This window comes from Nerophis lumbriciformis, linkage group LG21 (genome assembly GCF_033978685.3).
Source record: "Nerophis lumbriciformis linkage group LG21, RoL_Nlum_v2.1, whole genome shotgun sequence".
NCBI lineage: Eukaryota > Metazoa > Chordata > Actinopteri > Syngnathiformes > Syngnathidae > Nerophis > Nerophis lumbriciformis.
Window position 1 is genome coordinate 17,055,737 of NC_084568.2, and position 72,089 is coordinate 17,127,825.

Sequence of the window (72,089 nt, forward strand, 5' to 3'; positions counted from 1 at the left end):
GCTGCTCGTCCACTAATAGTACTATCCTTTAACAGTTAATTTGACTAATTTTCATTAATTACTAGTTTCAATGTAACTGTTTTTATACTGTTTTACTTTCTTTTTTATTCAAGAAAATGTTTTTAATTCATTTATCTTATTTTATTTTATTATTATTTTTTAAAGTACCTTATCTTCACCATACCTGGTTGTCCAAATTAGGCAAAATAATGTGTTAATTCCACGACTGTATATATCGGTTGATATCGGTATCGGTTGATATCGATATCGGTAATTAAAGAGTTGGATAATATCGGAATATCGGCAAAAAGCCATTAACGGACAGCCCTACTTTTTTCCTTAACTTGAAACCCTGCAGCTTATAAAACGATGCGGTTAATCTATGGATTTTTCTTTGCTAACGGTAATAATAAAAACAATTTTATTTAAAAAAAACCCAAGCAAAAACACTAAGAAGGTGTTTTAATGTTTGTAGTGTGGTGCCATCTTCAGTGTCCTTCCATTTATCGGTCGTGGTTTTTTTTCTGTTTTTTTTTTACCGGCGTGCTGTTCAGTCTTTTAGCCGTACATAGTGTTTCTAATCGTATACATTTTTTATTCATCACTCCGAGCAACGTCTGTAAGTTTTACAATATAACTAAAAACTGTTCATACTCACTAAACCGTTCCATGTGTGATATCTGTAAGAGTATTTTCATGCATATTTGTACGTGCCATCGTAATGTCTATATAAAGCTATATAAAGCTATAAAACATTTCATTCTTACCTGTACTGTAAAGTTCAAATTTGAATGACGATAAAAGGAAGTCTAAGTCTAAGTCTAATGTAATGACGCTAGCGTGTTTAGCATTAGCTAATATGCTAACACGTTTACAAGTGTCGGCCTTAATATTATTAACTTAGAATGGCATTCTTTTGGTAATTTTTTCAGTTTCACAAATTCCTCCATATATTCACCAAAACGTCACCGTGGAGTTATTAAATCTGTTGAGCTGATTGGAGAGCTAGCTTCCATAGCTAGTTGGTCCATGACGATGACTTCTGTTTTGTTTGAATAGCCGTTTTACTGCCGTGTTACAACCACCGTTCGGAAACAATTAAGGGATGTAAGTAAACATTTACAGAATCTTTCTGTGTAAATACCTCATGCCACAACGTATATATCTGCGGTTTATAGTCCCGTGCGCTCTACACTCTGGAAAATACAGTAATATTTAGCAACACACAAAAGTAAAGTGGTGCCGCTGAGTACCAGTATCTATTCCCAGGTACTGGGAATTGGCACCGTATTGGTGCAAATATAAAAGATACTCATCCCTAATGTTTAGTCCGTGTATTCACCAAAACGTCACTGTGGAGTTATTGGATCTGTTTAGCTGATTGGAGAGCTAGCTTCCATAGCTAGTTGGTCCATGACGATGACTTCTGTTTTGTTTGATAAGCCGTTTTACTGCCGTGTTACAACCCCCGTTCGGAAACAATTTAGGGATGTAAGTAAACATTTACAGAATCTTTCTGTGTAAATACCTCATGCCACAACGTATATATCTGCGGTTTATAGTCCCGTGCGCTCTACACTCTGGAAAATACAGTAATATTTAGCGACACACAAAAGTAAAGTGGTGCCGCTGAGTACAAGTAACTCTTCCAAGGTACTGGGAATTGGCACCGTATTGGTGCAATTATATAATGTATATAAGATACCCATCCCTAATGTTTAGTGATTTTATTTTGTAACCGAAAAGGAAGAATCAAGTAATTAAAATACGTAATTAATATTGTTACACTTCCATCCTGTGTTTTTGTCGGATTATAATGTGATTACAAAATTTAACCTATTAAAGATCTTGAAAATGTTAAAGAGGTACTGCACTTTTTTGGGGGGAATTTTGCCTATCGTTCACAATCATTATGAGAGACAAGTTAATATATATTGTAGTAACAGACACCTTCATAACAATGTGTAATATATACAATATTTACTGTATATTGGTCATTTTAAGCATTACCGGAACTATTTCCTCAGCGCATTTATTTCCGTTTCTACAGCAGCGCACTTCTGACTTCTGGCAACAAATGTGTGTTCCTACTTCCGGAAACAAAGATGTGTGTCTTGCAATCATGGCAGATTCAGTAACAGACAACAAAGACAACTATTTTTTGGATAAATGAGGGTTCACAACCTTATCTTTTTGAACCTGAACATACTGAGGACGTATTACTGCTTCTTGAAGCCAGCACAAAGAAGAGGGTGACACGTTGAAGCAGACGGAAGTGGAATTTAAAGTAATGTTATTTCGACATAAATGGAGTGCGTACCCAGAATAAACCGGAAAAACATCCCCGGCCAGCTGGACTAAACATAAAACTGTCCATCAAGTGAGTCACACTTTATATCGATCATGATACACGCAGCACGTCATGCATGTTATTACAACTACAGTACATACGTTGTCTGGCGAGCAGTGTACAAACAAAACATGAAATGTGTTAATACTTTACAGATACCGTAATATGATTGTTCATGTTTTATCAGTCATTAAAGATTGGTGTCTTATCGCAGTGTTGTGCATTACAAACTCAAACAGGTTTCCTGTTGTTGTAGAATCTTGCTTATCTCTCACCGTAGTTAGCTTTTACGACTAACACCGAAGCACGCCGATGTGTTACTATGCTAGAAAAGGAGTTCCTCAGTGTTCTCTCTTACAATACCAACGTCACGACAGCTTGGTTGTTATACGGGTTGCGGAACATAAATGAAGTATTGTTGATGGTTTTTGAGTGCATTTTTAAAGCATTGTGAACGATAAGCAACATTTTTTAAAAGTGCAGTTCCCCTTTAAGTATTGGTATCAGCATCGATACGGCCGATACTGCCCCTGTAGCTACTGTGCATTGTGTTGGATCAATATCCAAATTTGCAGTATTGGCCAAAATTAATATAAAGTAGCCAAACAACAGAAGAATAAGTGCTTGACACATTTTAACAGATGTGTAGATGGACCCGTGTTGGAGCACAAAGTAACTACAAACCCCAAAACCAGTGAAGTTGGCACTTTGTGTAAATCGTAAATGAACACAAAATACAATGATTTGCGAATCCTTTTCAACCTATATTCAACTGAATAGACTGCAAAGACAAGATACTTAACATTCTAACTGGAAATTTTTTTTATTTTTTGCAAATATTAGCTCATTTGGAATTTGATGCCTGCGACATGTTTCAATAAAGCTGGTACAAGTAGCAAAAAAGACTGAGAAAGTTGAGGAATGCTCATCAAACACTTATTTGGAACATCCCACAGGTGAACAGGCTAATTGGGAACAGGTGGGTGCCATGGTTGGGTATAAAAGCAGCTTCCTTGGAATGCTCAGTCATTCAGAAACGAGGGTCACCACTTTGTGAACAAATGCGTGAGCAAATCGTCGAACAGTTTAAGAACAACATTTCTCAACGAGCTATTGCAAGGAATTTCGGGATTTCACCATCGACGGTGTTATATCATCAAAAGGTTCAGAGAATCTGGAGAAATCACTGCAATTAAGCGATGGTGTTACGGACCTTCGATCCCTCAGGCGGTACTGAATAAAAAAGCGACATCAGTGTGTAAAGGATATCACCACATGGGCTCAGGAACACGTCAGAAAACCACTGTGAGTAACTACAGTTTGTCGCTCCATCTGTAAGTGCAAGTCAAAACTCTACGATGCAAAGCCAAAGCCATTTATCAACAACACCCAGAAACACCTCCGGCTTCGCTGGGCCCGAGCTCATCTAAGATGGACTGATGCAAAGTGGAAAAGTGTTCTGTGGTCTGACGAGTCCACATTTCAAATGGTTTTTGGAAACTGTGGACGTCATGTCCTCCGGACCAAAGAGGAAAAGAACCATCCGGATTGTTTTGGGCGCAACGTTCAAAAGCCATAATCTGTGATGGTATGGGGGTGTATTAGTGCCCAAGGCATGAGTAACTTACACATCTATGGAGGCACCATTAATGCTGAAAGGTACATACAGGTTTTGGAGCAACATATGTTGCCATCCAAGCAACGTTATCATGGACGCCCCTGCTTATTTCAGCAAGACAATGCCAAGCCACGTGTTACAACAGCGTGGCTTCATAGTAAAAGAGTGCAGGTACTAGACTGGCCTGCCTGTAGTCCAGACCTGTCTCCCATTGACAATGTGTGGCGCATAATGAAGCCTAAAATACCACAACGGAGACCCCCGGACTGTTGAACAACTTAAGCTGTACATCAAGCAAGAATAGGAAAGAATTCCACCTGAAAAGCTTAAAAAATGTGTCTCCTCAGTTCCCAAACATTTACTGAGTGTTGTTAAAAGAAAAGGCCATGTAACACAGTGGTGAACATGCCCTTTCCCAACTACTTTGGCACGTGTTGCAGCCATGAAATTCTAAGTTAATTTATATTTGCAAAAAAAAAAAAAAGTTTATGAGTTTGAACATCAAATATCTTGTCTTTGCAGTCTATTCAATTGAATATAAGTTGAAAAGGATTTGAAAATCATTGTATTCTGTTTTTATTTATGAATTACACAAGGTGCCAACTTCACTGGTTTTGGGTTTTGTAGATATTAACAGTAAATTAACAAGCAGTTGTATAAAATTATACAACCGGAAATGACGCAATACTGTGTTACCGCATACGCCAGCATCTACAAGAGGAACATTTGTAACCCGTTTTGAAACGGCACTGTTGTCCTTTATATACCACATAATATATTTTGATGTATTGTTATTGCAAGAGTCTGCAATATATATTGTATATTTTTGGCCATATTGCCCATCTCTACTGTAAGTATGTGTGTACTATGTTGTAAACATGTATAAGGATAATTACGGGCCTTCTCCAAAACAAAAGACTGTTTGCACTTGACCTTTTTCCTCATCAGAAACGAACGCATAATGACCTTCATTGGTCATTGTTTCATTTTCCTCCATTAGTTCATCATTTGTTCCAATGGATTTTTCCCCCCCTATTACTTAACAACAAGGCGCAACATGACAGGAACGACATTATTCGTCCTTTAATGCACAATTTGCTGACACAAGTTCAAACAGTTTTATACTCCGGTACGCAATCCCCCAAGAGCCTTTTTTTTTTCTTACAGCTTTTCTGAGAGGCTGGTGCAATCTACCTTATCGGAGGTGTTAATTGCACCTAGACTCTTCCTCTTGTTAAGGAGTCTGACAACAGATTTAATTAGAGTTCCAGCATGCAAATCAATTGAAATTGCATATGGGGAAGGATTGGAAGTAAGAAAAACAGGTCATCAAATATTATGACCTATCTTATGGTACGATTTGTTACCTCTGCCAGGGGGTTAAGTACCATATTTTTCGAACTATAAGTCGCAGTTTTTTTCATAGTTTGGCCGGGAGTGCGACTTATACTCAGGAGCGACTTATGTGTGAAATTATTAACAAATTACCGTAAAATATCAAATAATTTTATTTAGCTCATTCACGTAAGAGACTAGACGTATAAGATTTCATGGGATTTAGCGATTAGGAGTGACATATTGTTTGGTAAACATATAGCATGTTCTATATGTTATAGTTATTTGAGTGACTCTTACCATAATATGTTACGTTAACATACCAGGCACGTTCTCAGTTGGTTATTTACGCCTCATATACACTTATTCAGCCTGTTGTTCACTATTCTTTATTTATTTTAAATTGCCTTTCAAATGTCTATTCTTGGCGTTGGGTTTTATCAAATCAATTTCCCAAAAAATTGCGACTTATACTCCAGTGCGACTTATATATGTTTTTTTTCCTTCTTTATTATGCCTTTTCGGCCAGTGCGATTTATACTCCGGAGCGACTTATAGTCCGAAAAATACGGTATTCACTCTGTTTTTTAGTTCATTAGTTGGCAACGTAATTAATGAAGTTATGGGAAGATTTTTTATTAAAAACTTTTAAGGAAATTTCTGAATTTAGGAACAAGTGATTAGATTTTGGGGATAATCCGGATCACTGTCTGAATTCAGGATTTTTGTTTTAAAAGCAGAGGTGTCAAACTCTTTCCAGATCAGGGGCCACATGGAGAAAAATCTACTCCCAAGTGGGCCGGACTGGTAAAATCACGGGACGATAACTTAAAAATAAAGACAACTTCTGTTTAGGGATGATGTTTGATAAGAAATTATCGAGTTCGAGCCTATTGTCGAATCCTCTTATCGAACCGATTCCTTATCGATTCTCTTATCGAGTCCAGATAGGTTGTTGTATATGGAAAAACACACACAATATTTGGTTTAACAAATCACTTCACATTCTCTACTGCTCGCTACTATAGTGTTACCATATCTGAGTTATTGTGCAGAAATGTGGGGAAATAACTACAAATGTGCACTACATTCGTTAACCGTGTTACAAAAAAGATCAATTAGACTGATACATATTGTTGGATATAGAGAACATACAAACACTTCATTTATTGAGTCAAAAATATTAAAGTTCGATGATTTGGTAAAATTGCAAACAGCTAAAATGATGTGTAATTAAATGATGGAATGGACTAAGTAAAGAAGTTAAACATTGTACTGATATGATCCAGTTTTAGAGGTTGTTCAAATGAATAGTGCTTACAAAGTACAAAGAAGAAGAATTATAAGAAATACTTTCAACCTTATTGAAAATAAGATATTCTTCATCTCAGTATATTAATAATGACTGAATTAATTAATTACATATTACAAAACTGTTGTATATACTAATTCACAGATATTTTATTATAAAAAGGTCAGTAAATGATGTATATATTTGTCGGATCATGTTTTGTTTAGTTATGTTCTGTTAGTTTTGGACTTCCTTAGTTGTTTTGTGCACTACGGGGGTTTGTTTTAGTCACCATGGTTACTTATGATTTTCACCTGCCTTGTACGCGCACCTGTTGCTCATCAGAGACTCTATTTAAGCCTGCCTTTTCCGGTCACTCGTCGTGGCGTCATTGTTTGCATTTGCAACAGTTACGTTGGCATTCTGGTTTTCGAGCGCATGATTCTTGTGCTAAAGTTACCTTAGCTTCTAGTATTCCTGTGCTAAGTAACTTTTTGCTTTTGTTTCGTTCCTGTCTGTTGTAGTGTGTATGATTTATGAGAAATAAATCATCTCCTACCTGCACGCTTTCGTCCGGAGCCGTCAGTTTTCAGCACGCTGCACCCCGCCGTGACAAATGACTGAGTGACATGACGTCATTTCTTGTGATGTCCCACGGGGCATTTCTTGTCGGGACGGGATTCGTTCCCAGGGATTCGAATAAAGAACCAACTCTTTTTCTTTACTATAGTGGTCTCGATAACGAGTACCGGTTCTCAAAAAGGGAATCGGTTCTTTTCTTATCAAACAACCGGGAAAACCGGGTTCGAGCGTCATCCCTACTGACTACCTCAGTTCTGTTTTCTGCGACTCCTGGGTTTGTTTTTTCAGTTAACATGGGTGCTGATTGGTTGCAGCTGCCTCTGATTAGTGTCTGGGATGCTCACCTGCGGCCAGGCACTAATCAGAGAGCTATTTATTCACGTTGCTCGCGACATACTGTCTGGCTTCCTAGTTTGCTACAAGCAACAGCCTCCTTAGCTTTGCCTCTCGTGCTATTGGCAAGCTTTTGTTTGTTCCTGCATGATTTATACCAATAAATCTAGAAATGTCCGATAATATCGGCCGATAAATGCGTTAAAATGTAATATTGGAAAATATCGGTATCGGTTTTTTATTATCGGTATCGGTATCGTTTTTTTTTCTTCCCGTTTTTTCTTCTTCTATTAAATCAACATAAAAAACACAAGATACACTTACAATTAGTGCACCAACCAAAAAAACCTTCCTCCCCCATTTACACTCATTCACACAAAAGGGTTGTTTCTTTCTGTTATTAATATTCTGGTTCCTACATTATATATCAATACATATCAATACAGTCTGCAAGGGATACAGTCCGTAAGCACACATGATTGTGCGTGCTGCTGGTCCACTAATAGTACTAACCTTTAACAGTTCATTTGACTAATATTCATTAATTACTAGTTTCAATGTAACTTTTTATATTGTTTTACTTTCTTTTTTAATCAAGAAAATGTTTTTAATTTATTTATCTTATTTTATTTTTTAAAAGTACCTTATCTTCACCATACCTGGTTGTCCATAGGCATAATAATGTGTTAATTCCACGACTGTATACATGTATATCGATTGATATCGGTATCGGTTGATATCGGTAATTAAAGAGTTGGACAATATCGGAATATCGGATATCGGCAAAAAGCCATTATCGGACATCCCTACAATATATGTTAAACTATCAACAACTAATCTTTGTTGCATAGGTGACAAAGTAAATGTGTTCCATATATTTATGCGTAGTGGTACCTCGGTTTTTGTTGGCCCCGCTTGTTGTATGATTCGGGTTTTGACCAAAATGTTACGTATGGCCAGTCATTGTGGGTTACAAACTTTTGCCCGAGTGTCGTTCCCCGCAATCGAGAAACCCATACAAAGAATACCACACATTTGAAACTCAGTGTCGATATTTTTTTGTCTTGAATAAGACAACCATGGGGCCGAAGAAAGTGGAGAGTGACAGCACTTTGATAAGAATGCCAAGAAATACTATTAAAATCAAGAAAGAAGTCGCTCTTAGTCGTTTATTTGCATCAAATTTCCATGCTATAAAGCATCCATCTTATTTTTGGACACATTTTATTTTGTACATACATTGGCCGCACAGGTCTATAAACTGAAAGGTGTACACTTAAAACATGAAATAGTTCCACATGCGTTTGTGTTCATTCACACAAGACAGTGGCCGTAACATGACATAAAGTAGCTTACCTTTCCCCCCCCCCGGATTATAAGGCGCACTTAAAATCGTTTTTTTCCCCTCAAGACTTGACAGTGCGCCTTATAACCCGGTGCGCCTACTGTACGGAGTAATTCTGGTTTTGCTTCCCGACCTTGAAGTAATTTTATCTGGTACATGGTGTAATGATAAGTGTGACCAGTAGATGGCAGTCAAACATAAGAGATACGTGTAGACTGCATTATGATGGCAATATGACTCAAGTAAACAACACCAACATTTGATATGTTCCATTGAAAATATAGAACATTACACATGGCGCTCAAAACTCTATCAAAATGTTTTAGTACGACTTTGGTAAGCTATGAAGCCGCACCGCTTGATGGATTGTACTATGCGTCAACATACGAGTATTACTATGGTGTGTGTATAAGGTAAGACATATTATCTGGCGTTTTGTTTTGCAATATTATGCAAAAGCAACTTTTCTTACCTTCTGATACTGTCATGACTTGGTCCTGGGGTTTAGTTTTTCCAGAAGGCAACGGAAAGTTGGCTCGGGCGAGACGGGAATGTAAGTACATATTTTTATTTTTTTACACTAACAAAGGACAAAAAAAAAAAAGAGTACAAACGAAAAGCGCGCACAATGGCGGAGGTACAAAACTAGGCTATTGAAAACAAAACTTGCACATTGGCAGAAACTAGTGATGGGTCCGGCAACACCGATGCATCGGCGCATGCGTCGAGCTCATAGAGCGAAACCCTGTGTCGGTGCGCGTACCGCTTTTAGAAAGTCACGTGACCGATCATGAGCTGTTTTGGTCACGTGACCGATACGCGAACTGTCGCACTGACGCCTCCTCTGTGCCCTGTGAGCGGCTCTTTTCTACAGCCGGAGAAATAATAACTAAGAAGAGAAAGCGTCTAAAATTGAATACGTTGGAAAAACTGTTTTAAAAAAAAAATAAAAATGTGTAAAAAAAAAAAAGCATCCTCATTCACAACACGTTCTCTTAGATTTCCATGTTATGATACATGTTCACATTATTTATTGACTGTATCTAAAAAAGACAAAAAATATATTTTTATTTAAATGAAGTTATGAAATAATCCTAAATGAAATACAATGACTTGGTTTATATTATTGTATATACTAGGTCAGTGGTTCTCAACCTTTTTTCAGCAATGTACCCCCTGTGAATTTTTTTTTAATTCAAGTACCCCCTAATCAGAGCAAAGCATTTTTGGTTGAAAAAAAAGAAGATAAAGAAGTAAAATACAGCACTATGTCATCAGTTTCTGATTTATTAAATTGTATAACAGTGCAAAATATTGCTCATTTGTAGTGGTCTTTCTTGAACTATTTGGAAAAAAAGATATAAAAATAACTAAAAACTTGTTGAAAAATAAACAAGTGATTCAATTATAAATAAAGATTTCTACACATAGAAGTAATCATCAACTTAAAGTGCCCTCTTTGGGGATTGTATTAGAGCTCCATTTGGATTCATGAACTTGATTCTAAACATTTCTTCACAAAAAAAAAAATCTTTAACATCAATATTTATGGAACATGTCCACAAACAATCTAGCTGTCAACACTGAATATTGCATTGTTGCATTTCTTTTCACAGTTCTTTTTGACAGACATTTTAGTGACAAACCTGAGCTTGTGCTTCACAGAGTTTATGAACTTACATTCATATTTTGTTTAAGTATTATTCAATAAATATATTTATAAATGATTTTTGAATTGTTGCTATTTTTAGAATATTTAAAAAAAATCTCACGTACCCCTTGGCATACCTTCAAGTACCCCCAGGGGTACGCGTACCCCCATTTGAGAACCACTGTACTAGGTCATAAAATCAGTGTCAGTTGAGTCGGTCCATAGGTTTCCTGTAGGGATTTTTAATGTCCAGCAGATGTCAGTATTTAGTGACACAGTATCGACACAGTATCAATACAGTTTTGCAATGTGTTGAAACGCTTCATGACGCCTCATCAACCCATCACTAGCAGAAACTGTGAACAATGAAACAAAAACACTAACTGTGGCATTAATAAACAAAAACTTACTTGGCATGGACTATGAAGTGCGCAGAGGTGAACAGAGTGTGACAGGGGTATGAATCCGGGTGTCGCCAGCAAGACAAACTGAAAACAATTAACTTAAATACTACAGACATGATTAGTGAAAACAGGTGCGTGACTCAAAACGTGAAACAGGTGCGTGACATGAGAGGTGAAAACTAATGGGTTGCTATGGTGACAAACAAGAGTGCACAATGAGTCCAAACGTGGAACAGGTGAAACTAATGGGTAACTATGGAAACAAGACAAGGGAGTGAAAAGCCAGAAACTAAAGAGTCCAATAACTAAACAAAACAAAACATGACTAAAACAAAACATGATTACACAGACATGACAGATACTTGCTGATCTGTATTTGGGATCTGCATAAATCCTGAAAAATTGCGCGCATCCGCCTTTTTAGTCCGTGTCGACACCGTAGTCTATAAGCTTCTTCTTTTTCCTCTATCTTCTTGTTATGTGACATTCATCCTCCGCTGTTGCCATTTCTAATATAAAGTTGTGTAAAGTTCTTACTTATATCTGTCAGTAAACTCGCCATGAAAGCGCTAAAACATACCTGTGTAGTGAGTTTACATTATTCACCCAAGGAACTTTAGTTATTAGAGAGTTCCGGTCGGACGGTTTTTCACGGTACACATTTCTGCTGTTGTTGTTTCTGGATGAGGAGATGCTGCTCTGTTATTGATTAAAGTAAAGTCTGAATGTCATTAAAACAGTTAACTCCATCTTTTGACACTTCTTCCACTCCCGTCCTTGCACGCTACACCGCTACGACAAAGATGACGGGGGGAAGACGCTGCCGAAGGTGAGCCACGTAAATTAGACCGTCCACAAAATCCGGAAGCCACTGTCAGAAAGCGGCTTGAAGATGATCTGTAAAACATAATCTATGCAACATTTTGACCAAAGAACCACCATTACATGTTATGTAGACCACAAGGAAGTGTTTTACATTTAGAAAAAAATAATAATATGACTCCTTTAATGCGCCCAAAATCCGGTGTGCCTTTTATATGAAAAAAGATCGAAAATAGACCATTCATCGGCAGTGCGCCCTATGGTCTGGAAAACACGGTAGTTTTCGTCCTTTTCCTCCTCATTCTGTGCAGTTTTGGGGGCCTTTAGCGGTGGTGGATTTATGTTCCGTGCAGTGGCTGTTTCCTCTTTTCGATGGCCAGGTCGATAGTCTTTGGCTTTGGGGCTGTGTCTTGTGCATTTTGTTGTGTCTTCTTTAGTGTGAGCACGTTTGATTCAATGTGAACAATTTAATTGGTTCACGGTGACCCCTGCGACAATTTAACTAGTCCGACGTGACGGGGTTACATTTATTGGCGGCACGTGAAGCCTGTGACCCAGAACAAAATTAGCCGCAGCATTGTATAAAAGCGCAGGGTTGAAAAGTAGCAGCTTATCCATCCATCCATTTTCTACCGCTTGCCAATCTCCTGGTGGCTGGAGCCTATCCCAGCTGCATTCAGGCAAAAGGCGGGGTACGGGGTACACCCTGGACAAGTTGCCACCTCATCGCAGGCTCAATACTAGGGCCAATTTAGTGTTGCCAATCAACCTATCCCCAGGTGCATGTCTTTGGCGGTGGGAGGAAGCCGGAGTACCCGGAGGGAACATACAAACAGAAAGAGCCGGGGATCAAACCCAGCACTTTCATATTGTGAGTCACACGCACTAACCCCTGTTCCACCGTGCTGCCCCAGTAGCGGCTTATATTCCGGAAATTACAGTATTTCACATTGTTTTCTGCATGTAAAACTATTGTTTGCTATAAAATGTGTTTCGTGTTCATATTTATTATGGCTGTGTAGGGTGGATTATTTAGATTTGTCTTATTTGTAAAATTGCTTCAGTTTTCATATGAACGAAAACCAAGGTAAAACTATAGCTCATTAATAAGGCTTTTTTTTAGTATAATTATCCATCCATCCATCCATTTTCTACCACTTGTCCCATTTGGTGTCGCGGGGGGTGCTGGAGCCTATCTCAGCTGCATTCGGGCGGAAGGCGGGGTACACCCTGGACAAGTCGCCACCTCATCGCAGGGCCAACACAGATAGACAGACAACATTCACACACTAGGGCCAATTTAGTGTTGCCAATCAACTTATCCCCAGGTGTATAATTATTTAGACTTATTTCATTATAAAAAAACAAGCTGAGGGGCCAAAAATGACCTGTGGGCCGTAACTTTGGACACTGCTACGCTTCTCACCGGTTGCACAAAATTGCTAAGATTATGAATAGTTTAAATGTTTGTTTCACATTGACAGCTGCAACGATGTGAAATTCCTGTTGTACTTATGACATATTTACACCATTTTATTTGTTTATTCCTTTTGATTGGAGTAGGAATTGCATTGTCAGCATGCTAATTTGCATAGGATTGTGGATAATGAGCACTCATTTTCCTATAAGACTTATTTATTGTATGCTTAAAAGACATAACCCTCAACTCACATGTATCTTCAAATGGGCGATCATAAATTCAATGATGTTACGCCTCTTTTTCCCCCCCGCTCCGATGCTCATTTTGCAGCATAATATGAACAAATCATACAGGGAAATACATTTGAACGATGCTTTACGAAAAGCGGCTTTATTCATCCATTTAATAACACCTCCATGAAGACAATTTGTACAAGATACATCACATCCTAAAGTGCACAAATACTGTACAACGGAAAACGACTTAAATACGGAAGGGGTGGGGTATAGGATTGGGGAGGGGGTGAACAAATCACCTTTGTAAATGGGGGAAAAAAAAAAAAAAAAAAAAAAAGGATTTCAAAATGGACATGCTAGTTCAAAGCCAACAATCACTATGCATGTTTCTGCTCAGGTATGTGAGGCCTGGGGAAAATAACCTTGTGCAGCTTGCTTGGGGGCGCAACACTAAGCTTTGGCACCTTTAGAGAAAAGAGAAAAAAGACATTAACAAGGAATGGAGCGCACTTCATTATATTTAGTTTCAATAAATGACAGTCTTAGGGGCTTGTGTAGAATGCATAATAACCCATGCCTTTTGGGTTGTCCTTATTGTAATCCTCCGAGGTCAAGTCTTCACACTTGATTGTTGGAGAGTTCTCTGTGCTGGAGCCCCCGGGGGACATCTTGCGCCTCTTGCACACCATGGAGTACACGCCCGAGTCGCTAGAATCCACCGATTTCAGCGAGTGGGACGTCTCGATCCAGGTCGACGCCGACGGCGCCGTTTCTTCCTGCAGCTTGTCTTTAGTGGCCCCCAGCTGGTCCTCTGGGAAGGCTGGGGGACTCGGGCGAGGGGACCAGGGCAGGCCTGTGGTCATCTTGCGTTGGTAGGAGCTTCTGGTGCCCCACCCCGCCGCCATGGAGGCGAAGGCCGAATCTGGGTAGTAACTCAGGGCGTGGGACGTCTGTAGGGAGAGGGGCTTGATGCCGTAGGACAACAGACTACTGGTGGAATAGTCATTCTCATAGGACAGGTCCAGCTTGTTGGCGCCCGGCTGCTGGACCGGGGGGACGAACCAGCGTTGGGCGGAGGCGGCGGCGCTGACGTCCTCGCTCTGCGGGGACAGGAGGCTGTTGGTTTGGGGCACGGCCCGTTCGCTGCTGTAGAAGCGGTTCTGCGGCAGGTTGTTGACAAACTGGTCCTGAAAGAAAGGCTGCATGGCGTAGCGGGCGCCGGGCACAATTTGGGTCGACCGGGGAGAGTCCGTCGGGGATGGAGTCAAGCGGTCACTCTCTGGGGCCGTGTACATTCTGTGGGAATGAAGCAAGAGAATTGGATTGGACGCCAGCACGGAATGATACAATCAAGGCTTATAGGGGAAACCTACGAGTCATAATTGTCCCGAAAGCCTTTCGCAAAGGGATTGTGGTCAATCTTCAGTTGTGTGATCTGGGAGGGAAAACATTAGGAAATCAGATGCATATAATAAGAAACACTTAAAATGCTCTGTTTAAATTCTTACATCTGTGTTCTGGTAGGCAGTGACTGCTATAAACTGGTTCTCAGGGAAGGTGAACGTTTGAGTTCGGGCCTCGTTGCTCATATCCTCCACGCCGTCCTCTGTCACCTCCACAATGTGCAGTCGCGGTTGGTATTTATGAAGAGACTGCAAGACTATCATCTGTGAACGGAAACGCATAAATGCAACACGTCAAGAGCACCCTCTTTATTCCATTCAAATGTGGGCTTGGTTTGAGAATGAAAAAAACATCCTGTTTAAAATATAATAATTTTAAAACTTTGTCCACTGCAGTGGACATTAGATTTTATCAGACATTTTTATTCCTTTCAAATTTATGCTTGATTTGAGAATGAAACATGCACCTGGGGATAGGTTGATTGGCAACACTAAATTGGCCCTAGTGTGTGAATGTTGTCTGTCTATCAGTGTTGGCCCTGCGATGAGGTGGCGACTTGTCCAGGGTGTACCCCGCTTTCCGCCTGAATGCAGCGGAGATAGGCCCCAGCACCCCCGAAAAGGGACAAGTGGTAGAAGATGGATAGATGGAAACGATATTGATTACAATAAAAATAAATCCTCCTGGAAACCAATGTCCACTACAATGGACATTTGTATTCCATTAAAATGTGTGCTTGATTTGAGAATGAAAGAAAAAAAAACATCCTGTTTACAATATAATATATATTTTTTTCATTCCATTCCAATTTGTGCTTGATTTGAAAATGAGGGAGGTTTAGGGGGGGAAATCCCGATTGCAATAATGAATTGTTCTGAAAACCAAGGTCCACTGTAGTAGACATTTGTTTTTGGTCCATTTATTTTTATCAAATTAGAACATTTTTAATTCAATTCCAATTTGTGCTTGAATTGAGGAAAAATATGATTAAAATAATACATCCTTTAAAAGCCAATGTGCACTGTAGTAGACATTTGTTTTTGGTCTTTTATCAGAAGTACAACATTTTAATTCAAATCGAATTTGTGCTTGATTTGAGAATAAGAAAACATATCATGATTACAGTCCTTTAACAACTAATGTCCACTGTAGTAGACATTTGTATTTGGTCTTTTTGTCAACATTAGGCTTTTTAAAAAAAAATTCCACTCCAATTGTGCTTAATTTGAGAATAAGGAAAAATATCATGATTACAGTCCTCTAACAACCAATGTCCACTGTAGTAGACATTTGTATTTGGTCTTTCTTTTGTTAAAGTTAGGCCATTTTTGTATTCCACTCTAATTTGTGCTTATTTGAAAAGGGAGAAAAAAAAAAAGATTACAACTATATGTCTTTATGAAAACCAAGGTCCACTGCAGTGGACAATTTTTGTCTGTTTTAGACATTTTTATTCAATTCCAATATGTGCTTGAATGGAGTGCGAGAAAAACAGTTTTTTTTTTTGTCAAAGTTATTTTATAAACCATTTTAATGTGTGCTTGATTTGAGAATGAGGGAAACAATCCTGATTAAAAATAATAATAGATCCTCCTGGAAATCAATGTGCACTACAGTGGACATTTTCTGTCCCATTACAATGTGTTCTTGATATGAGAATGAAGAAACAAACAAAATCCCTATTGCAAAAATAAAATCATCCTAAAAACCAACGTCCACTGCAGTGGACATTTATATTTCTTTTGTCAAAATTAGAACATTTTCATTCAATTCTAGTTAGTGCTTGATTTGAGACTGAGGAAACATTTGAATACAATATTAATATAGCCTCTAAAAACAATGTCCACTGTAGTATACACTTTTTGGTCCATTTCTTTTGTCAAAGTTAGACATGTTTTATTCCACTCCAATTTGTGCTTGAATAGAGATTGAGGAAAAAAAAACCTGATTGCTATATATTATAGCCTTATTAAAACTAACGTCCACTGCAGTGGACATTTTCGGTCTATTTTATCAGCATTATACATTTTTATATATGCTTGATTTGAGAATGAGGAAAAAAAATGTGTTAAATACAATACATCCACTTAAGAACCGCACAGCGTCCACTGCAGTTGACTTTTTTTTTTTGTCCATTTCTTTTGTCAAATTTAGACATTTTATTCGACTCTATGAAAAATCCTGATTACAATCAGAAAAAAATCCCCCATAAGAACCAAATGTAAATTTATTTTTGGTGTATTTATTTAGTCAGACATTTTAATTCCGTTCCAATTTGTGCTTGATTTGAGAATGACGGTGAAAAAAAATCCTGATTGCAAAAGTAAAATCAGCCTAACAACCAACGTCCACTACAGAGACATTTATATTTGGTCTATTTCTTTTGTCAAAATTAGAACATTTTCATTCAATTCTAGTTAGTGCTTGATTTGAGCATGAGGAAGCATGATTACAATATTAATACATCCTCTAAAAAAAACAATGTCCGCTGTAGTGTACATTTTTTGGTTCATTTCTTTTGTCAAAGTTAGACATGTTCTATTCCACTCCAATTTGTGCTTGAATAGAGATTGAGAAAACAACAACTGATTGCTATATTATGAAAACTAACGTCCATTGCAGTGGAAGTTTTCGGTCTATTTTATCAGCGGTATACATTTTTATATTTGCTTGATTTGAGAATGAGGAAAAAAAATGTCTTAAATACAACAATGCATCCACTTAAGAACTGTACAGCATCCACTGCAGTTGACCTTTATTTTTTGTCTATTCCTTTTGTCAGATTTAGACATTTTATTCGACTCGATGATTTCAGAATGAGGAAAAAAAAATGTCTTAATTACTAATACATCCACTTAAAAACTGTACAGCGTCCACTGCAGTTGACGTTTATTTTTGGTCTATTTCTTTTGTCAGATTTACACATTTTATTCGACTCGATTATTTGAGGATGAGGATGAAAAATCCTGATTGCAATCAGAATAAATCCCCCATAAGAACCAGCATGCACTACAATATATATTTGTTTTTGGTGCATTTATTTAGTCAGGCATTTTATTGTGCTTTATTTGAGAATGACAATGAAAAAAAAATCCTGATTTGTTCTAAAAAAACAGCGTCCACTCCAGTGGACATTTGTTTTTGCCAGACATTTTTTTGGTAAAAAGAAGCCTGTCATGCAAACACACGAATGTCCACTGCAGAGGACAGTGTAGTGTATATAATATAATCCTATAGAGAGATAGTATTAAATTGACAACATGTCCTACCTGAGTGTTGTTATTGTTGGCTCCTTTGTTGTTGGTCAGCTTCAATTTCCCAAAAGAGATTTCTTGTCTCATCCAGTGGGCGCCGGTGTTTGGGGACTCGGGGTGAACATACATTTTGTTACCTGCAAAAATTGGCAAAAATGCACATTCAATATAAAAAGGGACAAGCAGTAGAAAATGGATGGACGGAATATGCTTGCTATGTTTAATTAGACATAGGTCTGAGTGCGTTTAGTATTTCAACTATCTGCTACTAGGTCATTGTTATTTAATTATATAGAACCCACATTATCAAGTTGGATACATTTAATGAAATATTTCAGTCAGATAAGTAAAACTAAGTTAAAAAAATGCATTTATTTCAATTCGTTAATTAATGCAGCACAATTAAAAACCATTGCTGGACATTTAATTGGTCAAATTATCTACAAATTTCCCCCAAAATTGTATCTATTATTATTATTATTTAAATTTTCATTTTTATTGCCCACCTTGCATGTTATTGTCTGCTTTCCCACAAGTGACCCACTTTCCTCCCTGAAAGCGCCAGTGGTTCGGGTCGGCCAGGACTACTTCTACAAAGACGTTGTAATGGGCGGTGAGGTTCAGTCCGGTGATGTTGAAGCTCAGGAATGGGAACATCCGTCTGGCAAAAAAAACAAATAAAAAACATTAAATGCTTAAATATGTGACTACATTTTTTTTTTAAATCAACAAAAAAAATATTAAGAACGAATAAAAATGTTGACACAATTCAATCCTCTTTATTTATATAGCACATTTAAACAATGTTTTCAAAGTGCTGCACAACAATATTAAAAACATTACTCAAATATTATCCTTAGCTCCACCAATGACTGAATAAAAACAAAACAATAAATAAATATAAAACCAATATAAAATAAATATGATTAAAAACATGTGCATAATACGTATAATATTGTCCCGTTATTTATTTTTTGCGTCATCGATTCTCACCTGCCCTGTTTGGTGATGATCATCTCGGTCTGGTGCCGGTGGAACTTGAGCCAAAGAGGCCGGTTGCAGAGATACACCTGCGCCCTCGGGCCTGCGCCGGAGCCCGGCAGAGCCATCGCGCCGATGCCGGTCCCGGGATAGGATGGATACAAGCACCCGGGCCCCTGACCGAATTGGTAGCCGCCGCTGCCGAACTGACTCCTGCCGGTGCACACGGCCGGGGAGGAGAAGCCGGCGGGCGGCAGCACCGAGCCGTAGTGAAGCGAAGCCGGGTACCTGGACCCGGTGGTGCCGGTGTACACGGAGCCGGTTTGCCCCGCGTAGGGAAAGAGGGAACACGGACTCGCCATGTCGGAACTGGCCTGCGCGGACGAGATGAAATACCGATCGGAACCGAGTTCGTCTAAGTTGTACCGCCGCCCGCTGCTCAGCTCGTCCTCGCCGAGCACCGGGGAGCCTTTGCGCCCGTCCGGCCCGGTTTTAGCGAAGGTGTCTCCGTCCGGGTCGGCCAGCATCCCGCTGCCCAGCTGGTACTTCTTGGGCGCGCTGTTGTTGGACTCCGCCGCCTCGGTCCGGTCCACCTCCGGGTACTCGATTTGCGACGACGGCCTCGGGCTGCCGTTCACGCTGTCCGAGGAGGAAAGGTTGTAGAAGGTTTTGGGTAAGGAGCCCGGGAGGATGTTCTCCAACTGCATGGTTTAAAGAGTCCAGTTGGGTCAATTTTTTTTTTCTTCCCCTCCAGACTCAGTGATGGGAGGGCTTTTTTTTTTTTTTTTTAAAGCTTTCTTCTCTCCGATGATCTGTCGGGATGGACACCGGACTCTCACACGCTCTTATAAGATCACGTCGTCTGCACGGTAATGGTCGCACGCATAAAGGGGGAGGAGCTTAAGGGGCCTCCTCGCAGCCAATGGCGGCACCGCTTGCTTCACGTCAATTACATTAAAAAACAAAAACAAAAACACTTTTAGAAAAGAAACAGACTCCTTTTTTGTCTTTCAAATACGTTTACATTAAGTAAAAATAAAAAAAATAAAAAATAAAAAATAGGCATCAAGTTGAAGACATTTCATCCATAGCAGAAGCCCGCCTAATATTCGCCCCAAACAAACAAACACGACCCCTGGCTAAAACGTAAACACGTCCGAAAAAATCTCACATTCATCATTATTTTTCTTCCACGCGCCTACAAATGTTCGGCGTCCACTCGAGGCCTCCGAGTCCACGCAGCGAGATTTCTAACAGCCACTCCCGAAGGAACCGCTAAACAAACCCGACCCCCCGCCCCCCCCCAAAAAACATCACACGTGCATCTTGTTGACGATAATTGACCACGTGATCGCGTCATTCAAAATTAATACTTTTATTTTTTCTTTAATGGAAGCCACTAAGTAATACCCAAATTGTAAATCATGAGGTAAAATAATTATGAAATAAATGAGGTAAAAAGTCAAAATTACGAGATAAAAGTCATAATTTTAAGATAAAAAGGCATTGTGACATGAAAAAATGGAAATGATGAGATAAGAAAGTCATAATTATGAGATTAAAAGTCATAATAAAAGTCATAATTTTAATCAACGTATTCACAATCCACGTGAACAGGATATCTCATGCCACTGTGACGATTGTGTAAAATATCTCATAATTTCGATTTTTTTTTAAATCTCATAATTAAGATTTTTTTTATATCATAATTTCGACCTCTTGTCTCAAAATGTCAACTTTCTTACCTCATTGTTATGATTTTTTGTATCACATTTATATTTCAGTTTCGACTTTTTACCTCATAATTTCGATTTTTCTTATCTCATAATTATGACTTTTCATCACATAATTTCTACTTTTTATCTCATAATTATCACTTATCATTGGGATATGTTTTTTAGTGGCGGAAACGGGCGTCGATCCTTACTTTTTGTACACGGCATAGAACAAACAGAAAAATTAATGACACGAGAACGAGTTTTTGTATTGAATTAATTCCGTTTACAAATATTTCTAAAATGACACAACATATGTCTAAAAAAATACTTATTTTATTGCATTTATAATCAACTCATCTAGTAATGTGGCCTGTTTGGATCAAATGATAACATGCGTTATTCAGGAATAAATCTTTTTTTTTTTTTTTTAAAGTGCATGTTTATATTTTATTTCCAAAAAGCATTTGAAGCCACCGGGAAAATACATATGAAAAAATAGTTTTGTCTTGAACATTTTGCATGTGAGCGAAAAAATATGAATTATAAGAATTACTTTTGTCATATATAATTATATATACTGGAGTGCAGCTGGGATATGCCACACCCCCTCCCCTGCCACCCGGAGAGGTACATCCAACCATCCATCCATTTCTACCGCTTATTCCCTTCGGGGTCGCGGGGGGCGCTGGAGCCTATCTCAGCTACAATCGGGCTGAAGGCGGGGTACACCCTGGACAAGTCGCCACCTCATCACAGCCGAGAGGGACAAGCGGTAGTAAATGGATGTATGTGTGTGTGTATATAGTACTAACTGCATTTTACCACTTTGTCAGCATAGGAAGGAAACAGTGACCTCTTGCGGTCGTTGGAGGTAACTTTTCTTACTCTGTTTACAACTAAAGTGTAAGTGTGACTGTGTGTGTGTGTGTATGTGTGTGTGTGTGTGTGTGTATGTGAGAGAGAGTGTTTGTTATTAGAATATGAAGAGCAGGGATGGAGATGAATTTGGGGAAAAAGGGGATAGAAATCTGTGAAAAGCTGAGGGAGGATCTCGGCTGGAGGCAGATTGGCTCCTGCATTAAACGGGACTGTAAAGCTGGCTGCTGGACCATCAAGGGACCGGAGCTAATTGCCCTGCACACGACTGTCAATCAAAACCGGAGACCCTTCCCGAACATTCAACAACCGAGACAAGGCGCCACTGCGATCCAATTTGAATGTTTTGACTGCTCCCTCGACATAATATCTCACTTCTCCACAGCGGTGTGCTGATTTTACCCCATTTTTTTTTTATGTTGCCTCACTCTTGGCAAACAAATATTTGCTCACGAAGAGACAACAAGAGAATGGACTAAACTTTCTCAATCAAAGCACACAAGATGTTACCTTGAACAGGAAGAAAAACAAGCACACAGTTGGGGCCCTTAGCAGGATTTTTTCCACTCCTCTTTTATTATTTTTTATTTAATGTTGGATGTAGAGAACATACAAACCCTTTATTTATTGAGTCAAAAATATTAAAGTTTGATGATTTGGTAAAATTGCAAACAGCTATGTACAAAGCAAACTATAACCTGCTGCCAAAGAATGTACAACAATTCTTCTCTACTAAAGAGGAGAAATATAACCTTAGAGGAAAATCTAATTTAAAACATTTGTATGCACGTACAACACTTAGAACCTTTAGCATATCAGTATGTGGAATTAAATTATGGAATGGATTAAAGGCCTACTGAAACCCACGACTACCGACCACGCAGTCTGATAGTTTATATATCAATGATGAAATCTTAACATTGCAACACATGCCAATACGGCCGGGTTAGCTTACTAAAGTGCAATTTTAAATTTCGCGTGAAATATCCTGCTGAAAACGTCTCGGTATGATGATGTCGGCGCGTGACGTCACAGATTGTAGCGGACATTTTGGGACAGCATGGTGGCCAGCTATTAAGTCGTCTGTTTTTATCGCAAAATTCCACAGTATTCTGGACATTTGTGTTGGTGAATCTTTTGCAATTTGTTCAATGAACAATGGAGACAGCAAAGAAGAAAGCTGTAGGTGGGAAGCGGTGTATTGCGGCAGGTGTTGTGCTGGATAACGCACCCCCGCCGTAGAATGCACCCCCTGATTGTTTTGCCGGATAACACAGCCGGTGTTTCATTGTTTACATTCTCGGAAGATGACAGTCAAACTTTACCATTGGCCTGTGGAGAACTGGGACAACAGAGACTCTTACCAGGAGGACTTTGAGTTGGATACGTAGACGCGGTACCGTGAGTACGCATGCAGCTGTGGCTTCCAAACATTTGATTGCTTGCCTGTACGTGCGTGCCGCTATGTGCATGTCACGTATGTAACTTTGGGGACTTTGGGGAAATATATGTGCTGTATGAACTTTGGGGAGGTGAACGGTACTTTGGGCTGTGGGATTGAGTGTGTTGTGCAGGTGTTTGAGTTGTATTGGCAGGTTATATGGACGGGAGGGGGGAGGTGTTTGTTATGCGGGATTAATTTGTGGCATATTAAATATAAGCCTGGTTGTGTTGTGGCTAATAAAGTATATATATGTCTTGTGTTTATTTACTGTTTTAGTCATTCCCAGCTGAATATCAGGTCCCACCCGCCTCTCACAGCATCTTCCCTATCTGAATCGCTCCCACTGCCCTGTAGTTCTTCATTCTCACTTTCCTCATCCACAAATCTTTCATCCTCGCTCAAATTAATGGGGAAATCGTCGCTTTCTCGGTCCGAATCGTTCTCGCTGCTTGTGGCCATGATTGTAAACAATGTGCAGATGTGAGGAGCTCCACAACCTGTGACGTCACGCTACTCGTCTGCTACTTCCGGTATAGGTAAGGCTTTTTTATCAGCGACCAAAAGTTGCAAACTTTATCATCGATGTTCTCTACTAAATCCTTTCAGCAAAAATATGGCAATATCGCAAAATGATCAAGTATGACACATAGAATGGACCTGCTATCCCCGTTTAAATAAGAAAATCACATTTCAGTAGGCCTTTAAGTAATAAAGTTAAACAATGTACTGATACGATCCAGTTTAAGATGTTGTTCAAATTAATAGTGCTTACAAAGTACAAAGAAGAATAATTATGAGAATTACTTTCAACCTTATTGAAAATAAGATATTCTTCATCTCAGTATGTTAATAATGACTGAAATAATTAATTACATATTACAAAACTGTTGTACATACTAATTCACAGATGTCATTCTATTATAAAAAGGTCAGTAAATGATGTATATATTTGTCAACGCTCTGAAGTGGGAAAGGGGTAGGATTAAATAAGCTTTGCTTCTTCCCTACTCCTTTTCGGACATGATGTAAAGTGAAATGATATGAAATTGTGTGATGTATTATGCTGTAAGTGTGTTCATGTTCGAAATAAACTAAAGAAAGAAAGAAACTTCAATAATTTAATGCATGTTTTGTACTAAAACAAAATTGTCCGGTAATTATTATCAAGTGCAAAATAACAAATCATACATTTCTTGACACAACTCCGACCAGGTATCAAACCTGGTATGACAGTCTTACAAGACCAGCACTAAAAGCTGACATTTGCCCATATATTCTTATTAGTGGCGGAGCAGGAAGGGGCTAGGAATACATTTTCGGTAACATTTCATATGAAGCACCCTGTCATTCACTAAAGGGGCTGTTTGCAACTTCCTCACAGTTGTATTTTTTGGTTTCTAAAAAACACTGTTGGCTATCTTATGTTAACATGAGTCGTTGGAACACAGTTAGAAAAAATGTCTATATTTTTCACAATTACTAAGTTTATGTAATACACATTTTTGCCAGCCTAAGACAGGTGTCGAACTCGTTTTTATTGAGGGCCACATCGTAACTTAAACATTAAATGACATGGCGGGCCGGTTTAAATGACGTGACCGAACACATTAACTGATGTGGCCTAACACATTTGATGACGTGACGGACCAATTTAAATGTGGCGACAGACCACATTGAATGACATGACGGGCCAAATTAAATAATATGGCGGACCAAATTGAATGACGTGATGAAGTACATTAAATGACATGATGGGCTACCCTAAATGATGTTACCCACCACTTAAAATGATGTGGCGGACCACAATTGATGACATGGTGGGCTACTTTAAATGATGTGAAGGGCCACTTTAAATTATGTAAAGGATCACTTTAAATGACAAGACGGGCTGCTCTAAATGATGGGGCGGGTCACATTGAATGACATAGCGGGTCACTTTAAATGATGTGACAGATCACTCTAAATGATATGGCAAACCATGTTAAATGATGTTGTGGGCTAATTTTAAATGAAGACGGACAACTTTAAATGACATGGTGTGGCCCCGTTATGTCGTCCACATTGGACGACATAACAGACCACTTTAAACAATGTGGAAGACCACATTGAATGACATTGTGGGCCACTTTATATGTTGTGACCCACCACTTCAAATGACATGGCGGGTCACTTTAAATGGTGTGACGGACCACGTTAAATGATATGGCGAACCATGTTAAATGATGTTGTGGGCCATTTTTAAATGACATTGTGGTCCACTCTATATGTTGTGACTAGAGATGTCCGATAATGGCTTTTTTGCCGATATCCGATATTCCGATATTGTCCAACTCTTAATTACCGATTCCGATATCAACCGATACCGATATATACAGTCGGGGAATTAACACATTATTATGCCTAAATTTGTTGTGATGCCCCGCTGGATGCATTAAACAATGTAACAAGGTTTTCCAAAATAAATCAACTCAAGTTATGGAAAAAAGTGCCAGCATGGCACTGCCATATTTATTATTGAAGTCACAAAGTGCATTATTCTTTTTAACATGCCTCAAAACAGCAGCTTGGAATTTGGGACATGCTCTCCCTGAGATAATCCTAATACCCACTACAACTATGGGAAATACTATACTTTGACTTTCACAAAGTGCATTTTTTATTTATTTTTTTAAACATGCCTCAAAACAACAGCTACAAAAACAATGAAGGCACACAGCTTCAGTCCAGAGTGTACTAGAGTAATAAAGTAAACAATAACACAGTCCTCCTTTAGTAGACTGCCTGGTATACTGTATAACAGGAAATTATAAACTAGGCTCAATCTGCCCTGCTCTAACGTATTAGTATGAGTAACACAAATGTGCTGCAAGCTAGTGGTGAGTGCTTGAAGTGGCCATCCAGTCAGCCAGAGCTTCTGAAATGCTGCGTTGAGACAGGGCACCTCTGTTCACTGCAAGCTGCTTTCGGTGTTTGCTTTTCATCCATCTTCCGCTTGTATTCATCGTGTATCTCCTTATGATTCTTGAAGAGGTGGGAGATCAAATTGCTCGTATTAAAGGAAGACGTCTTGGTTCCTCCTCGCATAACCAACTTTTTGCAGTCATTGCAAATTGCCAGTTTTTTTTATCCGTCAGACACACTTTAAAATAATCCCAAACCATAGACATGGTGTTGTTAGTTGGTCACCGAGCTCGCTCGCTTGTTAGCCACGGCTACAGCACCGGCAACAACACACTCTTATTGTTGTTATGCTCCACTCGCAGCGGTTTGATGAGGTCATCAAACGTCGCCAGTAAACCTCTCGTGCTGCAGTCGTCAACTCCTGTGTTGTGTGTGGGAGAGGGGAGGGGCTGCTGACTGGAAGACACAACTGCTCCGTGCTGCTCCCTACGTCCGTGTTTTACCGGATATGTACCGCTCCGTACAGCGGCGTTTTAAAAAGTCATTAATTTTACTTTTTGAAACCGATACCGATAATTTCCGATATTACATTTTAAAGCATTTATCGGCCGATATTATCGGACATCTCTAGTTGTGACCGACCACTTTAAATGATGTGACGGACCACATTGTATAATGTTTTGGGCCACTTTAAATGACGTAACAGACCACTTTAAATGATGTAACGAAGTAATCGAAGGCCACGTACATAAAAATGAAAGTATTGATACATTTTGTGCATGGAAAAGACTCCAAACGAGCCAATGTAGATGAATACATTCTAAGTTAGCAGAAACAGATGAACCTCTCAGCTTGGTGTACTTGGTGACCAAGAGAATTAGTGTAATTTAATAATGTATATTAAAAACAACTTCATGTTGTTTTAAGATTATATGGCGTAAAAAATCCCTAGGGCCGCACAACTCCAGCACGATGCTTCAGCCCATTTGCTTGTTCCATCACTTCCAGGCTGCTGTATTCCTTCATTTCCTCTGACTTTGTAGATTTTGTTGAGTCATTCCGATTATTTCAATTGTGGAAAGTGGCGGCTGTCATTAATTACTTGCAAGAGTTGATAATGACAAAAAATGAAAAATATTTGTACTTATTTTTTTTAATCTCAACTCATCATTGGCGGTCACTCGAACGAGTATGACGATCCTCCTGGTCGGGGTGTATCCCTTTATGGAGGACGCCTGTGCGTGACTTAGTTTAACGTGGGGAGACTGGTGCACAGACATTCACCACACGATCCTTGACAGAATCGGGTCAGGGTCCAGTGGCATGGAGTCCAAGACGATTGGGGACAATTTTCTGCTGCAGCCTTCTCCCGCCATTGCAGCCGTTGGGGTAGTTCTTAAATCTACCGTCTTCCGCCTGCTCCGCCGTTGAGGTCTTCACCGTATCCCTGGCTAGGGGGCAGTCAGGTACTAGGCCTTTGCCAAGGGCCACCTGGGGTAATAGTAGTAAAGGGGTTAACCTCCTAGTGCCCCAAGACCCCATAGAGGAGCCTCCACTGCCGGATGCACTTTAACGTCATGCCCAGGACACATCAACTATACTATATTATACTATGCTATATACTATACTATGCGTTCATTTTCTGAACAACAAACAAACAATTGAGTAAAAAATTCACACTTAAATCGTGTCCACGGGTTTTCACTCAGCCCTGTTACCCTAACACAGTCCTTCTCAAATAATGGTGCAGACCTCCTGGTGCGATGACCCCGGGGAACATGCTTTATCAGTATCATGCAGTATCATACTTCAAACAAAAACAAGGTAATTGTGGCCATTAACCCTGACTTCATTATTTTGATTTAAAAAAATAGTCACAAATTGTTTTATTCATTTTTGTTTTGTAGGTTAAAGTGTTTTTTATCTTGTGTTCCTGAGTTAATGTTGCTGACTAATTTAAAGTTATTTATTGAGTTAATTAATTACATTAAAGTTTACAAAAATGTTTGTAATTTAAATGAGGATTACTTTTTATTTTTTTATTTTAGGCAAATTGATACACTTTCTATAATACAATGGTAATACATTTGTTGTAAATTTCAATTTGTCTTCCTTTTTTTTATGTTATGCAGAGGTGCACTTATGACAATTTTATAGTCAAATGGTACACGGCGGTGAATGGGGTAGAAGTTGAATGTAGAAAGTTTTTTTTTTTCCTGGGGTGACGCGTAACAGAACAGAATTGAGAAGCACTGCCCTAGCAGATCACAGGTCACATGATCCACAGGAAGTTGAAAATTCAGATCCTCTGCAGGCCATTGAAGTATTCTCAAAATGGGTATTGGCCCATTACAGAACAAGGTTCTTATGGCAAAGAGGCCCCATTTGAGTAACAGGAATGAAAGTAACAGGAGTGAATTTTTAGCATAGAATCAGCAAACACACAACATATATCCACAAGTCATTTATGCACATAGAAACAGAAAACAACAACAAAAAAACCCATCAAAACAAAAAAACATAATTTAGGTAACAGTATTGTACTTGGATTAAAAACTAATCCAAGCACAGTCCTGTTACCTCAATATGTTTTCATGGTATTGGTTTGTTTTTCAAATGTGATCTGGACCATTTTTGTACAAGGTTCTTGTGACAAAGATGGACTTATTTGAGTAACATGACTAAAAGTAACAGGAGTACAATTTTTTTAGTATAGAATTAGCAAACTAGATTTCCTCGAGTTAAAATTGAAGTACTGTTACTTAAATTATGTTTTCATGTAATTGGTTTATTTTAAAATATTTTTTCTGAATTATTCCGTACATTAGGCGCACCGGGTTATAAGGCGCACTGTCGAGTTTTGAGAAAATGAAAAGATTTTAAGTGCGCCTTATAGTCCAAAAAATACGGTACGTCAAACAAATTTTCATACTTTTTTAATACAATTTTTGTTTCATTTGATGCATGTTTTGTACTACAAGTGTTTAACGGAAAAACATTTTTCAATAATTTACATTATGTTGTTAGTGGAAAATAACAAATTTAACGTTTTTCAGAGTATAAGTCGCTCCGGAGTATAAGTCGCACCGGCCGAAAATGCATAACAAAGAAGGAAAAAAACATATATAAGTCGCACTGGAGTATAAGTCGCATTTTTTGGGGAAATTAATTTGATAAAACCCAACACCAAGAATTTGAAAGGCAATTTAAAATAAATAAAGAATAGTGAACAACAGGCTGAATAAGTGTACGTTATATGAGGCATAAATAACCAACTGAGAACGTGCCTGGTATGTTAACGTAACATATTATGGTAAGAGTCATTCAAATAACTATAACATATAGAACATGCTATACGTTTACCAAACAATCTGTCACTCCTAATCGCTAAATCCCATGAAATCTTATACGTCTAGTCTCTTACGTGAATGAGCTAAATAATATTATTTGATATTTTACGGTAATGTGTTAATAATTTCACACATAAGTCGCTCCTGAGTACAAGTCGCACCCGCGGCCAAACTATGAAAAAAACTGCGACTTATAGTCCGAAAAATACGATAATTAAAATTTAAAATTGCACAAGTTGCTGGCTGAGTTCGGTCCTTGTACGACAAATTATCAGCCCGGCGGAAACAATGAGAATGTTCGGAGAAATTTGCCATTATATTCTTATCAGTGTCATAGCAGTAAGGGGCAAGGAATACGTTTCATAGGAAGTGCCCTTTAATTTATTAATTGATGAATTGTGGAGTCCTATACTCACAGCACATGTTTTGCCTATATGAGGAGAGGTGGCCCAGAATGGCCCAAATATTAAAAATACATTTTAACAACACAAAAGACAACAGATAAAAAAAAAAAAAAAAGGGACACATTCATATATAAAACATTTAATCAGATTGAAAGTAAAAAAAAGACAGAAATGTAAGTTTATTTTGAGAAAATAGCACCAATTCAGTGTAATGGCCCACATAAGAAATCATAAAATACTCCTTTTGTACCACGTCTGACTACATCAGTCTTTTCTTTTTGTTCTGTTGTTAGCAGATCAAGAAAGTCAATAGGTCAAAAGAAGAAATAAGGTGTGTGTAACGGAGCCAAAGTCAAGCATTTCCAACATAAGCTGTCACATACTTACTTAATGACCCCGTCACTTATCAGCATTACAACTGATGACTGATGTGAACTTAACATCTGGCTTTCATGACCCGCCTTTTGCGATGTGTCGTGTAAAACCCGCTACTGTACTCGCCGATCGTTCCGCGATCACGCCGCGCTTTAGAAGAGCGTCGCCGATTAAAACGCGCGGCGGCATCAACGTAGTGTTGTTTTTCGCAAACACGATCTGAGGTTTTTTCCATAAGGACCCCAAAGATTTAGACGCCTGCTGAAAGCTAAAAAACAAAATAAATGTGATTTATAGGCCACCTATAAATAAACTAATTCCAAATGAGGTGGATGTTTAGGTCCGACTCATAAAGGAGCTCCCACTTGTGACCTGTCAGCATGTTTCTTGACCACCTATAAAAGTCCTAGTGGGTCTGAGCTGACCCTCCCTGGCCCTGGGCCAGGGCCCGCGCGACAGGGGAAGGGAAGTCCTACCATATTGTTGTCAGAGTAGATCATCAACAAAACACATGAAAGGAATACATTCCAGGGTTTATGGGCCAAGGTGGCCGCCGAAGCCTTTGCTCGGGACAGAATTCATGTACCCCATTGCAAGGATTAATAACGCAAGTCTCATTAGAGATCCTCGCCACCGAGACCCCTGGAGGGAGGGGGTGCTGGGAAAAGAACCAAGAGCAATGTGCGCCACGCCAGATCCGCGCTCCTCAGCAAATCATCATCCCGGAGAACATTTTTATTGGAGAGAATTTATCTCACCAGTTCATCCAAGATGGCCTCTTGTACGCGTGGGAGGCTCGCTGGCATTTAATTAAACCAAAGGCGTCTCGCCTTTAAAGATGTAAAGCGATTTTATTTGGCTACGCTTGCAGCGTTTCCTCTGACTGCTTATGATGATATATATGGATGAACATTTGCATGACATACTGGAGGGGGGCGGATCCATACAAATATCGATTGCATAGTAGTAATAGGGTCATTATCAGCAGAGGCGCCAATCTACATTTCTGCTCGGTGTGTGTGTGTATTAGTGTTGTCCCGGTACCAATATTTTGGTACCGGTACCAAAAGTATTTCGGTACTTTTCAATACTTTTCTAAATAAAGGGGACCACTAAAAACTTCATTATTGTCTTATAATACATAGGATCACGGGTGATGGGTCAAATGCAGAGAATAATTTCTGCACAATAAGTGTGTGTGTGACAATCATTGGTACTTTAACTTTAACTTTAACATATGTTTCTTATTTCAATGTTGTCCTTTAATAAAATAGTGAACATACAAGACAACTTGTTTTTTAGTAGTAAGTAAACACACAAAGACTCCTAATTAGTCTGCTGACGTATGCAGTAACATATTGTGTCATTTGTCATGCTATTATTTTGTCAACATTATTAAAGGGGAACATTATCACCAGACCTATGTAAGCGTCAATATATACCTTGATGTTGCAGAAAAAAAGACCATATATTTTTTTAACCGATTTTCGAACTCTAAATGGGTGAATTTTGGCGAATTAAACGCCTTTCTAATATTCGCTCTCGGAGCGATGACGTCACAACGTGGCATCACATCGGGAAGCAATCCGCCATTTTCTCAAACACCGAGTCAAATCAGCTCTGTTATTTTTCGACTGTTTTCCGTACCTTGGAGACATCATGCCTCGTCGGTGTGTTGTCGGAGGGTGTAACAACACGAACAGGGACGGATTCAAGTTGCACCACTGGCCCAAAGATGCCAAAGTGGCAAGAAATTGGACGTTTGTTCCGCACACTTTACCGACGAAAGCTATGCTACGACAGAGATGGCAAGAATGTGTGGATATCCTGCGACACTCAAAGCAGATGCATTTCCAACGATAAAGTCAAAGAAATCTGCCGCCAGACCCCCATGGAATCTGCCGGAGTGTGTGAGCAATTTAGGGACAAAGGACCTCGCTAGCACGGCAAGCAATGGCGGCAGTTTGTTCCCGCAGACGAGCGAGCTAAACCCCCTATCGACCCTAGCTTCCCTGGCCTGCTGACATCAACTCCAAAACTGGACAGATCAGCTTTCAGGAAAAGAGCGCGGATGAGGGTATGTCTACAGAATATATTAATTGATAAAAATTGGGCTGTCTGCACTCTCAAAGTGCATGTTGTTGCCAAATGTATTTCATATGCTGTAAACCCAGTTCATAGTTGTTAGTTTCCTTTAATGCCAAACAAGCACATACCAATCGTTGGTTAGAAGGCGATCGCCGAATTCGTCCTCGCTTTCTCCCGTGTCGCTAGATGTCGTGTCGTTTTCGTCGGTTTCGCTTGCATACGGTTCAAACCGATATGGCTCAATAGCTTCAGTTTCTTCTTCAATTTCGTTTTCGCTACCTGCCTCCACACTACAACCATCCGTTTCAATACATGCATAATCTGTTGAATCGCTTAAGCCGCTGAAATCCGAGTCTGAATCCGAGCTAATGTCGCTATAGCTTGCTGTTCTATGCGCCATGTTTGTTTGAGTTGGCTTCACTATGTGACGTCACAGGAAAATGCACGGGTGTATATAACGATGGTTAAAATCAGGCACTTTGAAACTTTTTTTAGGGATATTGCGTGATGGGTAAAATTTTGAAAAAAACTTCGAAAAATATAATAAACCACTGGGAACTGATTTTTAATGGTTTTAACCCTTCTGAAATTGTGATAATGTTCCCCTTTAAGGACAGGTGGTAGAAAATTAATTATTAATCTTCATTTACTGTTAATATCTGGTTATTTTCTGTTTGAACATGTTCTATCTACACTTCTGTTAAAAAAATTAATAATCACTTTTTCTTCTGTTGTTTGGATACTCTACATCAGTGTTTTTCAACCTTTTTTGAGCCAAGGCACATTTTTTTGCGTTGAAAAAATCCGGAGGCACACCACCAGCAGAAATCATTAAAAAACGAAACTCAGTTGACAGTAAAAAGTTGTTGTCTCAATTGTTGAATATGACTTTAAAGCATAACCAAGCATGCATCAATATAGCTCTTGTCTCAAAGTAGGTGTAATGTCACAACCTGTCACATCAAGCCATGACTTATTTTTAGTTTTATGCTGTTTTCCTGTGTGCAGTGTTTTAGTTCTTGTCTTGCGCTCCTATTTTGGTGGCTTTTTCACTTTTTTTGGTATTTTCCTGTAGCAGTTTCATGTCTTCCTTTGAGCGATATTTCCCGCATCTACTTTGTTTTAGCAATCAATAATACTTCAGTTGTTTGTATCCTTCTTTGTGGGGACATCTTTGATTGTCATGTCATGCTCGGATGTACATTGTGGACGCCGTCTTTGCTCCACAGTAAGTTTTTGCTGTCGTCCAGCATTCTGTTTTTGTTGACTTTGTAGCCAGTTCAGTTTTAGTTTCGCTCTGCATAGCCTTCCCTAAGCTTCAATGCCTTTTCTTAGGGGCACTCACCTTTTGTTTATTTTTGGTTTAAGCATTAGACACCTTTTTACCTGCACACTGCCTCCCGCTGTTTCCGACATGTACAAAGCAATTAGCTACCGGCTGCCACCTACTGATATGGAAGAGTATAACATGGTTGCTCTGCCGAGCTCTAGACAGCACCGACACTCAACAACAACACATCATTTGCAGACTATATTTATTGGTTTGCAAACAATATTTTTAACCCAAATAGGTGAAATTAGATATTCTCCCACGGCACACCAGACTATATCTCACGGCACACTAGTGTGCCACGGCACAGTGGTTGAAAAACACTGCTCTACATTAGTTTTGGATGATACCACAAATTTGGGTAACAATCCGATACCAAATAGTTACAGGATCATACATTGGTCATATTCAAAGTCCTCACGTGTCCGGGGACGTATTTTCTGAGTTTATAAACATAATATACATTTTAAAAAAACGAAATAAGATTTTATGATGTTATAAAACATCAATGTAGTCATAGTAGTATTGACTCGATACGCTATTGTACGTGGTATCATTACAGTGAATGTTAGGTGTAGATCCACCAATGGTGTTTGTTTATATTGTAGCGTCCCGGAAGAGTTGGTGCTGCAGGGAATTCTGGGAATTTGTTCTGTTGTGTTTATGTTGTGTTGCAAATATTCTTCCAAAATGTGTTTGTCGTTTAGTGTGGTTTCACTATATGGCACATGTTTATGACAGTGGCAGTATAGTTCATACTGCCACCCTTAGTGTGACCTGTATGGCTGTTGAGTAAGTATGCCCTTCATTTGCTAAATTGCAGTGTGTTCAAAATGTCAAGATGATTGTGTCATTACTTCATATTCGGGGACAATGAAATCTTGGTTAGGCTTTGTTAAATATAGACTTCATGATTTGTGACTTTTAATACTGAGTAAAATGGGCCAATCTCGCCACAAAAGTAACAACAACATGATTGAGTTTTCAAAAATTGCTTTAAGGATGGAAAGTTGCCATCAATCCCACGGATCGGCGCCTGTGATCATCAGTATAATTTTTTTGTTATTTTCTATTTAGATTTTCATAATCTGTGTTTTTTGTGTGTGTTGTTAAAATGTATTTTCAATATTTGGGCCATTCTGGGCTGCCAAGTGTCCAACTTAAGGCCCGCCACATAATTGTATGTGGTCTGCAAAAATACATAATGTGTCGATAAAGTACTTCATTTTTTCTTTCAAAATGTATTTTTCTTTATGTTTTGACAGAAAAAATGACATGTACTGCATGCAATTGCAGATATTCTTATTCAATACTATCTAATGATGTAACAATATTATATCATCATACATTGGGGACAAGCTGTAGAAAATAGATGGATGGACAAACATTTTTTCAAATTTAAAATAGAAATAAAGATTTATACAGTACAGGCCAAAAGTTTGGACACACCTTCTCATTCAATGCGTTTTCTTTCTTTTCATGATTATTTACATTGTAGATTGTCACTGAAGGCATCAAAACTATGAATGAACACATGTGGAGTTATGTACTTAACAAAAAAAGGTGAAAAAACTGAAAACATGTTTTATATTCTAGTTTCTTCAAAATAGCCACACTTTGCTCTGATTACTGCTTTGCACACTCTTGGCATTCTCTCGATGAGCTTCAAGAGGTAGTCACCTGAAATGGTTTTCACTTCACAGGTGTGCTTGAAGCTCATCGAGAGAGTGACCTGTGAAAACACGACTTTAGTGTGAATTCTAACCAAGTGTAGTTAAGATAAGGAGAAACACTCATTTGTAACAACATATAATATTTCTAAAGAATTTCAATGATTGTATTTATTAATAAAGTCTACTTTTAAGAAGTGGGGACAGGCAAACAACTGCTATTATTCCAGGGTTCTAGGTAGTTTGAATTAATCTTTTCAAATTGTATCAATACATATGCACGCATATACGGGGATTTATATGGCCCCATTCGTCACGGTTTATCTGACACATGAAACGTGATAAAATTTGGGCGCACACTCTCCACTTTAGCAGCCAGATGGGCAGATAGTGTTGAATACCTTAAATGTGTTTTGTTGCAATTCCAACTTTGAACACTGTGTCAGTTGCTATGTAGAGTGGCGCTTTCCATCATTTTCAGCAGACTGGATTTCAAAATGCAGTCTTCTTCTCACGTGAGAGCCACCCAGGAATGGGGCCACATGAATCCCGTGCCTACTGTATGTACATTTCACTTCCCAAGGACACAAATGGCACAGATTCGGTTAACTTTTCCCATTTATTTATTATTCTATCATTTACAAACTCAGATAAGTTGTTTGACAGAGGTGGGATTTGAAGGATTTGAATCAGAGCCAATAGCAGGTTTTTCTTTTTGATTTACTTATAATTGTCTTGTATTGTAGTATTATTTTGCTGTTATTGCCCCATTGTTTTATATTGTTGTGTTGTATAGTGTTAAATAAGATTGTTGATTCAAACACAATTTAAACCTTGTCGTGTGGTTCATTGTAAATACGACATAATAAATATTATAAAAAATAAAAAGCAAAATCCTCAAGTCATTTAATGATCCTTGAATTTTAAGTAAAAAAAACAGTATAAGTATTGATACGGCCCTGTGTTTACGTTTGATTATTATCAAAATATGCAGTATCTCCAGAAGAAACCAGCATCCTTACTTGAAATAATTTCTCTAAAGCAGGGGTCGGCAACCAAAAACGTTAAAAGAGCCATATTGGACCCAAAATACAAAAAACAAAAATGTCTGTAGCTGCAAAAAATGAAAAGTCGTATTTTCCGCACTATAAGGCGCACCTAAAAACCACAAATTTTCTCAAAAGCTGACAGTGCGCCTTATAACCCGGTGCGCTTTATATGTGGATAAATATTAAGATTCATTTTCATAAAGTTTAGGTCTCGCAACTACGGTAAACAGCCGCCATCTTTTTTCCCCGTAGAAGAAGCGCGCGGTGCATGCTGGGATATGTGACGTTTCATTTCCATTTGTGTGTTTATGTAAAGACCCCAAAATGGCTCCTATTAAGTGCGTTGTCTGTCTAATTATAAATAATGCAGACGAGGCGTGTTAACTGAGTTCTCAACGTTTACTCACAGCGTGCTCATAACCACATTCTAACTGCCAGCATACAACAACGCTTCTCAGGGCTACCGCGCATGCTCGTAACTATCGTTGCATGCTGGGTAGTGTAGTTGTTATATTTGCTAGCTCATAACAGCACATTGAGAGACACGCTTACGCGCTTAATTCAATACTCGCCGTCATTCCGGGTGGATTGACAAAAGACCTCCAGCCGCTAGATATTGGTGTCAACAGGGCATTCGAAGCTAGACTGCTAACTGCGTGGGAACAATGGATGACAGAAGGCGAACACACCTTCACTAAGACGAGGAGGCAGCGCCAGACGACGCCAACATCTGCCAGTGGATCGTAAATTTGCCCAACTTTTCACTTCGGACACCGAAGACGAAGGATTTACGAATGAAGAATAACTTCAGAAAGTGAGCGCTATGTTTATTTTGTGTGTTGTGACATTAACGTTCGAGCAACATTATGTTGCTATTGCTCTGCACTATTTTGAATTTTACTATGTTTGTGATTGCACATTTGCGTACATTTTGGGAGTGAACAGAGTTGTTAGAACGCTGGTTTTTAATATATTATTAAAGTTTGACTGACCTATCTGACTGTTTTTTTGACATTCCCTTTAGCGCAGCGTAGGCGCGGCTTATAGTCCGGGGCGGCTTATTGGTGGACAAAGTTATGAAATATGCCATTCATTGAAGGTGCGGCTAATAATCCGGTGCGCCTTATAGTGCGGAAAATACGGTAAGTGTCTATATTAGTTATATTAGCCTACTATCAAAATTACTTTAAAAGCCTTTTATAAGTGTTATAATGAAGGCAACACATGACGTGTCTATATTAGCTATAATAGCCTACTATCAAAATGACAATGTGTCGCAGGCTGAAGCAAATCTTCTTTGACAAAAATGTTGAAATGTAATATTTATTCTACACATTTTTACAACATTAGAAAACATGAGTAAATCAGAGGCTACTCAGAAGGTGAGATAACTCCTGGAAATTACTGGCTTTTAATGGCCAAAGGTATAGATGTGTGTGTCCAAGTTAAAGGAAACGGCAGGCTGTCTTCTTCTAATAGATTTATTACAATCTTTGGCAAACTAGGTAATGTTTGCTGTGGTCTGGAACAACATGGCGCACAAACAACTATCTGAAATGCAGCCAATATTACAAACAGATAATGTGCCATGAGACATGCAGATATAAATTACATACAAAGAGGATAAAAGTAAAGAAAAATTAAATGAGCTCAAATATACCTACAAATGAGGTATAATGATGCAATATGTACATACAGCTAGCCTAAATATCATGTTAGCATTGATTAGCTTGCAGTCATGCACTGACCAAATATGCCTGATTAGCACTCCAACAAGTCAATAACAACAAAGCGCAGATTTGTGCATTCACGCACAGCATAAAACTTTTGGTGGACAAAATGAGAAAGAGAAGGAGTGGAAGATTTTTGACATGTAAGCAAACTGTTGCGTCACAGTCCACACTATGGTGAGTTCAAGAACCGCCGAAATTAGTAGGATAAAACAATGTTGACTAAATACTCTCATCAGTGAAGCATACACACAAACATATTAAACAGTGGGCTTTTGAACAATTGGGAAGGTTTGTGTCATGTTTGTCCTCAAACAAAAAACATACTAAAACAAAGAAAATATTTTTCCCCCATCTTTTTCCATTTTCAATCCTTTTTTTAAAATGCTCCAGGGAGCCACTAGGGCAGGGGTCACCAACGCGGTGCCCGCGGGCACCAGGTCCCCCGTAAGGACCAGATGAGTAGCCCGCTGGCCTGTTCTAAAAATAGCTCAAATATCAGCACTTACCAGTGAGCTGCCTCTATTTTCTAAATTTTATTTATTTACTAGCAAGCTGGTCTCGCTTTGCTCGACATTTTTAATTCTAGGAGAAACAAAACTCAAATAGAATTTGAAAATCCAAGAAAATATTTTAAAGACTTGGTCTTCACTTGTTTAAATAAATTCATTTATTTTTTTACTTTGCTTCTTATAACTTTTAGAAAGACAATTTTAGAGAAAAAAATACAACCTTAAAAATGATTTTAAGGATTTTTAAACACATATACCTTTTTACCTTTTAAATTCCTTCCTCTTCTTTCCTGACAATTTAAATCAATATTCAAGTACATTTATATTTTTTTATTGTAAAGAATAATAAATACATTTTAATTTAATTCTTCATTTTAGGTTCTGTTTTTTCGACGAAGAATATTTGTCAAATATTTCTTCAAACTTATTATGATTAAAATTCAAAAAAAATATTCTGGCACATCTAGAAAATCTGTAGAATCAAATTTAAATCTTATTTCAAAGTCTTTTGAATTTCTTTTAAAATTTTTGTTCTGGAAAATGTAGAAGATATAATGATTTGTCTTTGTTAGAAATATAGTCCAGTTCAAAGTGTGACATGATTTATTTAAAAATTCGAGAGTTGACTTTTGTATTTAACATGAGTTATTATTTGTACAAACATGGTACAAAGTAATTCGTGATTTGTTAAAAAATGTTAGTGGCTAGCTAGTTCAAATGGGATATTGTGATTTCACAAGACTGTCTTAGAAGTGATCATTTGAAAATGTTCAATTTGAAAAATGTGCACTTAGAGAAAATATAAAAATAAAGTGTTGCATATTGATATTTATATGCATATTTATTGTGAGAAATCATTAAGATGATCAGTGTTTCCACAAAGATAAATATAATTAATTATTAATAATAACATAGAGTTAAAGGTAAATTGAGCAAATTGGCTATTTCTGGCAATTTATTTAAGTGTGTATCAAACTGGTAGCCCTTCACATTAATCAGTACCCAAGAAGTAGCTCTTGGTTTCAAAAAAGTTGGTGACCCCTGCACTCGGGTGTCACTAAAGAGCCGCATGCGGCTAGAGAGCCGCGGGTTGCTGACCCCCGGTCTATAGCAAGGCTATACTGTAAAAATCATAAACAACAAACATTTGTAAGTCAGCATAAAACTTAAACATATACATACAGTATATCAAATCTTTTTTTTTTTTAATACAAATTTGGAATTTGACACAAGCTTTACACAAAACGTCTAAATTCAAACCACCGTTATGCAGCATATAAGACGTAAAATACTTTATTTGTCAATGTAGTGAAACTGTAGCATTTTGACTCAGACCAGCAGCAAAAGGGTTACCTTAGTGCAGGGGTGTCAAACTCATTTTAGCTCAGGGGCTGCATGGAGGAAAATCTGTGCACACGCGGGCCGGACTATTAAAATCATGGCATTAAAACTAAAAACTAAAAACTAAAGACAACTTCAGATTGTTTTCTTTGTCTTACTTTTGCCAAAAATAGAACAAACACATTCTGAAAACATTACAATAAAAATATAGAAAAAAATACTGGCAGCGGTAAAGTTTAGATGAATGAAGGAAAGAAGAAAGTGAATGAATGTTTATAACTGAATACATTTACATATGCATACAAATTTGTTTTTTTTGGTAATATTTTTTTTATGAATTAAGTAACGTTTATGACAACCTTTTTCCAAAACACAATATAGAATGTGAGACATAACACATAACAGGATAATGCATACATTTATCATTTGTTTTCGAAACGCTTACAGAAAAGAGGGACCCCAAAAATATAGGGTGTCTGTCCCTAAAGGACACACACTTTTTGACTCCTCTCCTGAATTGAAAAACTATTAAAAACTTGTGACATTTTAGTTATCTGTACAAATCACAGTAGGAGTTGCTGAAACCAGCATTCTGCATACAATCATTGCATTATTATAAATATACAGTACTATCTCAAGATACGAGTTTAATTGGTTCTGTGGTGCAATTCGTACCTTGAAAAACTTGCTTTGTGTACAAACTTTTAGATAAGAAATATTGTATGCGCAACAATACAGTAAATTATACTACAAACAACTACAGTGGTTTAAAAAGTATTGTGCTAATACAAGCCCCATTTCCATATGAGTTGGGAATTTGTGTTAGATGTAAGTGTAACCGGTGGTCTTTTCCTCTCTGCGTTGTGTGGCTTTTGTGAAAAACGACCGACACCATAGATTGCTCAGCTGCACTTTACTGATAAAACAGAACACAATTGTTGTCAATAAGTTTTTGACGTCGTCGAGTCCCTCTCCCGTTATGGTGGACAAAAGGGGAGTACAACAGTGAAATAAACATACCTGATAAAACAGAACACAATTGTTGTCAATAAGTTTTTGACGTCGTCGAGTCCCTATACAAAATACAATACAGAACAAGAAAATGAACAGAAGTTCTTAACATGACATTTTCTGTCGTCGCATGGACGCCTACCTCTCCCGTTATGGTGGACAAAAGGGAAGTTGGAAGGCGTGTCCAACGCATATATAAAGACAGGTGTCACCGTAATTATTGCAGTAGGAGGGACAACGAGACAATGGTTCCACATTGACAAAACATCAAACAATATTCAGGTATTTACATGTAACTTACACATTTTGTGTAATTATAACAATAATAAAGCATTATAAAATACATTATTTACAAGACATAATGGACCCTGTTACACTCACCCCCCAAGAATTACACAAAAGTCCGGTTTGCAAGAACAGTACACATGTGTAAACACAATAGCCATGAAAATCACAAATTTGCATTAAACAGCAATATACGCTTCCTATTTAAAGGATAAGAGAACAAGAGACTTGCTTGGCGCCCAGCAAGAACTCATAGTACTCTATAGACAAGGTGAGGTGCCTTATACACCACACATACACAGGCCAAACATTGTGGGTGAGTAGGGAAAAATTAGTTTTCAGAACATTGAGTCCACACCAAGAGCAGCACAAAACAGCTTTCTGGTCATATCTCACACACTAATAACAGTATGGGAGCCTGGCTCGACCCCTAATATGGACTCAAGTTGAACCATGGACTCTATGAAACGGTAAACAGGTTTAATGACTCTGCCAAACCGTGAGGCAAATTGGTTTTCAGCACCAGATGCTTGAGGTGGACCAACTGGGACTAATTGCAGTGAGGGAGCAGAGAGAGCAGCAATATGGCCACTGTCTTGAGGGGAGACTACTTTAGCGGACTCTGAACACTGAGGCTCATCAAAGGAAGACTGCTCATGGACCCATGAGTCAGTACGGCCATCATCACAAGCATCAGCACTCAAGAGGGAACCAGCATGGGATGTCCCAACAGTTGCAGCTGCCGTATCCGACACCTCTGACTCACACCCATCAAATACTGCTGTGGCAGGCATGACCACTGGTCCAGCATCATCCTCCAAAGCTCCATCTAATGGCAGGAAGTTAACCTGGAGCAACAGGTTACGGTGAACAACACGTTCATTCCCCTCTGGATCCTTGATCCGGTAGATGTGCAGGTCGGGTTTTGAGGCCACCACAGTGTGTATAACAGGCAACCACTTGTCAGAAAGTTTACGCTTCCCTTTGACACCTTTGTTTGCCAACAGCACCTGGTCGCCAAGTGAAAGAGGCTGACCTTTGACCTTTCTGTTGTACTGGTCGCTCTGATGCTTCTGCTCAGCAGAGCAGTTCTTCGGGGCAAGCGTCATGGCACAATGCAGGTCCTCTAAAAGGGACTTTACATATATGTTATAGTCACACACACAGTCTCATCCCGAAACACATTCTTAAAGAGGAGATCTACCGGCAATCTCGGGGTTCTCCCAAACATCAAATAAAAAGGCGCAAACCCAGTCGTCTCATGCACAGTGCAATTATACACAAAAGTCATTGTCTGGATCATTTGGGGCCATTTCTGCTTGGAGCGAGGGGGCAATGATCTCAACATGTTGCCCAAGGTGCGGTTAAACCGCTCCGTCCCACCGTTTCCCATAGGATGGTAGGGGGAAGTGTGAGACTTGTCAACTCCTGACAACATCAAGAGTTCAGCAATCAGTTCACTTTCAAAATTTGCACCCTGGTCTGAATGAAGGCGCTGGGGGAAGCCGTAAATGCAGAAGAAGCTGTCCCATAATTTCCTAGCAACCCTCTTTGCAGTCTGGTCCCGACAAGGAAAAGCATGTGCCAATTTCGTAAAGTGATCAGTGACTACAAGAACATCCACAGATTTGTTGTGGCTGTCTTCAGCTGTCCAAAAGTCAACACACACAAGCTCTAGGGGAGCAGAGGTTTTGATGCTTTGTAGCGAGGCCCTTGCTGAAGGCTCGGGGGTCTTGCTAAGGACACACCTGCGGCACTGTTTCACGTAACTGCGGACATCCTTCTCCATGTCATACCAGAAAAAGTGGTGGCGAGCTAGAGCAAGAGTGCGGGGCTGACCTTGATGACCAGCTTGGTCATGAATGCCAGACAGTGCGTCTGCCTTCAAGGACTCTGGCACAACAAACTGGTACCTCTTCTTTTTGGTCAAATGATCCTTTGTGACCCTATAGAGGATACCATCCAGAAGTATCAGCCTATCCCACTGTTTCAAGACTCTCAGAGTTAGCTGATTTTCATTACAACGTTCGCGTTTGGAGGGCCTGCGTTTTCTGTCAACATAATAAGTAGCTCTTAAGATGACTGGGTCTCTTTGTTGGTGAGACTGAAGGTCAGCAAGTGACAGGGAAGGCAAAGTGTCTTGGCCAGGAGGTTCCAATGTTGTGAGGTGGTCAGCTAGTGAGGTAGCACGCTGGTGAGGAGCATTGTCCCATTCATCCAAAGAAGAAAGGATTGAAGAGACATCTTCTTCGGACATCGAACTTTCAATGGTGTCAATGTGAGGATGACACCTCAGTGATTGTGGCTGGCAAGTGAAGCGGAACGCATCCTGCGCACATCCATCACTGACATCACAGACCCGATTCAGCAGCTTAGCATAGGGCTCACCCAGCAGCCGCTCCCTCAAAGGAGTCACAAATGGGTCTCTACTGAGTGCATCTGCCACCACATTCTGCCTGCCAGGGATGTGCTTAATCTCAAAATTATATGGAGCCAACTTGGAGACCCACCGCTGCTCACAGGCATCTAGTTTTGGCTTAGTCAGGATGTGAGTGAGGGGGTTGTTATCCGACCAGACAGTAAACCTGTGACCCTTGAGCCAGTGGCTGAATTTATCACAAACTGCCCATTTAAGGGCTAAGAACTCCAGTCTGTGAGCAGGGTAGTTGACTTGGCTGCGGCTGAGAGTTTTGCTTGCAAAAGCAATGGGTCTCGCTCGTTCTTCGCCATCAGGGACCTGGGACAGGACTGCACCCAGACCATCAAGTGATGCATCGGTGCAGAGGATGAAGGGCTTTTCAAAGTCTGGGTGTGCTAGCACCACACTATTAAGAAGTGCACTCTTCAGATCCTCAAACGCCTTCTCACAAGCAGAAGTCCAGTTCTGAGGAGTCAGTTTTCTGAAGGTGCCTGCTCTTCTCCGCCCAAAGGAGCCCTTGGCACTCCTCTTCTGTCCTGCAGTCAATGTGTAAAGTGGCTTTGCAAGAGAAGAACAGCCAGGGATGAAATGCTGGTAGTACAACACCATTCCCAGGAAGGACTTGACTTTCCGCTGTGATGGGGTGCAGCCGTCATCCTCCATAAGGTCCTTTTTTTCAAAAGCCGAGATGACTTTGACTTTCTCCTGGTCGACTGCGACACCTCCGCTGTTCACTACATGACCGAGAAACTTCACGGTCCTACGCAAGAAGTAGCACTTCCTCTGCGCCAGTTTCAGGTTGTTGGCTCTGAGACGCAGGAAGAAACTCTCCAGCCGCTTCAGGGCTTCCTCTTCGGATGGAGCAAACACGAGCAGGTCATCCAAATAGCAGAGGAGGCTGGAGAAGTTCAAGTCCCCAAAGATGCTGATCATCATCCGCATAAAGGATGCAGGGCTGTTGCACAAGCCCTGGGGAAGTCTGTTGTACTCGTATAGGCCTAAGGGTGTTGTGAAGGCCGTATACCGCCTGTCAGACTCATGGAGGGGGACGTTGTAAAACCCCGATGTGAGATCCATGGTACTGAAAAAGGCATTTCCACCAAGGGCGGCAAGACAGTCAGCCTGGTGGGGTAGCGGGTGTGCATCCTTCACGGTCTTGGCGTTAAGCCAGCGGAAGTCCGTGCAGATCCTCAACTCCCCTGACTTCTTCCAGACGAGAACAAGGGGCGAGGCATACTCACTGACTGACTTGCTGATGATTCCTTTAAACTCCATCTCAGACAGCACCTCTCTCAGCTTATGATAGTGAGCTGGAGGGACACGGCGATAGGGGAGTCTAAAAGGGCGATCATCAGTGAGGTGGATTCGGTGGACAAAATCCTTTGCTTTGCCACAGTCCAGCTTGTCTTTAGAAAATACATCTTCGTAAGTGAGGACTAGTTCAGCCAGTCGCTGTTTCCATTCCTCTGATACTTCACAGCCTTCAAGATCAACATCCGCCAATCCGCAGTCTTTAAGCTGCTGAAGGGGATTAGAGGTGGTACCTGACTTGGAGGCTGGGTTTCTTTCCTCACAGGTCTGCTGCATACACACTCTGTGACAAAGGAAGGTCTTCCATTGCAATACAAGGGAAAACATCTGCTACCTTAGCGTTACGGCGGAGTGTCACAGGTCTCTTTGTTGGGTTCAGGATCTTCATTGGGACCCAACGATCACCCCACATGGGTGTCACGACCCGCCCAACAATGATGTCTCTAGGGGTTGAACGGGAAGAGGTGGGCTCCACAATGACAGTACTACCAGGTGACACAGGAGCACTGCTGGGCAGCTTCCCCCATACGAGAGACTCTCCCTGAGGTGCAAGAGTGACAGATTGTCTTAGCTTGACTGTACCAACTTTTTCAGGCATTTCGGGACCAGACCAGCGTGTAATGCAGCTGAGTAGTCCAAGGAACTGTTCACATTTGGGATCAGAAGTATTGGAGCAGACCAGCTGCCAGTACTTATTATCAGACTTCATTGCCTGTATAATGGGTCTTATGACATTGGTCCCAATGATCATCTCATCTTTCTGCCCTGGAACAAGTAAAGTTGGCACAATGAACTTAGACTCATAAACTTCAATTTCAAGGTCATAAATGCACCTGGGTTGTGTCATAAGGCCACCACAGCCAACAAGGACCTGCTTCTCCGGCACAGGCCGAGGACTAGGGAGTAGCCCAACAGCTCTAAGCTTTGACTCCGCCTCCACACTTAGCGTGCATGACATGCTACCTGAATCAAGCATCCCTCTTAAAACAGACTGGCCCCCCACAGACACTGGAGCATAAAACAACTCACTAGCTCCTTCCACTCTATGGGAACCCACAACAATCACTGTTTTGTCATCAGAAAGGCTACTACAACAGTTCACATAGGTCAATTGCACATCTTCATTTTCACTGAGGGTGCTACCAGCATCGCCCATGCTACCCCTCTCACTACACAGGCGGGTTAGTTTAAATCAGCATTGGGTGGAAAAGATGGCGGCATAGCCGGGGAATGTGAGGCCTGTGGGCACTCACAGTTTATGTGACCAGGTCTCAAACAGTTGAGGCACAATCTGTAGAGCTTACAGTGTGCATGAGTTGAATGTTCACTGGAAGTACATACTCGACACGTGCCTGCCACAGAACTTTGATGGTTTCTGGGTTGACCAGTCTGACGGGTGCCTGACCTTTGGCCTCCTGGTCTTTGATTGTTAGCCAAAGATGCATTGCACAAGGACAGAACCTTATCAAACATGGCCACAACTTGAGCACCAGGGTCGTTAGCTGGTGGGTCAAAAGCGGCCGGCGCCACATTGACAGCAGAAGATGGGTGGAATGGGGAGGTGGACTGATGTGCCACCGCCTCAAGTGCATCAGAAGGAGGCTGACTACAGGAAAAAGCAGGGGAAGGTTGAGGAACAGAAAGCAAAGACTGCTGGCGTTCTACCGAGACAGCCTGCGGCGAAGAATAATCAGTCACTGGGCTTTGACTGTAAGCTGACAAGCCCATCATACATTGAGACTGGGCTGCTGTCTTTCTAACCTTTCTTATGTGAGCATCTAGACGCTCCTGAACCTCAGCTGCAGTCCACTGCTCAGGTGTCTTTAGTTGAAACAACAAGGCAAGATGAGGGTCAGGACAGTGGTTAATAAACATCATGACGACTTCAGCACTGGGGTCCTCAACAGATTTGCCCCGCCTATGGAGACACTCATCAGCAGCATCAATGGACTTGTTAAGACGGATCCAGTAGTCCATAGCACTCTCACCAGAATGGGGAATAATGCAGTAAAAGTCTTTCATAGGCAAGTTAGAATATGATAGCTCACTGAAGTTACCTTTCAAAATGTCAAACACTGCAGTGGGCAGGTCAGCTGTATTTAGTTCAGGGCGGCTGCGCAGCGACACCTTTACAACATCCCTCGCTTTGCCTGTTAGTCTGGACATAATTAGCTCAAATATTTCAGGAGGACTGTCACATTTTACTCTATTTAGGTAACATTTCATCATGTCTACCCATTCATGAATTGAGAACACATCAGCATTATCGCCCCTAAAGTAAGGTGGTGCTTTGACGTCAGGCTGCACAACAACTTTCACTTGTGGCTAACCATCGTGCCCGGAGGAAGGGCTCACAGCAGTGGACTGAGGCTGAAAGGCACTTGGCTGGTGCATCATGCTGATGTTGGCAGAGATATTGTCTCCTATCTGTTTAGCTAAAGTTGTGATCATATCTCCAAAAGCATCAACAGATATGACTTGCGTGGGTTCACGCACTGCTTGAGTAACTGGCGTGGAGCTAGAGATTGGGGTCAGTAGCGGGTTAAAAACTGGTTGGTCTATCATGAAGCTAGGACTGCTTGACACCAACCTACCCCTCCCCATTCCAAATGTGACACTATGCCCACGACCAGCCATTGTAGGAATCTCGAATACTATGCAAATATTTCACTATAACAACAAAGAGAAATCCCCACGAAGGCAGTATAGCAAAACAAGGGCAATAGTGACACAAGTTGACACATAAAAAAAAAACTTCACTGTAAAGCCCACCGTTAATAGCCCCTGACAAATCAACAGAGGTGGGTAGAGTAGCCAGAAATTGTATTCAAGTAAGAGTACTGTTACTTTAGAGATTTATTACTCAAGTAAAAGTAAGGAGTAGTCACCCAAATATTTACTTGAGTAAAAGTAAAAAGTATGTTGTGAAAAAACTACTCAAGTACTGAGTAACTGATGAGTAACATACACACTCATATCATATATACATATATATATATACAGGCCCGGCCCTAACCAATCTGGCGCCCTAGGCAAGATTTTAGGTGGCGCCCCCCCCACATCGGCAGTGAAGTGTATATACTCACAAGAAACCGAATAGCTTTGTCTTTGACCTTTTTTTTTTTACTTACAACTATACCTAATATATAAAGGGGTGGAAAAGTGACTATTACCTGCAGGGCAAACATTAGCTAACCAGAAGGCAATAACAATGTAAACAAAAAACACCTGCTTAAAATATCTAATACAAATGTCCCAGAGGAAAGTAGATGGGAGTACTGTAATTACCTAACGTTACATTATTATTTTCCATAACAATTTAGCCCCCTCCACAATATTAACCCGACGTTAAAACAGAACTAGCTATTTATTGATTAGCAATTGCCGACTCATGTAACATTAGCTTAATGCTAAAAAGCCAGGTTACTATCACATTCTGTAACAGACAAATAATTTCATGTAGGCTAACGTTACCTACTTGCTACCTCTGTCTTTTCTCGTTTCTCCTCCTCTTCTTTTCTCTTTTTTCTTCCCTGGGCACCTGACCCTGGGATTATTTTTTGTATTTAGAAATAATAGTACCACCTTTTTTTCTCTTTTTCTCTCCAACATTTGTGGCACTTGCGTGGCGCCCCCTGATGGACGGTGCCCTTAGCATTTGCCTATACGGCCTATGCCACGGGCCGGCCCTGTATATATATATACATACATACATATACATTGATATATACAGTATATAATTTATAAGTATTTATTTTGCTGTTTTTGTTTACATGTTAAAGGTGTTTTAATGAATATACATGCATGTTTAACATATAGATTCCTTTCTTTAATGAAGACTAGAATATAAGTTGGTGTATTACCTGATTCTGATGACTTGCGTTGATTGTAATCAGACAGTCGTGATGATAACGTCCACGTTTTCAAATGGAGGAGAAGAAAAGTTCCTCCTTTCTGTCTAATACCACATGAAAGTGGTGGGTTTTTGGCATCCTATTTGTCCAGCTTCCATATTCGTTTTTATACACTTTACAAGAAATATATTGGCGTCAAACTCCGTAGCTTGCTAGCTTGTTTACGCTGGCTTTCGGAGACTCTTGTTTTGAAAGCGCAGGCGCGATGGCGCGGCACTTTTATTGTGAAGACAGGAACGTCCTCATGTGCGGTCAGTCTTGAGGCTTTTGACGGTACGGTTGAAATTAACAAGTATCTTTTTTCCTTCACACTTTTGATTGATTGATTGGAACTTTTATTAGTAGATTGCACAGTACAGTACATATTCCGTACAATTGACCACTAAATGGTAACACCCCAATAAGTTTTTCAACTTGTTTAAGTCAGGTCATGTGACCACCTGGCTCTGTTTGATTGGTCCAACGTCACCAGTGACTGCATCTGATTGGTGGAACGAAGTGAAACGTCACCTGTAAGGCAAGCACTTTGAAGGTCTGTCTGACAGACCAAAACAAACAAAGCGTGCATTAACAGATCGATAAAAATTAGTAGCGAGTAGCGAGCTGAATGTAGATAAAAGTAGCGGAGTAAAAGTAGCGTTCCTTCTCTATAAATATACTTAAGTAAAAGTAAAAGTATGTTGCATTAAAACTACTCTTAGAAGTACAATTTATCCCAAAAGTTACTCAAGTAGATGTAACGGAGTAAATGTAGCGCGTTACTACCCACCTCTGCAAATCAATACATAGCACAGCACTGTTGCATGAAAAAAAAATTCCCCCCTGTGCTATTAGGGCGTATCAAGCCTCTCATTAGCCCACACCCATTAATAGATGAACAGAAAATAAAACACCATCAAAAGGCTTCAATAAACACTCATACAAACCACTTTTCATTCTGCTATGACAGGACTATCTGTCACAAAAATGTTCATAAAATGTACCAGCTGGATATAATGTCACCAGCAAAAACCTAAAAGAGCTTAAATCACACGCACACACTTTAAAACAGCGTGATTTGTCAGCACACCTCGCGCGCACCGTTGTCCTCGGCGACAGGAAGGGAGAGGGAGGGAGGAGCAGCCGAGTGCAGCGGGCGGGAACTCCAGCAGCTTTCCCGGGCACCAGACGAGCGCTGGTCGGCGATGCAACGGGTCGCACGGCACCAAGTGTAACCGGTGGTCTTTTCCTCTCTGCGTTGTGTGGCTTTTGTGAAAATAGACCGACACCATGGATTGCTCAGCTGCACTTTACTGATAAAACAGAACACAATTGTTGTCAATAAGTTTTTGACGTCGTCGAGTCCCTACACAAAATACAATACAGAACAAGAAAATGAACAGAAGTTCTTAACATGACATTTTCTGTCGTCGCATGGACGCCTACCTCTCCCGTTATGGTGGACAAAAGGGAAGTTGGAAGGCGTGTTCAACGCATATATAAAGACAGGTGTCACCGTAATTATTGCAGTAGGAGGGACAACGAGACAATGGTTCCACATTGACAAAACATCAAACAATATTCAGGTATTTACATGTAACTTACACATTTTGTGTAATTATAACAATAATAAAGCATTATAAAATACATTATTTACAAGACATAATGGACCCTGTTACATAAATATAAACGGAATACAATGATTTGCAAATCCTTTTCAACCCATATTCAATTGAATGCACTACAAAGACAAGATATTTGATGTTCAAACTCATAACATTTTTTTTTTTGCAAATAATAATTAACTTAAAATTTCATGGCTGCAACACGTGCCAAAGTAGTTGGGAAAGGGCATGTTCACCACTGTGTTACATGGCCTTTCCTTTTAACAACACTCAGTAAACGTTTGGGAACTGAGGAGACACATTTTTTAAGCTTCTCAGGTGGAATTCTTTCCCATTCTTGCCAAGCCACGTTGATGTAACACGTGGCTTGGCATTGTCTTGCTGAAATAAGCAGGGGCGTCCATTGTAACATTGCTTGGATGGTAACATATGTTGCTCCAAAACCTGTATGTACCTTTCAGCATTAATGGCGACTTCACAGATGTGTAAGTTACCCATGTCTTGGGCACTAATGCACCCCCATACCATCACAGATGCTGGCTTTTCAACTTTGCGCCTGTAACAATCCGAATGGTTCTTTTCCTCTTTGGTCCGGAGGACACGACGTCCACAGTTTCCAAAAACAATTTGAAATGTGGACTCGTCAGACCACAGAACACTTTTCCACTTTGTATCAGTCCATCTTAGATGAGCTCAGGCCCAGCGAAGCCGACGGCGATTCTGGGTGTTGTTGATAAACGGTTTTCGCCTTGCATAGGAGAGTTTTAACTTGCACTTACCGATGTAGCGACCAACTGTAGTTACTGACAGTGGGTTTCTGAAGTGTTCCTGAGCCCATGTGGTGATATCCTTTACACACTGATGTCGCTTGTTGATGCAGTATAGCCTGAGGGATCGAAGGTCACGGGCTTAGCTGCTTACGTGCAGTGATTTCTCCAGATTCTCTGAAACCTTTGATGATATTATGGACCGTAGATGGTGAAATCCCTAAATTCCTTGCAATAGCTGCTTGAGAAAGGTTTTTCTTAAACTGTTCAACATTTTGCTCACGCATTTGTTGACAAAGTGGTGACCCTCGCCCCAGCCTTGTTTGTGAATAACTGAGCATTTCATGGAATCTACTTTTATACCCAATCATGGCACCCACCTGTTCCCAATTAGCCTGTCCACCTGTGGGATGTTCCATATAAGTGTTTGATGAGCATTCCTCAACTTTATCAGTATTTATTGCCACCTTTCCCAACTTCTTTGTCACGTGTTGCTGGCATCAAATTCTAAAGTTAATGACTATTTGCAAAAAAAAAAAATGTTTATCAGTTTGAACATCAAATATGTTGTCTTTGTAGCATATTCAACTGAATATGGGTTGAAAAGGATTTGCAAATCATTGTATTCCGTTTATATTTACATCTAACACAATTTCCCAACTCAAATGGTTTGTACTATACAGCATTGGAGAGTGGACATTCACGGTAGCTGCCTTTCCGTCAAACACACCATCAGCAGCTTTGCCATATTTTCATAGAAAAATGTTCGGCCTTTTTCACCTCATTCTGCTTCAGTATTGCACAGATTAGCGGTGCTACGCTCCTAACTGCTCCGCCAAGTTGACTTCACACTCATTGTTTTTGACGATTTTTTTTTAAAAATTTAATTAAAAATGATCGGCTCATTACTGTCCTTCACACTCACTTTCTCTGTTCCCGCGGTTGTTAAAAACAAAGTTATGTCGACCTCTCGCTATAAGCTAATGCCAGCAAATCGTAAGCAGGGACTGATGTACCACTGTATTTTTGATTTGTTCACAATTACGTTTTTTAACAAATTATATTTTTTCTCGCCCAAAATCTTTTAATCTATCTTTTATTCCGATTAAAATAATAATCAAAAAATTCAAGGCAAAATCAGTCAGGACCCTGAAACAGTTCCATTAACAGGTAATTATGTCCCTATACTTGGTATCGGATACCAAAAATGTGCAGTATTGTTGACCTCTAGTTAGGAGAGGAGATAAAGATAAATAAAACAAATCAAATTCATCAAAGTTGTGTAAATAATTTTCCATAGTGCAACCACGTGTGTTTGCAGTTTAAAAGTGATCAACTCCTTAAAAATGAGTCGGTTTCATCTATCAATCAATCAAAACTGAACTTCCAGTGAATCCGAAAAGTATTCACAGCGCTTTACTTTTTTTCACATTTTTATGTTACAGCCTTATTCTATGATAGAATAGTCCTCAAAATTCTACACACAATACCCCATAATGACTATGTGAATGTTTTTTTTTTTTTTTTAGGTTTTTGCAAATTTATTAAAAATAAAAAAAATAAGAAATCACATGAACATGAGTATTTGCAGCCTTTGCTCAATACCGTGTATAGCACTCTTCATGCACAGGCAAGTTGCAACACACAGTGTTTTACACCAATTTAAACACGTGCAAATACACACACAGCTCTATTGACAATAACAAGACATCACATGGCACGGAGGATTGAGGAAAATGCCACACTGCAGAATAACTAAAAATGAACGTCATCTAAATAATATTTTAAAAATAAATACAAATAAAACAAGATATAAATGGTAAATTAACAAACAAAAAAATAGTAGTAATAATAGTAATAACAATAAGTACATTAGAAAATAACAGGATCAAAATTAAGATGTTCAGTAAAAAGCTATTAAATACAGTTGAACTGTACCTCGGGTTTTTCCACTTTTCGTAGGAGTCCTTTTTAAAAAAAAATTTGCGCCAAAAGTTGCCACTCTCTCGGGTATCATACACTGCGCTCAAAAAACTCATCCGTTTTCCCTCTTATCAATTCCGCATAATCGAGTGTCCAAACAAAAACAATCCCACGTGCTGACTCAGTCCTGTCATGTTATTAAGGCACTTTTATCAATACACTGCAGGTTGAAGGTTCATTCGTAGGGGTGTAAAAAAAAAAAAAAAAAAAAATCGATTTGCAAAGTAATCGCGATTCTTATTTGTAAGGATTCTTTATTAATTATAGTTGGACAAAGCAGCTGGAGAAAGGGAAGTCTGGGCTTCTCTGCTTAGGCTGCTGCCCCCGCGACCTGACCCTGGATAAGCGGAAGAAGATGGATAATGAAGGTCGCAATTTTAAGAACACAGATTTTTTTTTTTTTATTGATAAATACAAATATTCCTAAATCTAGAAAATGTACCGGTAATAACATTTCACCATGAAATTTCATCTTATCTCAATGTGTGACAAATAAGAACATTTTGCTATAACTTGTTATAAAGAAATTGTATTTAAATCTAGCAGTTTGATAAGAACGACTTGCTTGAACCTCGACCTGATTTTTGTTTTTACTTTAGATATCATATTAATATTCTATTTTAAAGAATTCCAGCCAAGCAAATGTTGTCTTCCCCATTGGCAGATGTCTTTGCTCGAAATAAGAAAAGTTTTCTCATTTTAAAATGAATTGGGTGTGTTGTGAGTATGAATGTTTTTGCATCAGTGACATCGTCACTGGTCCACTCTGTAGTTTTTTTTGTTACCTAAAACCGTTACACCACAAGTCTGTCTGTTTTATTAGATTTTTTTTTTACATAGTAATATGACTGTAAAATAAGACAATATGGGGCCAAAGAAAGTTGCGCGTACCAGTCCTTTGAAAAAGAAAGTGAGAAACGCCATGAGTTTAAAAAATGTGGCTCTGTCCTCATCGCCGTCTTTGCCAACGAGAGTTCTCATTACACCAGTTTTAAAATCTCTGCATTGGCTCCCCTCGTGTTTCAAGGTCAATTTCAAGGTTCTTCTTATGGTTTTATGGTATTGGGCCTTCTTATCTTTAAGATTTGCTTTTACCCTACAAACCTTCGCGGACCCTCATCTCCTAATTATTCCAGAAGTCAGGATACAAAGTTGTGGGATGGCATGACTTTGGGATGGCATCTTTCCATGGCCCCCGTCTATGGAACAGCTTGCCGGAGGACCTCAGGGCTGCAGAGAATGTTCATGTTTTTAAAAACAGGCTTAAGACCCACTTTTTTAAATTGTCTTTTACCTACGATTTATTAATTTTATCCAAGTCATTCATACTTTTTATTAGTTATGCAAGATTATATATTTACTGCATATTTATTTTTTTATCTTCATATATTTTACTTGTATTTTATCCTTTATTCCTATTCATGGTTCTTATTCTTTTAAAGGTTTTATTATTTTTACTTTCTGTGTGTCTGATGACCTGTTGGTGCAGACGGCTCCTGTGATAGTGATTACTCACCTGGCTCTTCTGTACTCAGCCATGCATTCACTTGTTCATACACTATATTGCCAAAAGTATTTGGGCATCCATCCAAATGATCAGAATCAGGTGTCCTAATCACTTGGCCCAGCCACAGGTGTATAAAATCAAGCACGTAGGCATGGAGACCGTTTCTACAAACATTTGTGAAAGAATGGGCCGCTCTCAGGAGCTCAGTGACTATCCAGCGTGGAACTCTCATAGGATGCCACCTGTGCAACAAATCCATTCGAGAAATTTCCTGGCCCCTAAATATTCCAAAGTCAACTGTCGGCTTTATTATAAGAAAATGGAAGAGTTTGGGAACAACAGCAACTCAGTCACAAAGTGGTATTATGATGTGAGGTCGTTTTTCAGGAGTTGGGCTTGGCCTCTTAGTTCCAGTGAAAGGAACTTTGAATGCTCCAGGATACATTTTGGACAATTCCATGCTCCCAACCTTGTGGGAACAGTTTGGAGCGGGCCCCTTCCTCTTCCAACATGACTGTGCACCAGTGCACAAAGCAAGGTCCATAAAGACATTGGTGTGGATGAACTTGACTGGCCTGCACAGAGTCCTGACCTGAACCCGATAGAACACCATTGGGATGAATTAGAACGGAGACTGAGAGCCAGGCCTTCTCGACCAACATCAGTGTGTGACCTCACCAATGCGCTTTTAGAAGAATGGTTGACAATTCCTATAAACACACTCCGCAACCTTGTGGACAGCCTTCCCAGAAGAGTTGAAGCTGTAATAGCTGCAAAAGGTGGACCGACATCATATTGAACCCTATTGGTTAGGAATGGGATGGCACTTAAAGTTCATATGTGAGTCAAGGCAATATAGTGTATATGTGAATTTGCATCTGTGTGTCATTGTGTTTGGTATGTGTGTGCGATGATGTGTGTACATGGGTCATTGGGGTATTGGTTTTAAGTCTCTAAAGCACTTTGTGTTGCATTTCTTTTTTGTATGAAAAGCGCTTTAAAAAACAACAACCTATAAATTGCTTTGGTGTTAGTGCGATTCAGTCTTCGTTTGACCTTTTGGAACAAGTTAAAACAAAAATTGCAATTTTTCCCCCCCCATTATTTCCATTCTCAAGACATTCACCCTTGTCTGAATTGTGTAGCCTAGATTAGAAGCTCCACGTTTCCTCCCGAAGAGAATACATCAATGTGAAATGTATGTCGGTTATTTCGGATTTCATTCCGACAGAGCAAATTATCATGAAATAGGAATCTTCTCCATCTGCAAGCAGTCAGAGAGTAAGACCCACGGGATGCCTTCTATATATGTCGGAGCCCGTGGAAATACATTAAAATCTACCAGGTCGCATTAAACCTCTGGATTGGATATTTGCGTGGCATCTATATGTGGCCGTATCCCAGCATGCATGCGTGTCAGCGTACATGTTTGTCTGGCGGCTCTGCGAGTCTGGAGCGGTGGATTACGGCAAATATGTATCTTGGGATATGAGGCTCAATGATTTTTGTGATGCTCATGTTGCGGGGGGGGGGGATAATCCACTGTGTTAAGACAAAACAAAAGGGAAAGAAGCCACGCTGGCTGCATTCATGGGAATGGGATTGAAGCTGCACTCACTGTTTCTGAATCCCCAAGGCATTGTAACATGATTTTTGGATTACTGCATTAGAAAGTGTCACCCAGGGCCAATGGGAAAAATCACAGTATGGAGTTTTAGGTACCTACTGTACAAACCCCGTTTCCATATGAGTTGGGAAATTGTGTTAGATGTAAATATAAACGGAATACAATGATTTGCAAATCCTTTTCAACCCATATTCAATTGAATGCACTACAAAGACAAGATATTTGATGTTCAAACTCATAAACTTTATTTTTTATTGTTTGCAAATAATAACTAATTTACAATTTCATGGCTGCAACACGTGCCAAAGTTGTTGGGAAAGGGCATGTTCACCACTGTGTTACATGGCCTTTCCTTTTAACAACACTCAGTAAATGTTTGGGAACTGAGGAGACACATTTTTTAAGCTTCTCAGGTGGAATTCTTTCCCATTCTTGCTTGATGTACAGCTTAAGTTGTTCAACAGTCCGGGGGTCTCCGTTGTGGTATTTTAGGCTTCATAATGCGCCACACATTTTCAATGGGAGACAGGTCTGGACTACAAGCAGGCCAGTCTAGTACCCGCACTCTTTTACTATGAAGCCATGATGTTGTAACACGTGGCTCTTGCTGAAATAAGCAGGGGCGTCCATGGTAACGTTGCTTGGATGGCAACATATGTTGCTCCAAAACCTGTATGTACCTTTCAGCATTAATGGTGCCTACACAGATGTGAAGCTACCCATGCCTTGAGCACTAATACACCCCCATACCATCACAGATGCTGGCTTTTGAACTTTTCACCTATAACAGTCCGGATGGTTCTTTTCCTCTTTGTCCCGGAGGACACAACGTCCACCGTTTCCAAAAACAATTTGAAATGTGGACTCGTCAGACCACAGAACACTTTTCCACTTTGCATCAGTCCATCTTAGATGAGCTCGGGCCCAGTGAAGCCGGTGGCGTTTCTGGGTGTTGTTGATAAATGGCTTTCGCTTTGCATAGTAGAGTTTTAACTTGCACTTACAGATGTAGCGACCAACTGTAGTTACTGACAGTGGTTTGCTGAATTGTTCCTGAGCCCATGTGGTGATATCCTTTACATACTGATATCGGTTTTTGATGCAGAACCGCCTGAGGGAACGAAGGTCACGGGCATTCAATGTTGATTTTCGGCCTTTTCAGTGATTTCTCCACATTCTCTGAACCTTTTGATGATATTACAGACCGTAGATGGTAAAATTCCTAAATTCCTTGCAATAGCTCGTTGAGAAATGTTGTTCTTAAACTGTTCGACAATTTGCACACGCATTTCTTCACAAAGTGGTGACCTTCGCCCCATTCTTTATTGTGAATGACTGAGCATTTCATGGAAGCTGCTTTTGTACCCAATCATGGCACCCACCTGTTCCCAAGTAGCCTGTTCACCTGTGGGATGTTCCAAATAAGTGTTTGATGAGCATTCCTCAGTCTTTTTTGCCACTTGTGCCAGCTTTTTTGAAACATGTTGCAGGCTTCAATTTCCAAATGAGCTAATATTTGCAAAAAAAATAACGTGGGCTCTGCCTTCCGCCCGAGCATAGCTGAGTGGACTGCAGCCCCCCGCTGAGACATAGAGTGAGAAATGGACGGATGGATTGAGCATTTATCAAGAAGGTTTTCAGTTTACAGTTATTTCGTACGATGTACTGGTTTTCTTTTGATTTTTGTCCATGCACCGCGACGTCAGCTTGGAAACGCTCGAGACGAAAGTGGTGCGCTTTGCTTTCCAGAACGCAGACTTTTTTACCTCTGCCAAGGAGGTTATGTTTTCGCCAGGTTTTGTTGGCAACAAAACTCAACAAGTTCGGAACCGATTTTGATGACATGTCCAAAAACAGCAATTCTTCTCATCTAATATGAACACACCTCACTTCCCGCTTATGGCGGTCAATGCCCCCATTTTGCCAGTCCTATGCTGCGCAGAGTATTCTTGGAGATTATTTTCAGACCCAGGCAATGCTAAAGCACCAAAAAAACAAAAACAAAAAAAACACATTTAGTTTTTGTTTGATACCGTCACGTGTCATTCTATTATCGTGAAAACTTTGAAACCGAAATACCGCGGTATCTACAAAACCGTTACGAACATTTCATCATAGACATTGTGACCAAAAATCATCGCGGTTATCAGTATTATCGCAGTACACATCACATGGACAAAGATAAGACCTTCTGGAGGAGAGTTCTGTGGTCAGATGAAACAAAAATTGAGCTGTTTGGCCACAATACCCAGCAATATGTTTGGAGGAGAAAAGGTGAGGCCTTTAATTCCAGGAACACCATTCCTGCCGTCAAGCATGGTGGTGGTAGTATTATGCTCTGGGCCTGTTTTGCTGCCAATGGAACTGGTGCTTTAAATGGGACAATTAAAAAGGAGGATTACCTCCAAATTCTTCAGGACAAACTAAAATCATCAGCCCGGAGGTTGGGCACAGTTGGGTGTTCCAACAGGACAATGACTCCAAACACATGTAAAAAGTGGTAAAGGAATGGCTAAATCAGGCTAGAATGAAGGTTTTAGAATGGCCATTCCCAAAGTCCTGACTTGAACGTGCGGACAATGCTGAAGAAACAAGTAAAAAAAACCAACACATTTAGCTGAACTGCACCAATTTTGTCAAGAGTAGTGGTCAAAAATTCAACAAGAAACTTGTGAATGGCTACCAAAAGCGCCTTATTGCAGTGAAACTTGCCAAGGGACATGTAACCAAATATTAACATTGCTGTATGTACTTTTGACCCAGCAGATTTGGTCACATCTTCAGTAGACCCATAATAAATTCATAAAATAACCAAACTTCATGAATATTTTTGTGACCAACAAGTATGTGCTCCAATCACTCTATCACAAAAAAGACAAGAGTTGTAGAAATTATTGGAAACTCAAGACAGCCATGACATTATGTCCTTTACACGTGTATGTAAACTTTTAAACACGACTGGCTACATTTAAATTAAATCACCTGTGGCCATGGTGTGCATGCTATATTGTGATCTTTTGTCATTAGATAGAAGCAGAAGGTAACACTTATGAAACTATTAAGAGTTGTAGAAAATATCACTTGACCCTTTGGTGAGTTATACATCGCCAGCAGGGCCTCAAGTAACAAGCTTGCGCACGCACAAAAATCTTTTTCACGGCAAAACTGAGATGTATCAAAACTGACAAAACTTGCAGCGTGACCCCAAGGGTGCAGAGAATAAAACAACTAGGTTTAATTGCAACAGGAAGGAGGGAACAAACACAAAGCACACTATCCAGTGCAATGATGCAGCATCAAAAGGCAGGCGATACTGGGCTATGAACCCTCTTGATGAGCAATCAGGGACAGGTGTGTCCACTGATCGCCAATCATGAGCAGGTGAGGGAAACAGTGCTCATAGGCAATAGGATCTGAATTGATTAACGTGGACCCCGACTTAAACAAATTGAAAAACTTATTCGGGTGTTACCATTTAAAGGCCTACTGAAATGCGATTTTCTTATTTAAACGGGGATAGCAGGTCCATTCTATGTGTCATACTTGATCATTTCGCAATATTGCCATATTTTTGCTGAAAGGATTTAGTAGAGAACATCGACGATAAAGTTCGCAACTTTTGGTCGCTGATAAAAAAGCCTTGCCTGTACCGGAAGTAGCAGACGAGTAGCGTGACGTCACAGGTTGTGGAGCTCCTCACATCTGCACATTGTTTACAATCATGGCCACCAGCAGCGAAAGCGATTCGGACCGAGAAAGCGACGATTTCCCCATTAATTTGAGCGAGGATGAAAGATTTGTGGATGAGGAAAGTGAGAGTGAAGGACTAGAGGGCAGTGGGAGCAATTCAGATAGGGAAGATGCTGTGAGAGGCGGGTGGGACCTGATATTCAGCTGGGAATGACTAAAACAGTAAATAAACACAAGACATATATATACTCTATTAGCCACAACACAACCAGGCTTGTATTTAATATGCCACAAATTAATCCCGCATAACAAACACCTCCCCCCTCCCGTCCATATAACCCGCCAATACAACTCAAACACCTGCACAACACACTCAATCCCACAGCCCAAAGTATCGTTCACCTCCCCAAAGTTCATACAGCACATATATTTCCCCAAAGTCCCCAAAGTTACGTACGTGTCAAGCACACAGCGGCACGCATGTACGGGCAAGCGATCAAATGTTTGGAAGCCGCAGCTGCATGCGTACTCACAGTACCGCGTCTGCGCATCCAACTCAAAGTCCTCCTGGTAAGAGTCTCTGTTGTCCCAGTTCTCCACAGGCCAATGGTAAAGCTTGACTGTCATCTTCCGGGAATGTAAACAATGAAACACCGGCTGTGTTTGTGTTGCTGCAGTCGGCCGCAATACACCGCTTCCCACCTACAGCTTTCTTCTTTGCTGTCTCCATTGTTCATTGAACAAATTGCAAAAGATTCACCAACACAGATGTCCAGAATACTGTGGAATTTTGCGATGAAAACAGACGACTTAATAGCTGGCCACCATGCTGTCCCAAAATGTCCTCCACAATCCGTGACGTCACGCGCTGACGTCATCATACCGAGACGTTTTCAGCAGGATATTGTGCGCAAAATTTAAAATTGCACTTTAGTATGCTAACCCGGCCGTATTGGCATGTGTTGCAATGTTAAGATTTCATCATTGATGTATAAACTATCACACTGCGTGGTCGGTAGTAGTGGGTTTCAGTAGGCCTTTAATGGTCAATTGTACAGAATATGCACTGTACTGTGCAATCTACTAATACAAGTTTCATTAAATCAATTAAACTAAAACACAAAACACAGGAAATCTCAAACATGACCAAGCTGCCAGTAGCCAGCCTGACACTGACGTTGACATGGAATTTTGTGCTGCCTCACGCCAACTCCATAGCTGCCGTCAGCATATTTCTACAGGCTGTGGCTACTTTGGCGACGCACAGAGGTGATCCTGGGTAACAGTTCACATAAAAAAGTGCCAACATTTACTCCTCAGACTGATTGATGTGCCCATCAGAGATGTATGAACCATTACTGTGACAATTGGGCTCGGGTTTTCTTTCAATAATGTAAACAAGTTTGGGGCGAAGACACACAATTCACTTTTTTCGCCTATGCCCTAAGTGTCAAAGCCAGATCTGGATTATGGATGAATTATCTATGGCCCCCGGGATGATATTTGATTAGTATTAGAACTGGCCCGCAGGCCACAACCACCTGCTGCTGTTTTGCACACACCAAAACTCCATCAGTGTTGACGCTAGGAATTTTCTAAATGGGGTCCCAGGGACCCCATCAAGTCATAAAAATGGGGTCCCACTTTTTTGTATGCATTTTGAAAACAAATGATAAATGTATGCATTATCCTGTTATATCTCACACTCTATATATTGTGTTTTGGAAAAAAGGTTGTCATAAACAACACAATAAAACACATTTTTATGCATATGTAAATGTATTCAGTTATAAACAATAATTCACTTTCTTCTTTCCTTTATGGATCTAAACTTTACCGCTGCCGGTGTCACAGCCCGGGCGCACATCAGTGCACCTCCAGGAGCGCGCCTGGCGCGTGCCAGTCCGGCTGCAGCAAGTAGCTGCAATCAACACACCTGAAGCTGATGATGAGACCTGCCTTCATAAGCCAGCACAACCTGCTATCCCGGGCCAGAACGTAGCAACCTGTCATGTACACAGCTATTCCTCCGTTACCGCGTCACGAGAAGTGGGTCTCGTCTCCCCTCCCCGTATTCCCTCTGGTTCTCTGGCTACTTCTTAGATCTCGACCTCCCGCATGGACACGGACCCTGACGCCTCGCTATTGCCCCCGACTACCTGCCTGTCTAACAGACCTTCGAGCATGCCTTTCCCCTCCGAGACTTCCGCCTCTCGCTCAACACTCACGGTAACACACACCAATTAATTCACACGCATAGTCGCACACCATACACTTTTGGATCCGCCACACTTAATTTCCCTTGTTTATTATATAATTCCCTTGTGTATATATATATAATTATAGAGTGTTCTTTAATAAATATAGAGCTAAACTACATCCCTGCTCCCTGTACAAACGATAACAGCCGATATTTTTTTCTATATTTTTATTGTAATATTTTCTGAATGTGTTTGTTCTATTTTTGGCAAAAGTAAGACAAAGAAAACCATCTGAAGTTGTCTTTATTTTTTAGTTTTAATGCCATGATTTTAATAGTCCGGCCCACGTGTGCACAGATTGTCCTCCATGCGGCCCCTGAACTAAAATTTGTTTGACACCCCTGGCTCTATGCATTTAATGCTGCATATTTATATTAATATTTGTGAGGACATCTATTAATTTATCTATGCAATCATTATGCCATCTGTTGCTGTGAAAACATGTTCTTGTGATTCCTTGGCCAGCAGCAGGTGGTCACGTATACAGCTGCTACCGCAAGAAGCTCTCCTGGGTTTTGTTAATAAATTGAGTAATCAAACAAAAGTCTCATATTCTTTGTGTTATCCTGACATGATTTAAAACAAATCTATCCATTTTCAATCGCAATTCTCCCCTTTGGTATTGCAAGGGAACTCTAATCTGGCTCATGTGAGCAGGCTACAGTATAAAAACATTTCGTTCTACACTTTGTAAGTTACACAAGTCACATTTATACTAGGTGGTAATCAAAGTCACCCGCCTCCTCTAAAGTTTTACGCATCATTGCAGTGAGTATCTTTTCACACGGGGGTGCAACACTAACCCAGCATGCACAAGACATTTAAAACTGACTTTGAAACAAATGTCAAAAAATTGTATTCGTAAATTGAGACAATGTTGATGTCCAAAGTTGAATCCACGTTGTTGGTTGGGAAATGACACCATTTCAATGGTCAAATCAACGTTGCAACATATAAAATGTATAATATTACAATTTATCCTACATCAAAAAACTTCTTGCAATATGCATTTTTTCCCAGCTGGAACATTCCAGGGCACACTCGAATTTGGTGCCAGCATCTTCAAAAAGTGAGTTCCATTATAGATGCACTCCGTCTTTAATGCCCTAAAAAAATGGTATGTTGATTTTTTCAAAATAAAGCAAAACAAAACAGGTAGGTATGCAAATCTCTATTTACCTTAATTGATTCAAAATGGTGCCTGTAACAGGGCAGTAAAATGGCTTATCAACCAAAACAGACGTCATCGTCATGGACACACCAGCTGTGGAGGCTAGCTCTCCCATCAGCTAAATAGATTAAATAACTTCGCGATGACATTTTGGTGAATTTATGAAACTGAGACAATACAAAAATAATGACATTGTGAGTTAATAAAACTAACACAGACACTTGTAAATGTGTTAGCATATTTGCAAATGCTAATGACGTTAGCGTAATTATATTATGATAGGTTGTACAAATATCCATGAAAACACTTCTACAGACATCACGCATGGGACGGTTTAGTAAGTATGCATATTTTTAATATATTGTAGAACTTAAAAACAATGCTTCGAGTGATTAATAAACGCTATGGACGGTTACACTTCCGGTTCAAGGCAGGAAACAGGAAGCACATTTTCAACCCGCAGCACCTGCATTGAGCAAACTCGTCCAAAGGATGGCGCCAGAGCACAAACAATAACACTCCGATCAGTGTTTTTTAAAAACTTTTTGTTAAATAGAAAACAATATGGCCGTGGAAAATTCATAAATTAGCTGCACTGTTTTATAAGCCAAAGCGTCGGGATTATAGTCTGTAAAATACGGTAATACCCTTTCCTCAACTCTACACTCTTTTCATCCAATATAGGAATGCTGTCTGAGGCTAAGCCAATCAGTGGCAATGAAACTGAACTACAGTGAGCTCTGATTAGGTTTGTCTCATTTAGTGTCCAATGCAGAGGTGGGTAGAGTAGCCAGAAATTGTACTCAAGTAAGTGTACTGTTACTTTAGAGATTTATTACTCAAGTAAAAGTAAGGAGTAGTCACCCAAATATTTACTTGAGTAAAAGTAAAAAGTATGTTGTGAAAAACTTCTCAAGTACTGAGTAACTGATGAGTAGCCTGTTCGTTTAATGATGACGGCAACAAATAATGCACAAAAACATAAAAATAGCAATGAACAAAATCAGAGCCAGGAATATCTCTTAAGCAACTAAAACAATAATATATACTAAATAATAATACATGAACATAAAAAAATAAGGCAAATTGAGCCACAATAACTTAACAGCACCATAGGCTCAGTAGGCAGAGATTACAAAGGAAAATAACAAGTTAGCCTTTACGCAAACCATAAACTGATAGGTGTGGGCTGCATCTGGGAACACACTGTGCACTTCTGATTGGTGTTTCTATGCATGCGTGTGTGTGTGTGTGTGTGTGTGTGTGTGTCTTTGTCTGTCTCTCTATGAGGCTGCAGTGCGTTAATATATGTCCCCACACTATGCACATTTGACAGTGATTCATAGCAGGGAAGCTAACATCAACCTACGGTGACAGCCAAAATATCTACTAACGTTACTTACCGCGATGTGCTTCCTCAAATTTGACGTTGTAAGCTTTAAGCTTGTTGCCGCTGAAACTTTATGTGCAGTTAATCAGGTGACCGCCTGGCTCTGTTTGATTGGTGAAGCGGAGTCAAACGTCACCAGTGACCAGAGGTGGGTAGAGTAGCCAGAAATTGTACTCAAGTAAGAGTACTGTTACTTTAGAGATTTATTACTCAAGTAAAAGTAATGAGTAGTCACCCAAATATTTACTTGAGTAAAAGTAAAAAGTATGTTGTGAAAAAACTATTCAAGTACTGAGTAACTGATGAGTAACATACACACACATATCATATATATATATATATATATATATATATATATATATATATATATATATATATATATATATATACATATATATATATATATATATATATATACATATATATCAGAGGTGTGGACTCGAGTCACATGACTTGGACTCGAGTCAGACTCGAGTCATGAATTTGATGACTTTAGACTCGACTTGACAAAATGTAAAAAGACTTGCAACTCGACTTAGACTTTAACATCAATGACTTGTGACTTCACTTGGACTTGAGCCTTTTGAATTGACATGACTTGACATGACTTGCTACTTTCCCCAAAACCCAAAGATGAAAAAGTTATTCGGGAGCGCTCCGTATTTTTCATTGTGTACTTGTCTATCAGCGTTGCGTGTGTCAGCTGGTGTGGTCTCAGTACAACAGCCAATCAAATTAGATCTACTTTGTTTTCATCACACAGCATTCATCCAATCAAATTGCAGGACAACCAACGAAGAAGACATGTCCAAACCACACGCCAGTGAACAAAAAATGATACCTAAAATAATTTTGTTTGGGTATAAAAATTACGAGGTGGTCAACACAAAACGGTTTGCAGTATGCAACACATGCGGTTCGAAAATTACTGATGGAGAGGCAACAACTTCCAACTTCGTCCGGCATTTGAAGTTGCACAAAGAACGGTAAGTTTTGAATGTAAGATAACGTTTATTGGCTAAGTAACGTGACTTTTATTTGCTGTGTAGTTAAATCAGTGAGGCTGTAAACTCACTGCTAACGTTATAACGTTATTGCAAACACGGGAATCTGTTGCAGTTCACTACCTTATTCATACTTTTTGTTCAGTGATTTTTTTCAAGCAGGGTTACGTTAGTCAATATATCACACGTAACGTTAGACGGCGGTCAGCAGCACCGCGTATTTTAGCCACCTAAAAAAAGACAAAAATAGTCAAATAAAGGTCAGTTAAAATGTATACTATATTATGAATATGTGTACCGTTTTAGCTAGCTTTCTGACATACTGTTGGTTGTTTACCTCAGCGGTCCCCAACCACCGGGCCGCGGCCCGGTACTGGTCCGCGGATCGATTGGTATCGGGCCGCACAAGAAATATATATTTTTTTCTTTTTTTAATTAAATCAACATAAAAAACACAAGATACACTTACAAGTAGTGCACCAACCCAAAACAACTCTCTCCCCCTTTTGTTCTGGGCATTGAACATGAAGACTCTTCCTTCACTGTTCCGAGTGGCCATGAGAGACTTGGAAGTGCCTGCCTCCAGTGCTCCAGTGGAGCGAGTTTCCAGCCATGGTGGCATCATACTACGCCCCCATCGTGCACAAATGACTGACAGACTCTTGGCTAATTTGGTCTTTTGCAAATGCAATGCAGCATAGGGCCCTGACATATAAAAAGTACAACTTTTTTGTTATGTTCACGTATATGTCATGTTTTTTCAATGTTAACACTTTTGTACAAATAAGTACATTTGCACTTTATTTTTCAATGTGTTTGTTCTGTAAAGGAATGAGTTAATGTTTAAAATGACTGGTTAGTAGTGCTATTATAAAGTGCAATGTCAGCACAATTTTCTTTCCTGCAATTTAAAATGCACTTGTTTTAATAAATAAATACAGTGTTTGAAAAGCATACACAATCTGTGTTAATATATTAGTCTGTGGTTAAAAGGACTTGAAAGGACTCGAAACTCAAAATGCAGGACTTAGGACTTGACTTGAGACTTTCCAGTCTTGACTTTGGACTTGACTCGGGGCTTGCCTGTCTTGACTCGGGACTTGACTCGGACTTGAGGGCAAAGACTTGAGACTTACTTGTGACTTGCAAAACAATGACTTGGTCCCACCTCTGATATATATATATATACATATATACACATACATTGATATATACAGTATATCATTTATATTTATTTATTTTGCCGTTTTTGTTTACATGTTAAAGGTGTTTTAATGAATATACATGCATGTTTAACACATATAGATTCCTTTCTTTCATGTTGACAAGAATATAAGTTGGTGTATTACCTGATTCTGATGACTTGCATTGATTGTAATCAGACAGCAGTGCTTAACGTCCACGTTTTCAAATGCAGGAGAAAAAAAGTTCCTCCTTTCTGTCTAATACCACATGAAAGTGGTTGGTTTTTGGTATCTTATCTGTCCAGCTTCCATATTCGTTTTCACACACTTTACAAGAAATACATTGGCGGCAAATTCCGTAGCTTGCTAGCTTGTTTGCGCTGGCTTTCGGAGACTCTGATTTTGAAAGCGCATGCGCGATGGAGCGGCACTTTTATTGTGAAGACAGGAACTGTGCAGTCAGTCTTTAGGCTTGTGACGGGATGTACGTTTGAAATAAAAAAGTGTCTTTTTTCCTTCACACTTTTGATTGATTGATTGAAACTTGTATTAGTAGATTGCACAGTACAGTACATATTCCGTACAATTGACCACTAAATGGTAACACCCCAATAAGTTTTTCAACTTGTTTAAGTCAGGTCATGTGACCGCCTGGCTCTGTTTGATTGGTCCAACGTCACCAGTGACTGCATCTGATTGGTGGAACGGAGTCAAACGTCACCAGTAACGCAGGCACTTTGAAGGTCTGTCTGACAGACCAAAACAAACAAAGCGTGCATTAACAGATCGATAAAAATTAGTAGCGAGTAGCGAGCTGAATGTAGATGAAAGTAGCGGAGTAAAAGTAGCGTTTCTTCTCTATAAATATACTCAAGTAAAAGTAAAAGTATGTTGCATTAAAACTACTCTTAGAAGTACAATTTATCCCAAAAGTTACTCAAGTAGATGTAACGGAGTAAATGTAGCGTGTTACTACCCACCTCTGCCAGTGACTGTATTTGATTGGTGAAACGCAGGCATGCGATAGATCCTACTTTGAAGGTCTGTCTGACAAACCACAACAAACAAAGTGTGCATTAACAGATCGATAAAAATCAGTAGCGAGTAGCGAGCTGAATGTAGATAAATGGAGAGGAGTAAAAGTAGCGCTTTCTCTCTATAAACATACTCAAGTAAAAGTAAAAGTATGTTGCATTACAACTACTCTTAGAAGTACAATTTATCCCAAAAGTTACTCAAGTAGATGTAACGGAGTAAATGTAGCGCGTTACTACCCACCTCTGGTCCAATGATACTATTGTATTTATAGTTTTAGTTTATTTAGCCATTTTTAGGCTCAAACATGCTGTAGAGTATGTTTTAGATTAACCCCAAAACCTGTGACCTAGTGAAGTTGCAATATTTGAAAAGCGACATGGCGAGGAACTATAGAATTATAGATCAATAAATGCATTGAATTGTATCGCCTGAATGGTAATCGAATCGTGGGGCGTCAAAAGATTCTCAGCCTTACTAATAATTAACGTCAAAGATGTGTATTGTTACATATACCGTATTTTTTCGGACCATAGGGCGCACTGGATTATAAGGCGCACTGCCGATGATTGGTCTATTTTCGATCTGTTGCACTTGCCTGCCAGGTCTCTGCATCCCAATATCCATACATGCACCGAAACGTAACAAAAACCAATACAATACAGTTTAATCAATACTTTCTATTCGGGGTGTCAAAAAAAAAGATGTATTTTTATTTTTTTATTATTATTATTATTATTTTTCTGTCTTATTCAGCCACTCAGGCAAATAATATTGTTGATGTAGATGCCCATATCTGGGGGGGGGGGGGGGGGGGGGGTTACCCACATATGTGGTCCTCTCCAAGGTTTCTCATAGTCATTCACATCCACGTCCCATTGGGGTTGTGAGTTTTTCCTTGCCCTTATGTGGGCTCTGTACCGCGGATGTCGTTGTGGCTTGTGCAGCCCTTTGAGACACTTGTGATTTAGGGCTATATAAATAAACATTGATTGATTGATATGTGCTGTACAGTTTACTTTAGAAAAGAGAAATGTGATACTTGTGATGTTTGAGTAGAATTGTATTAAACACAACCAGTATGCTTTTAGGTAATGTAGACATTTGTCAGAGCTGTCAATTTTCTGGATGGAATATAGTTAATCATATAACTGGCACCCAATGTTATTACCCAGCAGGTAAAACAATGTTGAGAACTTGTTGAATTATGTCCCAACGTTGAGCAACTCAAACATGACGTTGAAACAACATGCTTTTTGGCGACGTCTAATCAATGTTGGGTTCTGACCTTGAGTTGACCATTTGAAATTTGGTCATTTCCCAACCAAAATTCAACAACACAAACACAACGTTGAAACAACATGCTTTTTGACAACGTTTATTCAATGTTAGCCTGCGATGTTGATTCGACCATTGAAATGTGGTCATTTCCCAACGAACAACATGGATCCAAAGTTAGACACCAACGTGGTCTCAATTTACAAATACAACTATTTTGCAATGTTGTTTCTAAGTCCGTTTTAAAGGACATGAATCAACGTTGTATCAATGTCTTGCGCCTGCTGGGTAAAAAGTATTGCTTTGGAATCAAGAATCGTTTTGAATCGAGAATCGATAATGAATCGAATTGTTACCCCAAAGAATCGAATCAAATCGAATCGTGTGATGCCCCAAAGATTGATAGTCCTACTTCTTCTTCTTCGTTATTTTATTATTGTCATTACTACAAAAGAGCTTCAGCACACGCACGACCTTACATTACCTTACCAGACATTTGTGTGTATGTTCATCAAACCCCATGTACAAAACCCAAAACCAGTGAAGTTGGCACGTTGTGTAAATCGTAAAAAAAACACACAATACAATGATTTGCAAATCCTTTTCAACCTATATTCAATTGAGTAGACTGCAAAGACAAGATACTTAACGTTCGAACTGGAAAACGTTATTTTTTGCGAATATGAGCTCATTTGGAATTTGATGCCTGCAACATGTTTCAAACAAGCTGGCACAAGTGGCAAAAAAGACTGAGAAAGTTGAGGAATGCTCATCAAACACTTATTTGGAACATCTCACAGGTGAACAGGCTAATTGGGAACAGGTGGGTGCCATGATTGGGTATAAAAGCAGCTTCCATGCAATGATTAGTCATTCACAAACAAGGATGGGGCGAGGTACACCCCTTTGTCCACAACTGCATGGGCAAATAGTCCAACAGTTTAAGAACAACATTTCTCAAAGAGCTATTGCAAGGAATTTAGGGATTTCACCATCTACGGTCCATAATATCATCAAAAGGTTCAGAGAATCCGGAGAAATCACTGCACGTAAGCAATGATATTACTGACCTTCAATCCCTCAGGCGGTACTGCATCAAAAAGCGACATCAGTGTATAAAGGATATCACCACCTGGGCTTAGGAACGCTTCAGAAAACCACTGTCAATAACTACAGTTGGTTGCTACATCAACTCTACTATGCAAAGTGAAAGCCATTTATCAACAACACCCAGAAACGCCACAGGTATCGCTGAGCTCGAGCTCATCCAAGATGGACTGATGCAAAGTGTAAAAGTGTTCTGCGGTCTGACGAGTCCACATTTCAAATTGTTTTTGGACACTGTGGACGTTGTGTCCTGCGGAACAAAGAGAAAAATAACCATCCGGATTGTTATACGCGCAAAGGTCCAAAGCCAGCATCTGTGATGGTATGGGGGTGTATGAGTGCCCACGGCTAACTTACACACCTATGAAGGCACCATTAATGCTGAAAGGTACATACAGGTTTTGCCATCCAAACAATGTTATCATGGACGCCCCTGCTTATTTCAGCAAGACAATGCCAAGCCACGTGTTACAACAGCATGGCTTCATAGTAAAATAGTGCGGGTACTAGACTGGCCTGCCTGTAGTCCAGACCTGTCTCCCATTAATAATGTGTGGCACAACACGAAGCCTAAAATACGACAACGGAGACCCCCGGACTGTTGAACAACTTAAGCTGTACATCAAGCAAGAATGGGTAATAATTCCACCTGAAAAACTTCAAAAATTGGTCTCCTCAGTTCCCAAACGTTAACTGAGTGTTGTTAAAAGGAAAGGCCATGTAACACAGTGGTTAAAATGCCCCTGTGCCAACTTTTTTGCAATGTGTTGCTGCCATTAAATTCTAAGTTAATTATTATTTGCAAAAAAAAAAATTAAGTTTCTCAGTTTCAACATTAAGCATCTCGTCTTTGCAGTCTATTCAATTGAATATAAGTTGAAAAGGATTTGCTAATCATTGTATTCTGTTTTTTTATTTACCATTTACACAATGTGCCAACTTCACTGGTTTTGGGTTTTGTAGAAGACCCACAGGTCAACAGGTCCCATTTTTGAAAAAACAAACTGCGGGTCACATTTTGGGCACCCCTGGGCTAGGATATAGTTGTGTCGTTATTGCTCTACTCTTATCAAAGACCTTGCTTGCTGTTTTAACTTTCAGTAGCATTGTGTCGCTCATAGGCCCGCCTCTCACCCTCACCCCCCATTTAAGCATCAACCTTCTAGACACACTTCCCTCGGTCCAACCTCTTTGAACAGCAGGGATTGACATGAGGGACCAGATGAAGCTAGTAGGTGCTAAAAGTTAGACTGCATGTACGTGTTCTGGGGCATGTGAGGTGCAAGGGGTTGTATCGACTCGGCATTGAGGAAACACTCGGCCGTGGAGGTCTGGACGGAAATAGAGCGGGGAGGGGAGAAGGGTCTCATGATTGGAGCGACCAACCAGCTCAGCCCTGCTTCTCTGTGCACAATTACTGCCAAACAAGCTGGGCTTTTATCACATTGCTCTCCCTGACTCACAAACTGCATTTGGAGAGGACTGGATTTCTTTCTTTTCTTTATTTTGGACAGCGAACGCCAACAGATTCACACCACAGGAGTAGTCTGATGACGCTCCTCCTTGAATGTGGTTAAATCAGTGAGTCAGAAGTGAGAATGTTGAGTTTTTAGCACATCTCTCTTGCAGTATGAAACCTTCCACAGCGATAAAGAGGGAAGCCCTGATTGACTTAGTGTCTAACACAGTGTTTTTCAACCACTGTGCCGCGGCACACTAGTGTGCCG

At 39.8% G+C, this 72,089-nt stretch overlaps 1 protein-coding gene across 3 annotated transcripts; it reads right to left on the reverse strand.

Annotated features, from left to right (window-relative positions):
• Window positions 1-13,509: 13,509 nt before the first annotated feature.
• On the reverse strand, window positions 13,510-20,315 carry eomesa (eomesodermin homolog a). 3 transcript variants are annotated; one of them, XM_061982795.1, is made up of 7 exons: window positions 19,039-20,315; window positions 18,552-18,706; window positions 18,061-18,182; window positions 14,896-15,054; window positions 14,761-14,822; window positions 13,965-14,683; window positions 13,510-13,851 (listed from the first exon to the last, which is right to left on the reverse strand). In XM_061982795.1, the coding sequence occupies exons 1-7, from the start codon at window positions 19,731-19,733 to the stop codon at window positions 13,838-13,840; spliced, it is 1,926 nt and encodes a 641-aa protein (XP_061838779.1). In that variant the 5' UTR covers window positions 19,734-20,315; the 3' UTR covers window positions 13,510-13,837. The 3 variants fall into 3 exon arrangements, with proteins under 3 accessions (XP_061838779.1, XP_061838778.1, XP_061838780.1); XM_061982794.1 differs by having other exon boundaries at window positions 13,510-14,683; XM_061982796.1 differs by having other exon boundaries at window positions 13,510-14,683; window positions 20,225-20,313.
• Window positions 20,316-72,089: the final 51,774 nt, after the last annotated feature.

Coding starts and splice junctions, on each gene's coding strand:
- eomesa (XM_061982794.1), bottom strand. CDS start 19,733: ATGCAGTTGGAGAACATCCTCCCGGGCTCCTTACCCAAAACCTTCTAC. Junction 18,707..19,038: donor ATCATCACCAAACAGGGCAG/GTGAGAATCGAT, acceptor TTTTTTTGCCAG/ACGGATGTTCCCATTCCTGA. Junction 18,183..18,551: donor AGCAGACAATAACATGCAAG/GTGGGCAATAAA, acceptor CAATTTTTGCAG/GTAACAAAATGTATGTTCAC.